The sequence below is a fragment of the Capra hircus genome, chromosome 5, assembly GCF_001704415.2.
Source record: "Capra hircus breed San Clemente chromosome 5, ASM170441v1, whole genome shotgun sequence".
Taxonomy (NCBI): Eukaryota; Metazoa; Chordata; class Mammalia; order Artiodactyla; family Bovidae; genus Capra; species Capra hircus.
Window position 1 is genome coordinate 46900250 of NC_030812.1, and position 72089 is coordinate 46972338.

General features: G+C 41.7%; 1 protein-coding gene across 1 annotated transcript; it reads right to left on the reverse strand.

Annotated features, from left to right (window-relative positions):
- Positions 1677-58716, reverse strand: IRAK3 (interleukin 1 receptor associated kinase 3). Its single transcript, XM_018047978.1, has 12 exons — positions 57647-58716; positions 40795-40977; positions 34018-34082; positions 33224-33278; positions 31634-31785; positions 28384-28448; positions 23255-23369; positions 22319-22437; positions 6590-6788; positions 5293-5355; positions 5034-5198; positions 1677-2636 (listed from the first exon to the last, which is right to left on the reverse strand). Exons 1-12 carry the CDS (start codon positions 57795-57797, stop codon positions 2109-2111), a joined length of 1860 nt encoding a protein of 619 aa, XP_017903467.1. The 5' UTR covers positions 57798-58716; the 3' UTR covers positions 1677-2108.

Consider the following 72089-nt stretch of genomic DNA (forward strand, 5'->3'; position numbering starts at 1 on the left):
GAGTGTTTCTGTCCATCATCATAAAGACACTCATTATCCCTACTTGGTTAATTTACTCAGGAATGTTTACTATAGCTGAATTTTTGATTATGTGGGTTCACAGAGATAATGGCATTCAATTTAACATATAAGGAAACACCTGCTCTGTATAGGATAACATGCTAGGCCCAGAAGAGATGGACCCTACACAGTCAGGGAGTATGATAAACAGAGTAATGGTCCCAAAGATGTCCGTATCCTAATCCTGAACACACAACTTTATAGGAGAAATGGGACACTGCAGGTGTGATTAAACAAAGGATCTTAAGATATAGAGATTTTCCTGGATTACCTGAGTGGCCCCAATGCAATCACAAGGATCTTTTGGAGGGCCAAGTAAGAGGAAGAGGTGATGAAGAAGAGCTCAGAAAGACAGATCTAGATTTAAAGATTGACATATACTGGCTTTGAGGATGGAGGAAGAAGGCATGAACCAAAGAATGCAAATAGCATTTTGAAGCTAGAAAAGGCAAAGGAACGAACTCTCCCCTAGATCCTCCAGAAGGAATGCCAAGGACTTCTGACCTCCAGAGCTGTATAATAATTAATTCATGTTGTTTTAACCCACTAACCTACTGTTGTGATAGCAGTAGGAAACTAATACAGGGAGTTTATCATCTAGTAAGAGAGAAAAGATAACATAGGTAACTTTGATATGATTCAGAAAGTGACAGGTGTAAAACAGAAAGGCAAAGAAATTGTCACAGATGATACAAATAAACTTATTTACAAGATATAAACAGACTCGCAGACACAGAAAACAAACTTATCGTTATTAAACAGGAAAGGAGGTTTAGGAGTTTGGGATTAGTAGATACAAACCATGATATATAAAACATAAACAACAAGGTCCTACTATATAGCCCTGGAGGAGGGCATGGCAACCCACTCCAGTATTCTTGCCTGGAGAATCCCATGGACAGAGGAGCCTGGCCGGCTACAGTCCATAGGGTCACAAAGAGTCAGACACGACTGAAGCAACTTAGCACACACGCACTTACTGTATGGCACAGGGAAGCATATTCAATATCTTGTAGTAAACCACAGTGGGAAAGAATATGAAAAAGAATATGTATATATTCTTTTATATATATGTATATATATATAACTGAATCACTTTTCTGTACAGCTAACATTGTAAATCAACAATACTTCAATAAAAAAATCTTTAAAAATGGAAAAAAAAAGAGAAATTGCTGTAGAAATGCTGATAAAGTAAGTAATATTGGCTGGAAGGATTAGGAAAGCTTCCTGTAGGAGGCAATTATGGTGAGCCCTGGAAGACTGGCTAGAATTTCAAAAGGGAGAGATCTGGTAAACACTAGGAGTAAAGGCATAGAGTTGGAATCAAACAAAAAGCTGACTGAGGCCCTTATGACCAGCCAGTTTCTCAGGAACAAGAATTATTTGATTAAAATTTCATCGTCTACTCAGGATATAACAGTCTCTAAGTATGTAAAAAATTATAATACTAGTCAACAAGTATATTATATGAAATAAACTAAGAGTTTAAATACAGAAATACAGATCTTGGGCATGTAATGACCAAGGGTGAAACTGGTTCATTTTCATATATGCAGACTTAACAGGGATGAAAGAAACATACTAAGATTCAATCAAAATAAGCAAAAAGGCAATTCTTTAAAAAGATTTCCATTAACATTTACAAATTAGACATTTCCTGCAACCTCTGCAGGCAGGCTAAACCAAAACAATGGAATCCAACTGAACTGAACGTACTTGGAAGCAGACTGGAGGCTCTAAGGACTCACATGGATGTGACAGAGAAGACACTGTAATCCAGATCCTTTCTAGTAGGTTTTGACTGCTCTGTTTGTCTGAAGTCATAGTCCACAATCTTAAGTAATTCTGAATGGTTTTAATTTAGCCCAGGATGGATCATGAGGCAATGATCCTACTAAAACAAACTTTTAAGCTGCTCTGTTCTACAAGTTGGAAGGGAAGGAATGGAATGGGATTGGTCACACTGTTGATGGGCATCAGCCAAATGTATCATCCCTTATCCTCCAGCACTACTGATGAAGACAGTGGCTTCCGCAGATAAGACCTTACTCAGTGCCTGAGCAGTTCTTGCTTTCTTCTTTATCCTCGGCAGAAACTGATGCCTTTTTGTACTGTTCGCATTCATTCCAGGAAAATACGGAGGAACAGCTAGTCTCCACTGGCCTGCTCCTATAGGAATGGCCTGGAGCTTCTGCAGAAGGGTCCGTATGCACACCGGGAGCTCTCAAGTCCAGGGATGGAGTTGCACACTTTGGAGACCAGCTTTCCTCAAAAGGAGACCCAGACCCACTGGGAGAGTCCTCATTCCCCCTACTCCCCGTCCTTTTGTCAAAGCCCAGGAATGTGACCTCAGACTGGCTGCATTCAAAGGGAGTCTTCTGAGTCATTCTATCTTTTCTCAAACTTTGATCATGAGGCGGCGATGGATTATTCTGGTTTTCATCGTCTTCCACTGGAATGCTTGGAACATTATCAAAGAACAGAGGAGAAGGACTCCTGAAGGACCTGAGGGATGTGGGAGGATCTTCCGCAAAATACAAGCTGGCTTGAGTACTTTCAAGAATATTTAGGACCTGAATAACCAAGAAACAAACACACACTGAATGAAGTCTCAATAACCTCTCCTTTAACCCTTTTTTCTGTCTACCTATTAAGGAATATTCTCTTTTTTTCATGATATAAGTTTAACTAATGTGGGAGACCTGGATTTTATCCCTAAGTTGGGAAGATTCCCCTGGAGAAGGGAATGGCAACCCACTCCAGTATTCTTGCCTGGAGAATCTCATAGATAGAGGCTACAGTCCATGGGGTTGCAAAGAGTCGGACACAACTTAGCAACTAACACATTGTCTTTACAGCATTTGAAATGAGAAGGAATTAAAGATTAGCTAAAATTCTTCACGTTAATAACTAAATTAAGTGACTTGAAGTAAAGCAGAAAAGCCACTGAACTGAATTCAACATCAAGAGATCTGGAGTGTCTTGCTGGTCCAGTGGTTAGGAGTCTGCCGGCCAATGAAGGGAAAACGGGTTTGATGCCTGGTCCAGGAAGATATAACATGTTGCGGGGCAACTAAGCCTGTGTACCACAACTACTGAAGCCTGCACACTCTAGAGCCTACGCTCTGCAACAAGAGAAGCCACTGCAGTGAGAAACCTAAGCACCGCGACTAGAGAGTAGCCCCTGCTTGCTGAAACTAGAGAAAGTCCAAGGGCAGAAATGAAGACCCAGTGCAGCCGAAAATGATAAACAAGTAAATAAATAAAAATTTTTTTAAAAAGAGGAGAACTGACTTTAGGCCAAGATTGCCACTAACTACTTTGTGACCTTGGACAAATCTCTGATTATTTTTTATTTCAACCTTAATATGTGAAAGATTGGAAGGGGTCAGGGAAGAGTGAACCCAATCCATAGTTCTCAAATACTAGAGCTACCTAGGGAAGCTCTCTTAAAATACCTTAAAAAATCTCTCTTAGACCGACCTAAAGATGCTCATGAAAAAAATGTATGGAGATAGGGGCCCAGGAATCTGTATTTTAAAAGCTTCCCAGTTGATTTGGATGTGCAGCTAAATTGAGAACCATTAACCTGATATAAAATAACATACCATCACACATACATGTAATTTTAAAAATACATATAAAGAGCTTTATAATTTACAAAGTGTTTTCACACACATGACCTCATTTAATCTACACAAACATAATTATCCTCACTTTATAGATGATAAGGCTGAGTCCCTTTCAGAAAAGGAAATCACTATCATAAGCCAGTAAGGAGCAGACCTGTGGCTTAACCCCACGTCTCCTGGCTCCCAATTTCATGTTCTCTCCACTATGTATTCAGAGCTCAAAACTGCTAGTTACATAGCTCTTACTGGTGGTGTCAGGTCTAGAACACAGCTCTCCTGATTCCCAGGCCAATAGTCTTTATATTCTGATTATGTCAACTCCTTGTTTAAAAACTTTTCCATGGCTCGACAACAGATTCAGGATGGAATCCAAATTCCTAGAATGGAATTCATGTCCCTCGATCACCTGGAACCTCCTGTTATTTTAAAACAGTCCAGCATTTCCCTCTCTGTCATCGTACTTCCATGATGCAGGATTATCTGCAGTCTTGGTGCCATGGAACCCACTGCACCTCGGAGCCTTTGCAGGCATAGAGTCTCTCTGCCTAGAATATCCCTCCGTCCTAAGGCCACCTAAATCCAACCTGTTCTTCAGATTATAGCTCAGTTATCACCTCCATCAAGAAACTTGCTTGCTGGGACATATTCTGACTCTATGCTCCCATACTGGCCTGTGTTCTCATCTATCATGATGCCTATCTTCTTGCATCGAAATTCCATGTTTATCAGTCTTGACTCTGCATTTGGACTGTGAGCTGAGAGCAGCAATTCAGTATCTGATCACTGTTGCATCACCAGCACCTAGTCCAAAGTCTGGCACATGAAAGCAGGTACTAAATAAATATTTGTTTATTATAAACAAATATCTAGATGATTAAATTGATGGGTAGATGAGTAAGTTTAAAAATCAATGAGAAATACATGCTGCGTTTTTAAAAAAAATTTGGCCACACCATGTGGCATGTAGGATCTTAGTTCCCCAACCAGGGACTGAACCCAGGCCCTGGCAGTGAATGTGCCTGAGTCCTAACCACTGAACCACCAGGGAATTCCCATTTTATTGGACCAGATCTCTTAATGAATGTTGAATAAACTATTCTCTCCAAATTATTCACTTATGTCTTTTCATCAGTTTTTTGTGGTTGCCCTGGTTCTATCCAGTGACGCCCTTTCTCAGAGTACCAAACTTTCTGATTTAGAAAAGCCGTCTATTAGGCGAGAAGACTCTGTTGGAGGCTGCAGTTGTCACACTGATAATCACTTAGATACACAGTTTATCCAGTTTAGATTTTCCATGGTTCCACAGACTGTTTTTAACAAAATCACATGTATACGCACTTCATCCATCGATGGTCTTAATTTCGCCCGCGTTGCAGCACACTGGCCTGCCAAAGAGAACAGCTTGGCGGAAAAATTCTGTGGACAGGGAGGCACTTTCTTATCTAGAAAGGAGATACATGAATCGAGGCCTCTTTTCTCCATCAGTTCTATAAGAAGATCCCGCTAGGAAGAAAAGAAGACAAGCTCATCATTTAGAACTCAGAATCGATCAGAAAAGTGACCAAGAGGTTGGGGCAGAGGTGGAGACAACTCTTACCAGCTGGATATGCTTTGGCTCATCTAACACCACTTTACAACCTGTCAGAACTTCCATTATTACCTACAAGGAATATATAGAAAGTCAGCTACATAATATTAATAATATACACAATAATTATTATAGTATTATAAATATTATAAAAAGTGAAGTTGCTCAGTCCTATAGACTACAGGCTCCTCCGTCCATGGGATTTTCCAGGCAAGAATACTGGAGTGGGTTGCCATCTCCTTCTCCAGATCCTCCCGACCCAAGGATTGAACCCAGGTCTCCCGCATTGTAGGCAGATGCTTTACCATCTGAGCCATACTTGTAATTAGTTGTGGCTCTTTTTAAAAAATTTTAATTGAGGGATAATTACAATATTGTGTTGGTTTCTGCCATGTATCAATATGAATCAGATACACATAAGCCCTCTCCCTCTTGAACCCCCCTCCCACCTCCCACCCCATCCCACCTCTAGGTTGTCACAGAGCATTGGATTTGTGTTCCCTGAGTCATACTGCAAATTCCCACTGGCTATTTTGCATCCTGGAAAGGGGAATGGCAACCCATTCCAGTATTCTTGCCTGGAGAATTCTATGGACAGAGGAGCCTGGCAGGCTACAGTCCATGGGGTCATAAATAGTCGGACACGACTGAGTGATCAACACACACACACACACACACACACACACCTATTTTACATATGGTAATATGTATGTTTCAATGTTATTCTTTTAAATCATCCCATCCTTCCTTCCCCCACTGTGTCCAAAAGTCTGTTCTCTATGTCTGTATCTCCTTCGCTGCCTTGCAAATAGGTTTATTAGAACCATCTTTCTAGATTTCATATATATGCATTAATATATGTTTGTTTTTCTCTTTCTGACTTACTTCACTCTGTATAATAGGCTCTAGGTTCATCCACCTCATTAGAACTGACTCAAATATATTCTTTTTTACTGCTGAGTAATATTCCATTACACTAACACTCCGTATGTACCACATCTTTATCCATTCATTTGTCAACGGACACCTAGGTTGCTTACATGTCCTAGCTATTGTAAACAGTGCTGTGATGAACCCTGGGTACATGTATCTTTTTTCAGTTAACCTCAGTACTGAATATAGTTCATTCTAATTAATCACTTTGTGTTTTACTGTTTGATTACATAAAATTAATGTAGTGATAGAAGACAATGAGTAACAGGAAATCAAGAGGTCTAAAAGTTAAAGTCTTTAAAACAGTTCTTAGAATTTAGAGCATTCTTGGTGATAAACTCTTCTCCTTCATTAACTGGTAGTTGGTACTTACAATTCCAAAGCTGTAGATGTCTGTTTTAATGGAGAGTTTGCCTTGTCTGATATACTCTTCTGGCATGTACCACACATGCTTACTGCTGCTGCTGGTCATGCTTATGGCAGAGCTTTGAGGTTCTAGGTGAGGTCGGAAGTGCGCCATGGCAAAATCAGTTAGTTTGGGTTGAAACTGATCATCCAGAAGTATGTTTGCACTGAAATTGTGATTGTAGGCAAACAAGACAAAAACATCATAAAGGTATTCTGGTGGAAAACAACAGGACAAGCTTGCTTTCATATTTGATCAATTCCAAATAGTCATACATTACTTTCCATGAACTTTTTAGAGGAGATTTTCTCATTTTTTTCTCAAAATATAAATCCAAGCATTATATAAAACCTAAAACAAAAACCTGACCTAGGGACAGCAGTTATTTCAAATTTACAGGTCTATATATGGAGTTGGTGGATGAAGTTGATGTTTTGTCAATAGGAGAAACTAAAGTTAACCAAAGCAGCTTTCCTTGTGTTCTACTTACATGTAATAAGAACATTGAATGAGTTTTAATCAGATAGTAATTAAGTATCTGATATGCACAGGGCTGTGCTGTGGAATGGTTGGCTTAGAACCACTAAGCCAATGCATTAGAGCCAGATCCTATCTTTGCTCTAGCTCTAGATTAGAACAAACGTGTAGTTCTTAATGACTTCTTCCCCAGATGTACACTTCACTTATTCAGATCAAAGCTGGGGCTTCTGGAGATGCCCTGATCACTGGGTACCTAAAGTAGGAGTCTGCCACATGTGCCAGGAGGTAAGGTGGGCAGAGAGGTTCACTAACTCTCATTATCAGGACCCAAGCTTCTACCCCTCCAGCTTCTGCCACTCTGAGAGTCTGGCTCTCTTCTGTACCCCTTGCCTTACCACTGCCCCCCATTTTATTTCAGCAATAAGAGGAGGAATGCAAAGATCTGAGTGCCAGATTTTTAATGTCAAGCATCTCATCCTCCCTTCTTCTTCCATCTGCGCTTTAAAGAACCTAAACTTAACTTAAACCATAACTTAAAAGAGAATGCAAAAAGCTGAATTTGTGAAACACTTAGAATCTGTAAAGAACAGGTCTTTTCCAAGTACAAAAGGGGAAAGAAGCAGCAACAATACTCATAATCTAATCCATTTATTTGATCCTCAGAAAAACTGGGGAAGTTTGCAGCAGCTGGTGACTCATACTTCTGTTAAGGGTTAGGCAGAGGGGTGCTGAGTAACCACAGCATGTTACACAATAAAACCCACAGATGACTTTGGGTCAGTGAAAGGCCATCAATAAGAATGCGAAATTGTTCCAGGGCACTGCATTCACACTTTGAATAATGGTATTTGGTGAAAAGACAAGTTGTTTACCAGCAGACTTTAGTGTATAACACAAATTTTAAGTTCAGTGATTTACTCTGTTCTAAATAAAGGTTAATGGCAGCTGAGGAAGAAGGATGTTCTGTTTTAGGAAAGTGGGAATTCCAAAAGGCCCTTCAACAATCAATTCTACTCAAACTCTTTCTCCTGCTTCAACCCCAAATAGAATATTCAGACATAAAGTGCCTTCAGCTACCTTGCAGGTCAACTGAATACATTCTTTCTATAGGAGTAAAAACAGACTAACAAAATAAAGACAACATAAAGTAACTAAAATCATGTAACAATATAATGTAACAAACAGGTGCTGTGCAGGCTATGCTTAGTCACTGCTGCTGCTGCTGCTGCTGCTGCTGCTGCTAAGTCGCTTCAGTCGTGTCTGACTCTGTGTGACCCCAGAGACGGCAGCCCCTGAGTCATGTCCAACTCTTTGCAATCCCAATGGGCTGTAGCCTGCTAGGCTCCTCTGTCCATGGGGATTCTCCAGGCAAGAATACTGAAGTGGGTTGTCATGCCCTCCTCCAGGGGATCTTCCCAACCCAGGGATCGAGCCAGGTCTCCTGCACTGCTGGTGGATTCTTTACCATCTGAGCCACCAGGGAACAGGTAAGAAACACCCAATGGCCCACACCTTCGACTTAGTGTTTCTACAACCTATTTCTTTTAGTCTTTCCCACAAGCTACTTTCTGTAGCAGAGAGACCATCAGCTCTCTAGAGAATTCTTCTGGCAGAAGGACTAGTCATGGTTCAGTAAGGTGATGGGAAAAGTCACACTAAGTGGTGAGTTTGTATTCTGAATCTGGGGATGTTAGTTCATCTCTCTGTAGCTAGGGGTCTCTAGGACAATTCTTTTTGGGTACCTAAGCCCTTCCAAAGTTATGAGAATTGCTTTCTTTGCTTACATTTGTCTCCTAATTTAAAGCTGAAGTTCTTGGGCCTTAAATATAAAGCAAGATGATACACCTAGATTATAATGCAGGATCTGAATCTAAGTGCAAATTTTATGTTTGACATGTAAGCGCATGACTGGTTTTTAAAGATATATATTTTTAATTTTAGGAAGAGTTATTGGTGCTTAGTAGCCCAGTCCCTGAGTACTTTGCAATACTCCAGAAAAGTCCAGACTTCACTTAATTGGGTTCGGAGATAAAGAGCACCCCACTGGGTTCTAAATGACAGCCTGAGGCAATAGGACAGCTTGCTGTCTGTGTCCCTGCTGTTTGAAGCACTAAGACACCCCTCACCAGATATCTTGCCTTCCCTCACCAGATGTAGCAAGACAGTTTCTGTATATAAACCTGCAGATTACTGGGAAAAAGCATACACATCCTCCCCGCGCCAACATCAGCATGCAGTATATCCAGCATAAATGACACAAAACTGAAACCCTTACTCCCCTTTTGGCATAAACAGCCTTCTCGATCTTTCTCATTGACCTAGGCAGCACTTAGTATTATGGCTTGTTTTTGCTTTATCGGTACCTAATAAGTCCTAGGCTCTCTTGAGTAAAGGCTTAGTCAAGAAGGGGTAAACCTCCTTTCAATGTGAAATTTCATCTCTGATCAAACTAGCGCAACTTCCCTAAGCCTTGCTTTCCTTGTAGGTAAAAAGATCTGATAATGCAGACATCACAGGGTTGTTGTGAGGGTTAAATGAGAAAACCTAAGAAGAGTGCCGGATGCACAGGGAGGGCCTTGAGATTTGTTCTGAAGGATACAGGCTGCCCACTGTCCATCCTATACTCGTCTCTACCTGAAAACACCACTGGACCTGCCCGGGTAACTCTAGAAGTTTAAAGACATCAATTTGATGTAACAAAGGTACAGGGGTTGCAGGATAAACCTGAAGATCTGAACATCCTTGGGTTAATCAGTTTCAATGCGTCAGCTTTATTTCAAAATTGTTCTAGAGAAGTGTTGGAAGAACCTGACTAAACTAATATTCTCAGGTATTTTAAGACCATGGGGATAAACATATACATATTGTTTGGTATGTATGTGTGCAGGCATGTATGTATCCATGTATATAAGTATACACTAGAGCTTAGAGACAGTAGCGGTAAATAAAATTACTAGGGGGAATTTTAATTTATGTAACATTTGTTTTGGCATCCCTTAGAAAAAAAATGAACATATATGGATATTTTAGAAGAAGGCAGGCACTAGCAGGAAAATAGAAAAAAAAAACTAAGGAAAAGAATTACTATATCTAAAATGTTTTTGAAAAACAAAAGTAGTTTTCTTGCAGGGTAGGGGAAAATGGAGAGGGAGGAGACTGATGGTTATTTAAACCACCAGCCAAATAAACATTTGCATTCCCTGCAGGCTTTCTATCCCTGCTAAACACTGAGCTGGAGCCCAGCAGCCTCATCACACACATCAGGCCTTGGGAGTGAAGGCAGGAGCTTGGGTCCTCTGGCAAGGGTGACATGGTCACAGGAAGGAGTCCCTCTGCGGTACCCCATCCCCTTCCCAACCACTCAGTCTTTCTATTCCCTCACAAAGGAAATTCCCCATGCACTTACTACGCCCATACATCTCTGATCAATTTCCACTTTTAAAAAAAATTCATTTTTAAGCAAATGGCCACTTCCTTCCTTTTTTTCTGAGACCACCTCCCTAGTAAGAGAGTTTGTTTCACTTGGCAGGAGACCCACGGCCATAGCATAAGACAAAATGATCTTGTAGGAAACATTAGAAATGTTCCCCAAGATTACCTCGCTTTGGCAACATGAACAAGAATGAATGTCTGGGATGAAAAATGCCAGGGATAAAACGCATTTCAATTTAAAATCGTTCATAAATGTGAAAACAATTAAGCTCGCTGAGGGATACGATGGAAATAACAAGAAGGTTTACTGCTTTCAGATGCTTTTATGTGATCCCGTAATTCAAAAACATCTTTGTTTCCCCCAATAAAAATGTGAGTGTCTTTTGCCAAGAATAAAGACTTCAACTCTTCAAGATTCTTTTCTTTAAATCCTTTTCCTCCTCAAATTCCACCATCTGGAAATGAATTTTGTTTTTATAACATGCTCTTTTTGAAGAGTTCAAGTTACTAAGACATTTTTGGGCTAACTAAGCCAGCAGACTTCTTGAAAATAGCTTTGAAATGTGGGCTTGGCTTCCTCCTTGGGTGTTCTGTGGCTGTGTCCCTGATAGCGTCTTCCTTCGAAGACTATTTACTCTCTGCTTGCACAAGGTGAAGATTCCAAATGCAGACCACCAAGCCTTACCTCCCCACCCCCTGCAAAGTCTGCTGCCTGCAGCAGTTTTCACTAGAAGCCCAACATCCACGTTTCCAAATTTGCACATGCTAATTACGTTCTCCTCTTCTGCCCCATTTCCCTGTCTCTGCTGTTGAAACCAACATGCTCCCAGGAGTCTCAGCTTAATGACCTAATATGAGCATGCTGTTCAACCCACACAAGCATGGAACCCCATCTCCTCTCCTCCATCTATCGACATGTGACCGAGGCAGGTTACTAACCTCTGTAAATCTCAGCTTTCTTCTCTGTCAAACCAATGATAACACCAATGATGTGTAAACTCAGTCCTCTGGCTTTCACTGAGTTCCCTAATACGTCTCTGCAGCCTATCAGTCACAAGGAATGTGCTAACACTTATCACTGCGGTCAGGATGCATATGTGCTTGCTAAGTTGCTTCAGTCATGTCTGACTCTGTGCGACCCTATGGACTGTAGTCCCCCAGGCTCCTGTCCGTGGGGATTCTCCAGGCAAGAATACTTGAGGGGGTTGCCTATTCCCAGCCCAGGGATCGAACCCAGGTCTCCTGCATTGCTGACAGATTCTTTACCGTCTGAGTCACCAGCAGGGAAGCCCAAGAATACTGGGGTGGGTAGGCTATCCTTTCTCCAGGGGAACTTCTCAACCCAGGAATTGAACCAGGGTCTCCTGCAATGGCAGGCAGGCAGGTTCTTGACCACTAGCACCTCCTTGGAAGCCCCAAGTAGACTGTGGTTACTGCTGTACTGGGGGCTTTCTTTGTGTTCCCCTTACCTGGAAAGTACTTCCCTCCCTCTTAGTTATCCAATTCCTCTATGCAGCTTGATTAATTCCCTCCAGAAAGTCTTCACTAATCTGAATTCCAGTGGCCCTTTTCTCCAAGTTCCTACTGTACAGCCTGTACTCTTTCACGTGGCACTCCCAGAGAGGCCAGCTTCTGTTTGCATATGCATAATGCTGAATCTATAGAAGATACTAAATAAACATCTGATGATATAATCAGTTTGTAAATGAAGAGAATCTGAAACCATACGTAGCCTTGGACCACTCGGCATATGGCAAATATGTGGCCCAAACGCTGCCAAGACATCCTCCCATATTCTTGGCAGACATCACTAATTGACTTCAGAAAGTACCCACCCCAGATTCCCTTTCAACTCTGCCCATGGGAACTCATTACCAACCAATCCAAGATGGAATGTGAGACAAAACTGATTTGTCATCGCTTCTATAAGCACAATTGCTTTTTTTTTCAGATGAGGCAAATGAGGCCCAGCTGGTTGAAATCACCCATTCTATGCAAAATAGCTTATGCTAAAGCCTAGTGCTCCTATCTCTCTGCTCAGTGCACTTTCAACTTGTAGTTAACCAAAAAAACACATCTTTTTATTCAGCTACTCATAAAAGATTAAGAACCTGTTGATTATAAGGCAGAAATGAAGTGAATTTTCTCTCTTCTTTCTTTTAGCTGTAGGTAGGTAATTCTAGTGCCAAAACAATGGCAAATGGGTGAGTCACTGGAAGACTCACCCTAACCCTAACCCCGCCCCTTCTGGTCTAATGCCCACCCCTTCCTGTCTAATACAGAGGAAGTTCTGACAATCAGAGCCGCATCCAAATAGAGCTCTAACAAGGTGCTGTGCCAGGGTCCAAGGACAGGTCAGATGAGACACCCGAGTCTCCATTAGGTGAGAGGAACTATACTTACTGCCAACTCCTGGGCTGTGCTTCACAGAAATGAGCTCATTTCATCCTCACAGCCCTGGGAAGAAGAGCAGAGGTTCCAGTTCCAGACAAGGAGACTGTGCCCCAAGGAACTGATTTACCCAAGATCACACAGCTGGAAAGTGGTAAAGCTGGCCTTTGTACTCAGATCTGGCAGAATCCGAAGGCCACACCCTCAACCAGTGACAAGAGATGGGAGCAGCAATGAGGTCACTGGGGTGGCTGCTGGAGAGGGGGCAGGACAGGGGCAGGACTGGGGCAGGACAGGGGCAGGACTGGGTCAGGACAGGGGCAGGACAGGCGGCAGGGCAGGGGCAGGGCAGGGGCAGGACTGGGTCAGGACAGGGGCAGGACAGGGGGCAGGACAGGGGGCAGGACAGGGGGCAGGACAGGGGCAGGACAGGGGGCAGGACAGGGGCAGGACTGGGTATGTTTCTGGAGAACGGGTGTGTCAGGACTTTGCCTGACCTGCTCCAGGATGAGCAGGTGTCACAAGGTGCCTCCTGAAACCTGTCTGAGTGCATCCTTGCTCCAAGTTGGCCTGGGTAAGTAAGCCTTGGTCAAGATTTACAAAAACATGGGGTCACATCCTTCTCCTGCAATAACCCCTAGATTTGTGAGGCTTAGAGCATGGGACAAAACCAAGCAGGTGTAGTTGTACAGAATTTGAAATCAAGAAGAGGTCCAACTTGAGATGATCTCGGCTGGCTCTGATGCACAAGTGAGGAAACCATGGTCTAAGAGAGGGAGGCAGGACCTGGGCGGGAACAGAGATTTCTGGTGCTCTTCCCAGGTCATCCCCAGTGACGGCATTTCATTTTGCTCAGACAAAAGGTGCTGCTCACACCTTGGGCACCAGGCTACTGAAGGATGATCTTCCTTACAATCTTCATTTTCAAACTGTTTTTAAAACCACCAAAGTATGAGATTATCAAGCTTCTCTGTAGATAGAGTGACTAAAATGAAACTTTGGGATATTATCCACTAACTAACTAAAGACTCCTTGAAATTTCTGATTCCCCGGTTTGATATAAAAAGGTCTGATGCTAAGTTATTTTTTTCCCTAATAAATTTTATTTTTATTATAAAAGAAGATGTAATCCTTAAATAAGAATTTAACATCAAATAGAAGTAAAAAAAAAAAAAAACTAAGCCATTAAATGAAAAGCCACAGTCTCTCCATCTAATGAAGTTTTATTTATATTTTGGTCTGTTTCACTTTCTTTTAATTCCTGAATTTGTAATTTTACAAAGTTATAATTGTATATTGTTTACTATTTCAATGTGTCTTTTTTCACTTACTGTCACTTTATATATACTGTATGTTACTTCTTATGATTAAAAGCAATGTTTAAAATGTCAAATGATGTATGGTAACTCTTCTGTGACTCATTGGTCTGAGGCCCAAATACAGAAAAGAAAACAAAGGTAACAATATTTTCCATGTCTCACTTCAACAAAAACAGAGCCCAGACTTACCCACAGAAAAGGTCACTGTTTAACACAGTTTGAGATGTCCTTTGTTGAGCCAGTAGGCTGTACAAGAAAATGACATCTGTCCTAGAAGCTGCCTTTCCTTGCAAAGAATGAGAAAATGAATATGATGAAGTCAGAAAAGCAGGGATTTCAGACCTTCCTGAAAGCACATGGCTATACACAGAGGGACTGAGAATCAGGGAGGCCCAAGATTAGAGCCAAGTGAAGGATTCATTTAAGAAATTCAGGAAGGTCATCCAGCTCAGCCAATTCACGTTTGGCCAAGACTGCTGGGAACTGAATGCATTACCATCTGACAGATGTTCAGTGCCCTGAATGAAATGAGCTGGTCTCATTCCAGTTTCTAAAGAACAGGTGTACACATCACCAAAGAAAAGAGGGAAAGTCAACTGTTATAGTTGGCACTCATTAACATCTTCCCTGGCAGGCTCGGCAGAAAGGCCTAGAGTTCAGAGGCTGTGGAGGGGGCTGACTGGCCCTGGAACAGAGAGGGACATACTGACGAGCCTTTGTGAAACCACAGTTCTCACATCAGTGCCCATAGCCTCCACATTCCACACCTTGACACATGCCTGGGTGGGTGTAATCTAAAGATGGTTATGTTGAGTCCTCGAACCCTTTGGAAAACCCAGAAAGGAAACAATCAGCATCAGCCCCTTTACCAACAAAAAAATAAAATAAAATACACTGCCAGCTACATTTCCAGTTCAAATCCTGCCCATCCATGAAATTCTCCCCTTCTCTGATCAGATCTCTTTTGGTACTCATATCTATATTACCTGGTAGGCATTCTGTCTAACAGTGTTATTTAAGTGATATTATAGCTTGGCACGGCTTCCCTGGTGGCTCAGTGGTAAAGTATCTGCCAGCAATGCAGGGGACGTGGGTTCAGTCTCTGGGTGGGGAAGAGGCCCTGGAGGAGGGCATGGCAACTCATTCCAGTATTCTTGCAGGGAAAAATCCCATGGACAGAAGAGCCAGGTGGGTTACTGTCCACAGGGTCATAAAGAGACACAACTGAAATGACTGAGTGCGCGCGTGTGCGCGCGCGCACACACACACACACACACACACACACACACATAGCTTGGCACATCTAGACAAATATCTGAGATACTATTCTGGAAGAAACAGCCTCCTTTTAAACTGTGATACCACCTAAGAAACTCCAGAAACTTTCTGTTCCCATTTAGATCCCAGAGAGAAGAAGCCTCAGAGTCCATTGTAAGAGCCTGGCTTATCAAACCCATGTTGTCCACCTAGTAAGTGTTCAAAGTATCATCCAACCCTCAGCCCATCACTTCCTTATTTTTATCCACTCTTTCCTTATTCTCCAATCTCTTCCTCTTTTCTCCAACCAACCCTTCTTGCTTTCATTATATACCCTGCAATTCTTCACTCTGGTCCCCTGAACAAATTACTGCCTTCCACCAGGAATATTGTCCCTTCCTTCAACCAACCCACTGTCATAAGAGCTGGCTTAGAACTATCTAATTAGAATTAACCTTCTCAGACCAAACACATATTGGGCATATTTAGTGTCGTACCATGTATTATATTCTCTGTGTTTTTATTATCTTATCTGATCACCAGGTTGAAGCTTCCAGTTCAAGACTATGATTATCAATGTTTTCCCCCACTGCGGTGTAACTCAATGCTTTGCACATGGCAGATGTTCCATAAATACTTGTGAACTAAAAGGAAGGTGATTTTCAAACTGTTTGATAAACATATGCTAATACAGAAATGATTTTTATTAAAATAGAGCTAGTTTGTGGTTCCACTTTTCAAACACAATAAATTGATGATAGAGGTAAGTGCTATGGGCTGAATGCTTGTTGTTATTCAGTCGCCAAGTCATGTCCAACTCTTTGCAACCCCATGAACTGCAGCATGCCAGGCCTCCCTGTCCCTCACCATCAACCGGAGTTTGCCCAAGTTCATGTCCATTGAATCGGTGATGCCATCCAACCATTGCATCCTCTGTTGCCCTCTGCTTCTGCCTTCAATCTTCCCCAGCATCAGGGTCTTTTCTAATGAGTAGGCTCTTTGTATCAGGTGGTCAAAGTATTGAAGCATCAGCTTCACCATCAGTCCTTCCAATCAATATTCAGGGTCAATGTCCTTTAGGATTGACTAGTTTGATCTCCTTGCAGTTCAAGGGACTCTCAAGAGTCTTCTCCAACACCACAGTACAAGAGCATCGATTCTTCGGTGCTCAGCCTTCTTTATAGTCAAACTCTCACATCTATACATAACTACTGGAAAGACCATAGCTTTGACCATATGGACTTTTGTTGGCAAAGTGATGTCTTTGCTTTTCATTACACTGTCTAGGTTTGTCATAACTTTCCTTCCAAGAAGTAAGCATCTTTTAATTTCACGACTGCAGACACCATCTGCAGTGATTCTGGACCCCAAGAAAATAAAGTCTCTCACTGTTTCCATTGTTTCCCCATCTATTTGCCATGAAGTGATGGGACCAGATGTCATGATCTTAGTTTTTTTAATGTTGGGTTTTAAGCCAGCTTTTTCACCCTCCTCTTTCACCCTCATCAAGAGGTCTTTAGTTCCTCTTTGCTTTCTGGCATTAGAGTGGTATCATCTGCATATCTGAGGTTGTTGATGTTTCTCCAGGCAATCTTGATTCCAGCTTGTGTCCCCCGAAATTCATATATTGAAATCCTAACTCCCATTGTAATGGGGTTAGGATGTTGGGCCTTTGGAAGGTGATTAGGGCATAAGGGCTCCGCTCATGGATGGGATTAGTGCTCTCATAAGAGACTCCAGAGTGACCCCTCACACCTTCCACCAGAGAAAAGATAGCACCTGTGAACCAGAAAGGGAGCTTGCCTGGGAGAGAGAATTGGCCAGTGCCATGGTCTTGGACTTCCCAGCCTCTGGAGCTGTGAGAAACAAACATGTAACGCTTATAAGCCACTCAGTTTATAGTATTTCTGTCAGAGCAGTCCAAATGGACTAAGACAAGAAGTAAAAGAGTGAGAAGTAAAAAAGCTGGCTGGCCATCACATCTCAGCCTCTGCTACTCCTACCACTTCCTGACTACTGTCACAGGAACTAGCTAGCATTTAGTGAGTGCATCCTCTTTGCTAAGCACCATGTATACTTTATGCCACTTAACCTTAAGAGGTAGAAGCTCCTGTGTTCAGTCATGTTTGACTCTTTGTGACCCTCTGGACTATAGCCCACCAGGCTCCTCTGTCCGTGGAATTCTCCTGGCAAGAATACTGGAGTGAGTGGCTATGCCCATCTCCAGGGGATCTTCCCAACTCAGGGATCGAACCTGGATCTCTTAAGTCTCTGCACTGAAGGAGGATTCTTTACCACTGAGCTAGCAGGGAAGCCCAAGAAAAGAGATTGCCCAATGTGGGGCTCGAACCCACAACCCTGAGATTAAGAGTTTCATGCTCTACTGACTGAGTCAGCCAGGCTCCTTCATTAGCATTTGTAGGGGAAACAAGCTGAGACTTAAAAGAGGCAAGCAATTGGGTCAGAATCACACTTTTAAGTGAAAAGTCGGCTTCTTAAAACAGATCTGTCTGATTTAAACAACTGTGGATACTGAACCAAGAGGAAAGGACGGGAAGAAATGCGAGACAGCAAAAGAGACACAGGTGTATAGAACGGACTTTTGGACTCTGAGGGAGAGGGAGAGGGTGGGATGATGTGGGAGAATGGCATTGAAGCATGTATCAGTTCAGCTCAGTCCAGTCGCTCAGTCGTGTCCGACTCTTTGCGACCCAATGAACTGCAGCACGCCAGGCCTCCCTGTCCATCACCAACTCCCGGAGTTCACTCAGACTCATGTCCATCGAGTCAGTGATGCCATCCAGCCATCTCATCCTCTGTCATCCCCTTCTCCTCCTGCCCGCAATCCCTCCTAGCATCAGAGTCTTTTCCAATGAGTCAACTCTTCGCATGAGGTGGCCAGAGTACTGGAGTTTCAGCTTCAGCATCATTCCTTCCAAAGAAATCCCAGGGCTGATCTCCTTCAGAATGGACTGGTTGGATCTCCTTGGAGTCCAAGGGACTCTCAAGAGTCTTCTCCAACACCACAGCTCAAAAGCATCAATTCTTCGGCACTCAGCCTTCTTCACAGTCCAACTCTCACATCCATACATGACCACTGGAAAAACCATAGTCTTGACTAGACGGACCTTAGTTGGCCAAGTATTGTCTCTGCTTTTGAATATGCTATCTAGGTTGGTCCTAACTTTTCTTATGTTCAATACAGGATACAGGATGCTTGGGGCTGGTGCACGGGGATGATCCAGAAAGATGATATGGGGTGGGAGGTGGGAGGGGGGAATCAGGATTGGGAACCCATGTACACCCGTGGCGGATTCATGTCAATGAATGGCAAAACCAATACAGTATTGTAAAGTAAAATAAAGTAAAAATAAACATTTAATTAAAAAAAAGAAAGAAAATCATTTAGAGATGTTTTGCAGAACGCCAGCCAGCCAGCTCTTGTGAACTGTAGTGGCTGCAGGGCCATGGGCCCAACCCTCCCTTAGGATCCAGGAAGGCACACACCCCCTGTGAGGGAGGGGTGGCTGCTGATGGCTCCCAGCTAAGCCCCAACCTGGGAACCACCAGCGGCAGAAGGGAGTTGCCTCACCCCCTGTACAGCCCCACTCATGGCTGGTAGGGTACAGGGGTGCAAAAATCCGTGCCTTGCCTCATCTAGGGACAGCTTTGAAGGGCCAACCGAGATTGAGCAGTCCCCACGGCATCGGCCAAGACCTCTGGTAGTGATGGACTTTAGTCACTCAGTCGTGTCTGACTTTTGCAACACCATGGACTGTAGCCCACCAGGCTCCTCTATCCAGGGGATTTCCCAGGCAAAAATACTGAAGTGGGCTGCCATGCCCTCCTCCAGGGGATCTTCCTGGCCTCTTCTATAAATACAATACCCCAGCTCAGCAACTCCAAGTCTCCAATTCTGTCTTCCTCTCTTACTCTTATTCTTCCTGAGAGCACTCAAAAAACTCCCCTGCAGGCACCTCTCTGCCACTGCACCTATTTCCCGGGAACTGCCTGAAGACACTAGCCAACCCTGAGAAAGCAGCAGCCGGGGTCACAGCCTGTGCTTAGACCTAAGAGTGGGGGAGGGACGCTGGAAGAGCGCATGCACTTCTCCCCCCCAGTGTCCCTGGGGAAGCCCTGTGACTCAGGCAGAGCTTGAATCCGCGCCCTTCACCCCAGTGTTCCCTTGGGCTCCCATCGGTGGACTTCCCTCTCTCCTTCTCCCATCAAGCACCAAACGAAGAAATTAAAACAAAAGAAGAAACTCCACTTATTTATTTACCTACCCAGTAAGAGAAACCTGTATGCAGGTCAGGAAGCAACAGTTAGAACTGGACATGGAACAACAGACTGGTTCCAAGTAGGAAAAGGAGTATGTCAAGGCTGTGTATTGTCACCCTGCTTATTTAACTTCTATGCAGAGTACATCATGAGAAACGCTGGGCTGGAAGAAGCACAAGCTGGAATCAAGATTGCAGGGAGAAATACCAGTCACCTCAGATATGCAGATGACACTACCCTTATGCCAGAAAGTGAAGAGGAACTAAAAAGCCTCTTGATGAAAGTGAAAGAGGAGAGTGAAAAAGTTGGCTTAAAGCTCAACATTCAGAAAACGAAGATCATGGCATCCGGTCCCATCACTTCATGGGAAATAAATGGGGAAATAGTGGAAACAGCGTCAGACTTTATTTTGGGGGGCTCCAAAATCACTGCAGATGGTGATTGCAGCCATGAAATTAAAAGACGCTTACTCCTTGGAAGAAAAGTTATGACCAACCTAGATATTATATTAAAAAGCAGAGACATTATTTGTCAACAAAGGTCGGTCTAGTCAAGGCTATGGTTTTTCCAGTAGTCATGTATGGATGTGAGAGTTGGACTGTGAAGAAAGCTGAGCGCCGAAGAATTGATGCTTTTAAACTGTGGTGTTGGAGAAGACTCTTGAGAGTCCCTTGGACTGCAAGGAGATCCAACCAGTTCATTCTAAAGGAGATCAGTTCTGGGTGATCTTTGCAAGATGAGTTTGAGTGAACTCCAGGAGTTGGTGATAAACAGGGAGGCCTGACGTGCTGCAATTCATGGAACTGCAGAGTCGGACACGACTGAGTGACTGAACTAAACTGAACTGAAGAAGGACAGAGAAGCCTGGCATGCTGCAGTCCGTGGGGTCACAAAGAGCTGGGCATGACTTGATGACTGAACAACAGCAACTCAGTTTGAACATATATTTGTGCACCTATAGTGCTGAGCTTCTTGGCTTTTTGGCTAAGATCAAGTGGTGGCTCAGATGGAAAGCATCTGTCTATAATGTGGGAGACCTGGGTCCGATCCCTGGGTCGGGAAGTTCCCTGGAGAAGGAAACGGCAACCCACTCCAGTACTCTTGCCTAGAAAATCCCATGGACGGAGGAGCCTAGTGTCCATGGGGTCGCAAAGAGTTGGACACGACTAAGTGACTTCACTTCTCACTTTCATAGTGCTGAGCGGGCTACGAGCTGGGTAGAAGAGGGATTGTTTTAGTTTGCAGGTGGCCACCTTGGCCCGCCAGAACCAACCTCAGTGGTTGATTCCACTGACTTCTGAGACTTTCACTATCCATCTGTGTCCCAGGTCCCCTGAGGGTGCACCAATTTTATGTTGATTCTATAAAGTCACTGGTAGTTGATGAATTACCACACTGCAGCAGGAGAAAGTGGGGCTTCCCTTGTGGCTCAGATGATAAAAGAATCTGCCTGCAATGGGGGAGACCCAGGTCCAATCCCTAGGCCAGGAAGATCCCCTGGAGAAGGGAATGGCTACCCACTCCAGTATTCTTGCCTGGAAAATCCCATGGACAGAGGAGCCTGCCAAGCTATAGACCTTGAGTTCACAAAGAGTGGGACACAACTGAGTGACTAACAGTTTCATCTTCCCAACAGGAGAAGCTACCTAGTGGTTGTGTCCCCAGCCCACCTTTGCCACAGGATGAAGTAAAATCTAGAGGCTTTTTATATGAAGTTCACTTCACCAGAAAAACAAAGTAAGCAATCAGTTCCTCTTCTGCTCAACTGGAAAGCACACTAAAAGCTTTTTCAAAGATGCTAGATGATGGCTCAGAAGAGGCAGAGCCTTTTAAATCCAGTCTTCCCTGCTATTCAGCAAAGGTGTATTTATTTTGGGACAAGTCCATCATGAAGGGCACACAGGAAGAATTCACAGTGTGGAGGTTTGGAGGGTATCTACTCTCTGTCTGAAAGATTCATGTCTGCTGAAGAGGGAAAAAGATGGAAGATGTTGTTTCTCATCTTCTCATGGATCAAGAAGGAACACTGGGAGTGCTGCCTGGCTTGTCAAGGGGAATATGTACAGCTAGGAGGCAGCAGGCTCAGTGGCAATGCAAGACACTGGAGACTCAAGGACAAAGAACTTAAATTGCCGATTACTACTGTTAATCTTGTGAAAAATCCCTGTATAAGCCACTTACTCTTTTCTTAGACTTCACTTTGTTTGCTTTTTAAGTGCAATGAATACAGCAGATTGTTTCACAGTTTGCTATGCAGAGTAATTAATAAAACACACAAAACTGTCTATCCTATACTGCTCATCAATAATTCCTAAAAATAATATAAACTCTTCCATTGGCAATACAAATGTAGCTTTTAAAATTCAATAGACATGTTTTCATTAAAAAGCTAAGATTTTAAGTACTTCCATGAGAATTCTAAACATACAGATATATATCAGGGAAACTACAGATAGAAAATAGGGTGAAGTCTGACTTACCACTGATGATGAAAAAGGAGCCTTCAGGTGTAACCTAGAGCTCTGGGATAATTTACCTGGATATACTGCCACAGACGACAGAGCACAGTTCCGTGTTGTGCAAGTACTGGATGGCTTTAGATGCTCCTATTAATACACTGATTCGAATGTGCCAAGAGAGTGGGGCTGTGTTATCCTGAAAAGACAACAGTGGTTGGTTTCGTTGTATTTTCTGAGTAAAGACCATGTTTGTATTTACTACCTAGGTGTATGCCAGAATAAACTCTAATGATAAAGTGGGCAGAGGTGAGTGAATCAATATTTTAGTTAACCATAACCTATTTTTAATTCAAGATGGGTTTTCCATGCTGGTTCTAGGTCCCTTTATAGGCAATGAAAATACCCAATAATTTTAATGTCATATAAATTTAAATATGGCTAATAAGATAACTATGCTTAAAATTTCATTGTATAAGATTTTTAGTTTATTTGTGGCACAATAGTGTGGGTAATTGAGAATAATCTGTTTTTATTCTCATCTTAATTGCAATTTTGCAAATTTGGAATCCATTTTTTAACTTATCTTTCAAAAACATCATAAGAGAAACCATGGCATTTATTCAACCTCCTTCTTTTTAAGTGTATAGATATCATTTTTATGTCTACCTTTCATATTGAATGATACTTTGCATAAAGTTATGCAAATAAAAATCACCTGAGAAATAATGGTAATTGACATAAACTCATTTGAGACATGGTACCAATGAGGAGTGAGGACCCAGCAACTCTTTTGGCCACCATTTAGCACAACACACAACAATTCGGGTATTTATGCAACCTTCTAAAAGTAAGAAATTAATTCATGGAGAAGTCCTCTACTTCCTTGGGAAACCCACTGTTGGCGTCCCCTCACATGAACACATGTTGGCTTCCTGGTTTTCTCAGAAGGTTTCAGCAGCTCCCCCAGGGCTTAGAGGGTCAGAATATCAGGCAGAGTGATTGATATGACTTACTACACACTGTAATCTGTCAAAGAGTGATCCATTTCTCATATATGGATAAACCAGGCAAAACTTCTCACTCTCTGTAAAATATGCAGCCAACTCCAGTATGTTCGGATGACGGAACCTTGAAACAAAAGATTTTTTAAATCTATCAAACTGGTTATTCAAATAGGAAATGAACAACACTCTGTTTGGGGGGTGGTAAGATGGGCTGTGGAACCGGCATAAAGCAGAATATAAATGTGGCCGAGAGAGGGAATTTCACAACTGAAATGATCCATTTCATTGCTTTTGGTATACGTGTGCAAGTAAAATCACCAAAATAGAAGAGTATGGAAGACTGTTTTCATTTATCCCTTTACTGAATGCTACTGTGTCAGGGACTAAAGTACTAGGCACCAAGTCACACAATTAAGAGACATCCAATGCCTTCATGAAGTTTGTATTGTTACCTAAGATCCATGTGACTAGTAAAATCTGACGTTGAAAAACACACCACTGATTTTTAAATCACAGAATTCTATGTCCGTATTGTATACATTTTTCAGGTTCCTTTTTAAACTATTTCTTGAAGGCGTGTGTCATCACAGTGAAAACCAATGTAACCCTTGTAACAGCTATGAAATATAAAGCATGTGAAAGCCACACATACTGTGAACTCAGTTAAACAATTATTTACTGAACACCTTTTATGTCTTAGGCAAGCTTTATTGTTGTTGTTTAGTTGCTAAGTTGTGTCTGACTCTTTTGTGGCCCAATGAACTGTAGTCCACCAGGCTTTTCAAGGCATATTTGGGGATATTAAAACAAATAAAGCTTTTTTTTACAGAAAAAATAGTGCTATATATAAAGTCCTATTATTCATTTCTTCAATTGTAAAGCTTACCTATGAAACATATGTGCATACACACACATCTATATAATACATACATATATATTCTTGGGCTTTCCTGGTGGTTCAGACAGTAAAGAATCTGCCTGCAATGCAGGAGACCTGGGTTCGATTTCTGGGTTGGGAAGATCCCCTGAAGGAGGGCATGGCAACCCACTCCAGTATTCTTGCCTGGAGAATTCCATGGACAGAGGAGCCTGACAGGCTATACAGTTCCGAGGGTCACAAACAGCTGAACATGACTGAGCGACTAAGCACACATATATCCCTTCTGAGTCCCTCTGTTCCTACTTCAAGAAAGGGAGTGTGGGTATATGTATGTGTGTACGTGTGTTTGTGTGTGTGTGTGTGTGTGTACATAAACACATACACAATCCATTAAGTAGTTCCCTCAATTTATAATACATACATATATATTCTTGGGCTTTCCTGGTGGCTCAGACAGTAAAGAATCTGCCTGCAATGCAGGAGACCTGGGTTTGACCCCTGGGTTGGGAAGATCTCCTGGAGAAGGAAATGGCACCCCACTCCAGTACTCTTGCCTAGAGAATCCCACGGATGGAGGAGCCTGGTAGGCTACAGTCCATGGGGTCACAAAGAGTCGGGCATGACTGAGCGACTTCACTTTCACTTTAATTTTATAACAAAAAAAAAACTCATGCTCAGGTATTAGCATAGATTTTACTTTTTCTAAGATGTCTACTCTGCCACCCACCCCATCCCCAAGTTAGCATTTCCTCCTCCCTCACCACTCTGTGTGTGTGTGAGCATGTTCGGTCATGTCCAGCTCCTTTGCGAGCCCACAGACTATAGCCCACCAGGCTCCTCTGTCCATGGGATTTCCCAGTCAAGAATACTGGAATAGGTGGTCACTTCCTTTTCCAGGGGATTTCCCCACCCCAGGGACTGAATCCATGTCTCCTGCATTGCAGGCAGATTTTTTAACCACTGAGAAACCAGGGAAGTCCTCAGCACTCTGTACTTGCTTTATTATTTAACTTACTGAAACTATCTGTTGTTTATGTACTTCTCTCCTAATTCCATTCCAGACAGTATGTTGTAATGCCTCTGACTTATTCACCAGTAAAAGTCTAAGAGAAATGGTGAAGTATGACTTAGGAAATAAGTTGGATCTTGCAAAAAAAGAAAAGTAGCATCTACCTCACTTTCCTCATCTACAAAATGAGGATAATAACAGGACTCGCCTCAGGCCTGTTGTGAGGATTAAAGAATGAATACACATGAAGCACTTGGCATAGGGTTAAAACGAAAGAAATATCAGCAACATAAATGATACTGATGGCATACCAGAAACATCCAATGCCATATATTGTTAATTCTCGCAAAAGTAATACATAAATGCCTCAGTAGAACAAATCCAAATGGGTTAGGTATATAAGTGGAAATATAAAGGTACTTGAAAAAATGGCAAAATTATTTTAAAACCTCTCAGTTGGAGGGGTCTTTAAACTATACAACCTAGAATCCATAAAAGAAAATATAGATTAAATTAAACTACATGAGAACCATCTCCAAATGGCAAAAAACTAGAATAAGCAATGACAAATGATAATGGGGTGAAAATAATTATTTGTATCTTAAAACATAAAAATAAGGCTAATTTTTTCTACTATATGAAATACTCTGACAAACTATTAAGAAAAATACCCAACAGTCTAGTTAGTGGGAATGTAAATTGACACAGTTTCTATGGAGAACAGTATGGAGATTTCTTTAAAAACTAGGAATAAAACTACCATATGACCCAGCAATCCCACTACTGGGCATATACCCTTAGCAAACCCCAATTCTAAAAGACACATGTACTCCAATATTCATTGCAGCACTATTTACAACAGCCAGGACATGGAAGCAATCTAGATGAATGAATAAAGAAGTTGTGGCACCAAAAAAAAAGAAGTTGTGGTACATATATATACAATGGAATATTACTCAGCCATAAAATGGAATGAACTCGAGTTGGTTGCAGTGAGGTGGATGAACCTAGAGCCTGTTATACAGAGTGAAGTCAGTCAGAAAGATAAACACAAATATCGTATAATAACACATATATGAAAGTGAAGGATACCTAGAAAAATGGTACTGATGAACCTATGTGTAGGGCAGTAACAGAGATGCAGACATAGAGAACAGACCTGTGGGCACAGTGGGGGAAGGAGAGGATGGGGTAAACTGAGAGAGCGGCATTGAGACATACACGTTACCACATTAAAATAGATGGCCAGCGGGAATTTGCTGTATGACACGGGGAGCTCGACCTCCCTCTAGTTACAACCTAGAGGAGTCAGATGGAGTGGGAGGTGGGAGGGAAGTTCAAGAGGGAAGGGACATATGTACAGGTATGGCTGATTAATGTTGATGTATGGCAGAAATCAACACAATATTGTAAAGCAATTATCCTCCGATCAAAAACAGATTTAAAAAAATCCAACAGTCTAATAAAAAATGGGCAAAGAACATTAACAGATATTTCATAGAAAAGGAAATAGATCTCTTTACATGTGAAAAGATTCATTCATCATAGAAAAAGGAATTTAAACTACACTGAAAAACCGTGTCCACTTAGCAGATCAGAAAAAAACAGATAAAAGAATAAATGCTATATTGGCTAGAATATGGGGAACCAGGCACTCTTATATATGACTGGTGTTGAGTGTAAACTATATAGTTTCTACTGAAGGACAATTTGGTGGCATGGAACATGACCCTATGAATTTATTTCTATGAAGTTTTCTTAGATACACTTCAACACATATAAAATAACAATATACAAGGTTTTCTCATTGTAGCATTATTTTAAGTAAAAGATTAGGGAAATCTAAAAATCCATTGATGGGAAAACGGTTAATGACATTATAACACAGGCACACAAAAGTATACATGAAAGTCGCTCAGTCATGTCTGAGTTTTTGCGACCCCACGGACTATACAGTCCATGGAATTCTCCAGGACAGAATACTGGAGTGGGTAGCCTTCTCCAGGGGTTCTTCCCAACCCAGGGATTGAACCTAGGTCTCCCGTATTGCAGGCGGATTCTTTACCAGATGAGCCACAAGGGAAGCCCCAGAATATTGGAGTAGGTAGCCTATCCCTTCTCCAGGGGATCTTCCCAACCCAGGAGTTGAACTGGAGTCTCCAGCATTGCAGGCGGATTCTTTACCAACTGAGCTATCAGGGAAGCCACAGGACACAATGGAATATTAAAATAAGCAAAGCAAACAATGTGTGCATGCTGTCTCCTGTGTGAGAAGAGGAAAGTAAGAAAATAGAATACATATATGCTCCCAAATAAAACATTTCTGGAAAGACACATAGGAAACTGATAACACTGTTGCCTTTGGGAAAAGTGGCTGGGTGGCTGGATGAGAACATGGAAGAAAATCTCTTCTTGGCTTACCCTTCTTCCCTTTTGGAATTCTGGCATGTCCGAATTTATTATTTATTCATAAGCAAAAAAAATAAAGCTTAAATATAAAAACTTTATTACAATTTTGGTTTTAGTTTTTTTGTTGACCAAATGATATATTAAGTTTTTATGCTTAGCCTCTAACATTTTGATTTCTGGTCTTAGGTATAAAAGGAGAAGGATTTAGGATAATACCTCCCTCCCCTGAATTCACATATTGGTTTAGGAAACATCTGAAAAGAACATTTTCTATTGTAAAGGGTGATGACTGAACTCTATAGGGTTAGGGGCCTTCGATGAAGCAGGCTGCACAGCTGCAGATGTGAATATATATGAAAATGAAGTCATTTCAGTTTGTCTCCAAGGACTTTCAGGCTCATGAATGAATTCCCAGAAAATAATATGCACATCAAAAGCACTTGATTTCTTTGTCTAAACTCTCTTCCAGAAGAGGTTTATATTGATGAAACAGTTTCTTGACTGGAATGTCTCCTAAGAAAGAGGAGCAATGGTAAAATATATACAATTCTAATGTTCTAAGAATCATTTTACATTCAGTCATGTTAGTCACACATGATTTAATCCACTTCCTTGTGACAGTTTCTTGTTAAAATAGGCTCAAGTGAATTATGTAAATAGTATATTTTTAAATGTATTCCAAAGAATATACTAAAGCAGATGTCAAAAATTTACCCAGTGTTCTAACCTCCAACCCACATTTATTAAATGCCAACCATGCCAAGCTCTGTGCTGTAGAATCAAAGATGAACAGAGATGAAAACCAGGCACAAGGGGAGAAATTTCAAGCAATGTACTCACAGTAGCAAAACTTCAAGCTCAGACAAAAACCTCTTCCATTGTTTCTTACATTGCATCTTTTCCCCCTAAATACAGAAAAACAAGAAAAAAAGATAAGGAAAGGATCTATTTCTGGTACTTTTAACCTAGGGTCTATGAAATCAGATACTTTTTGGTATAAACGCATATGAACGTTTTTCTGGGGAGAAAATCCTTAGCTTGTATCAGCCTTTCAAAAATCCATTAACGCCAAAACAGATTTAGAACCGCTGCTTCTGAATTAGAAGTTTTATCAGATTGCTGCATTTTACATTAAACCCTTTCACCGTATTTTGTATACACTTAACATAAATTCGAAAATATTTTATGTAGTCAAAGAAAACCTCATGACAGAAACTCCCCACTTGATCTCAAAGAATCCAGGTTGTGATCCTACTTAGAAGTGATTTCAATAATTGGGCATTCAAGACTTGGGTCACTTGGCTGTTGGTTTAAGTTTACCTTTGTATTAATTTTGAAAAAATAGGTCCACTAGGAAAATGAAAAATTTTACTCCTTACTTCAAAAAAGCTTCAGAAGCTAGCCCAGTGCCTGACATATGGACAAATTAATGAATTCAATAATATTATCTGGAGGACTTCTTCTGTACCTGGCACTGTCTTTGATGGCTTCCTACATCTTACAGCGTTGCATGTCTCTGAATCTCAAATGCCTAACTTCTCCCATGAAAGGGTTAAAGTGTGTTTCAGTTACCATATGTAAATTGCTAGAAAGGGCAGAGTTTTTAGAGTTCTCTGTCCTTAGGAACAAAGGGAGAGAAAGCCAACAGGAATCCTGGAAGCTATTTTCTAAGTTAACCCAAGAAGTCAGAAGCAATAAACTTGGCTAACAAATCATTTTCAAGGACCACATTATGGGAATTTATATTTTTAAAAAACCACGGTACTGAGAACCAAGCGGACTGGGTCTCAGGCCCACCTCTAACACTCACTATTTGTGACTTATTGTCACTGGACCTCCCTGGGGTCCAAGTTTTCTTAGCCTGAAAATGTGAAAGGTCAGTTTTTGTGTTCATGCTACCCTACCAGTCTTGCTGCTCAAAGTGTGTTCTGTGCAGGAGGAACACCAGCTTCTCTGGGAGCTTGTGGGAAATGCTGAATCTCAGGTCACTACATGAACCCACTGAATCACAATCTGAATCTGTGCTGTAAGATCCCAGGTGATTCGGATGAATCTAACCTAGTACCTTGCCCAGCCTCAGGCCCTCTAAGAAAGGTTACTGAAGTTAAGGTCCCAACTGTTACAAAACTACATTTCTTATTAAAAAAAAAAAAAAAAAAAAAGGCTCTGTGACTAAAGCTTCATTAAATTATCTCATTTTTTTCCTGATGTGTGTATAGGACTTTGTTCAACCTCTAGGTCTTGGGTAACTTTGCTACCTTCTATCTTTTTACTAATAGTGAATTGCAACTAAATTCATAAAGACAGCATATGTGTTTCTTTCAATTCACCTAACAAACATTTATTGAACAAATACTATAGGGCAGGCCCTGTAACAAGGCACTGAGATACAAACATACATAAGAGCTCTCTAAAGAAAACCATCCAGTCCACTGGGAAAGGCAGATAAAGAAGGTGATACTAAGAAATAGTGCTACTTTGCTGTGGCTACAAGGAAGGGATTCCCCAGTGGCTCAGTGATAAAGAATCTGCCTGTAATGCAGGAGTCGCAGGTTTGATCCCTGGGTCAGGAAGATTCCCTGCAGGAGGGCATGACAACCCACTCCAGCATTCTTGCCTGGAGAACCCCATGGACAGGGAAGCCTGGCAGGCTACGGTACAAAGAGTCAGACACGATGGAAGTGACTTAGTACACACACAGCTGATATACATACAGCTGATTCACTCTACTGTATAGCAGAAACTAACACAACATTGTAAAGCAATTATATTCCTTTAAAAAAAAAAACCTTCCTGGTGATTCTAACATTAGACTGGAGAAGACAGGTTTCAGCCCTATCCACTTCAGTTTACACGTCTAAAATACCCTCTACCAGGTCTTTCCACCTCTAGTCTAATTCCTGCTGTCTTTCCTCCAATTTCCCTGCCAATTTCCAGTTCATCACCCAGCCTGTAATCAAAGTGATATTTCAAAACACGAATCCAGTCCTTTCACTCCCCTACGTAGAAAGCACCTGTGGACTTGACCTATCTTTCCAGCATCATCTGCTGCCACTACACTCACACTAAGCTCTCCCACACTAAATTCTGCTCTACCAGTCTGGTGTTTGTGAAAAGACATATGCTCCCATGCATGCCCCCATAGGTCTTGGCACCTGCTATATCTTCCATCTTCCCTCCCTGCCTGGCAAAAGTCTCTTTGTTCTTCAAAATCCAGCTGAGAGGTCACTTTCTTTCATCCATTTTTCCATTTGATTACTGCAGACACGTTTATTGAGTAGTTACTCTGTGCCGGGCACTCTTCCGGGTGCTGGAGGCGCCGGCCTCTCCTCTGGCTATCTTCTACGTGCTCCCATGACCTCTTGGGCAAATCTCTGCTAAGGTACTTCTCACTCTACTACTTAATCTTTTCTTCACCTGTTTTCCCCACAAGACTGGGAACTCCTAGAAGATACAACTATGCTTTATTCATCTCTGCCCAGTACCCAGCCCATAAAAGTTTAGTAAAAGTTTACTGGCTGCTGACCAGCAATGAAGACCAGCTCTTTCGGTGCACACGTGTGAACCTATCTCCTCCTGACTCCCGAGTCAGATTCCCAACCCCTTTCTGCTTTCCTGGTTGTTCTCAGCTGTGTTCCAACCTCCTGCTCTGACGGTTGCCTTGCTGCTCTTGAAGCCTCCTCTTTCCTGCTCTCCTGGACTGTAACTGAAGACAATTTAGTAGCACCAAATACCAGCCTATGGTTTAACCTGTGAAGCAGCCTGGAGAGGGCAGGAAAAACTGGAGCAGACGGACACAATCTGACCATCTTAACCAAAGTCCCAATGGCCCTACAAGGCTTCTCAGAAAAGTCTTTCTCAGGCCTTACACCTGGGGAGGGGAAGGATTTAACTCCCACATCCCTGCAAGACAGGCATTCATTTCTTAGTCATTTCTCCAGTCGCCTGAGGTCATATATCTTATTTCCATTTATGAAACTTTATTCTCAAGTACACCTCCTTTCAATGCTGATGAAAAATGACACATTTTAATATGAAATATGAGCAAATAAATGGAATCGATATCCTGAGATAGTAATTCTTTCCATACCTGTTTAAATAATTTAATGGCATATGTTCGGTTTTGGATTTCCACTCTGTATACCTCAAAAATTTCCCCTTCTCCGATTAAAAAGTCTTTGTGGAAATTTTTGGTTCCTTCTACGATGCTGTGAAAGCTGATGGAGGATTTTAGCAATATTCCTTAGGAAGGAAAGTAGGGAGAAGATAAGTTATCTTTCTGCTTTTTAAGAATCAGCCATCATTATAAAGAACTATGACTTCCCTATTAGAAACAAATCAGAGTCTAGTGAAAAGTCAGTAGAGATATCCCAGGAGCCTATCGTGAGCTCTCTGTACTCTCACTTGGGCCTGGCTCCCGCCATCCCACAGGGCAAATAGTTTCTTAGATACTCAGACAATAACACTGTGATTCTATCACCTTTCCAAAGAGATCAGACAGACATCTTAGTTGGGGTAATTTTCCTAAGGTTATTTCCTTGTCATTAGATCAACAGATTACTGGTGACCCATGATGAACCCAAAACCAGTAAATATATATATATATAGAGAGAGAGAAGTTGAAATCTTAATATGACTAAATAATATTCACTAAGCATGACTGGTAGAAATATTTTTCATGAGCCAAATCCAACTTACTTCCCCAGAGTAAATTGGGAAGATGCTTCACCTCTTTAAGAAAATCATCTCAAGCAGAGAATGGGAGGAAACATTTCAGAGGTAACCAAATGCAAATTCAAAGGGAAAAGCCTAAATAAATCCTGCAGAGACCAATTCTGGCTATACTTAACACATTACATGTTTCATTTGGACCTTTTTGCAAAATCTTAAAAGACCATGGGTGGTTTAGATGAATCTGCCTGCAATGCAGGAGACTTGGGTTTGATCCCTGGGGAAGCCCCTGGAGAAGGGAACGTCATCTCACTCCCATATTCCTGCCTGGAGAATTCCACTGACAGAGGAGCCTGACAGGCTACTGGACCATGGGGTGGCAAATAGTTGGATACAATTGAGCAACTAACACTTTCACTTTCAAAAAACCATAACCTTATCTAACTTTTTAAATTCTGTTTTGAACCAAAGAAGCATCAGATTTGGTGGCGAAGATTAGGCAACGCAGCCTTAAACAGCCACTAAAGTTTATCAGGTTGATTCCCAGACAGAAGGAAATTATTCTCTCAGCTGACAGAACAGGAGAGTTGATGTGGCAAATAGCTGTTTTTCATAGTGACCACCAGGACCGCTTTACAATACCCTCTAAAGACTTCTCTACAAGTGCTAGGAACATTTCTAGAACTACACAAAACTCAACGTAATTTTTAAATGTCTTCTTATGACACATTAAAATAGCAAATGTCATGAAATTATAAGTGAGACCACAATTATGCTCTTTATTGGACAATGAATTTGTAATATAATAGCAACATATCATCGATCAGAACAATGGATTAGTCAAAATTGAGAATATTTTGATATCTATGAAAAACTTATCCTGAATCTGCATATTAATGGTTACCATGTTTACTGGATATGTCTAAATTTCACTTAAAGGAATTCATGAATTCACTTAAAGGAAAGCATGATTTACAGAAAAGTTGGTTTGTTTGTTTGTGTTTTTTACCTTTTTCATTACGTTCAGGAATAAGAACTTTATCCACTGTGACATTGGCTGTTTCCTAAGAGAAGAAATACATATGAAAGTAATTCGATTTCATAAGCCTAGAAAGAATAGAACCTCAACAGAAATCCAAAGCTACCCCTGGGACTATACAGTGCAAGAAAGTGGAATATAATTTAGAAGAAAGCTAGTAGAATGCAAAGTTATTTTATTCTATTCAACAGTGTTCACTGCCATATTTATTTCAGGCTTCCACACCAATGCAGGCTTCCACACCAAAGCTAAAAAATCAAGCATCAATGTCACAGTCACTTATAGTTAATTTTAAATGACTTCTAGTCCTATAAAACTCATTATCTCTAATTTTCTTTAATGAAAACTAACAATAACATGCAAAACGTCAACTAGAACAGGAAAACTAAAAATTAAGTTAAGACAAATACATAACTCACAGTATTCTTAAATGTTCTATGACTCATCTCTGACACATCACTGAGAGGAGAAAGCCCTCAACTCTTCAAACTGTTACTCCAGTACTCTGGCCTGGAGAATCCCATGGACAGAGAAGTCTGGTGGGCTATAGTCCCTGGGGTTGCAGAGTCAGACATGACTGGGTGACTAACACACAATCTCCTGAATTCCCAAATAAGTGAAGAAGAATGAGAACGAAAGCTTTCCTGGCTTTAAAAAAGTAGCTGCAAATAACAGCATTTTTTCTGCCTCATAACTTCACTCCTTACACTCGATTATAGATGCAACAGGGTTCAAGGGTCATTACCTACGCACACACATTCTACCTTTTGTAACATGTTTGGAAATTCTTTTCCCTGATGACTCTGCTCTATAGGATTCAAGGTTGCTCCTGAAAGAGAAATAAGGGAAGTTAGGTATAATAGCTGTTATGTTCTTAACAAACATTTTTTTTTTCTTTCTTACATTGTGAAAATAAATACCTTGCTAGTAAGGTTCATTTCTAAAGCTCAGTTTCATTCCCATTGAATGGTTACAAATTTCCATATATGAAAGAGCTTTCTAATGATCAAATATAAAAACATACCTTTCTTCACTTAAAATGTGAACACCTATCTTTTTGTTTGCATTTTTTATTTTTTTAACGAAAAACATGTGGCATGCAGGATCTTAGTTCCCTGACCAGGGATGGAACCCATGCCCCCTTGCAATAGAAGTGTGGAGTCTCCACCACTGGACTGCCAGGGAAGTCCATCAGCACCTATCTTAAACTATTCTTAGACATCATCAAAAATATTAAAGTATGAAGGTGAGAACTGACAAGAAGAAAGCAACCCTGTTATCAGTTTTCTGTACATATATTTAAAGTTTTTACAATTATGGGATTATATCCCTCTGGGTTAGTTTACTTGTTATCCTATCTTGCGCCATAAGGTATTAGAAGGGTGTGGTGTGTGTATGTGTGTGTGTATGTGTGTGTGTGAGAGAGAGAGACCAACCACAAATGCCCACACTCTCCTCAGCTGGACTATTACTTCTGTCTGTTATGGTTCTGCCTGAACTAAGGAAGTCTGTGGTGGCTTCCTACAAAAAATTTAAGCTGCAGCATTTTGCAGTTACTTCTGACATTTTGATTCGGACTTTGAAAAAGTTTTATTTCATTTTCTAGTTTTCCTTGGATTGTATTCTAGTGTTTCTTAGATTATTTTGCTTAGAAGACTAGCAACAAAACACAATAACAAACCTTGAACAAAACTACAAACCTTAGACCAGACAAGACTTCTATAGAACATTCCATCCAAAACACAATATACTCATACTTTGCAATTGTACACTGAACATTCTCCAGAACAGATCATGCCTTAGGCAGTAAAATGAGCCTTAATAAACGCGCAAGGATGAAATCATACAAAGTATATTCTCTGACCACCTGGAATTAAAGTAGAAAGCAATAACAAAAGGAAGTTTTTGAAATTGACAAACACATGAACATTAAACACCAAATTCATAAATAATGAATGAGTCGAAGAAATCACAGGGAAACTAGAAAAAACTTTATGATAAATGAAACCAAAAACACCACATGCCAAGATTTACGGCATGCAGCAAAAGCAGTGCTTAAAGGGAAATCTTTTTGCTGTTAATGCTCTCCTTCAAAAAAGGGAAAGATATCAAACAAATAGCCTAAACTTTTGCATTGGGGAATAAAAAAAGAAGAGAAAACTAAACCAAAGGAAGCAAAAAGAAGGAAGAATTAAGATTGGAGTGGAAATAAATGAAACAGAAGAACAGAATAGAAAAACAAGAGAGAAAAATCAATGAAATCAAAGTCGGTTCTTTGAAAATATAAACATAGTTGACAATCCGTTAGTTAGACTGACCACAAAAGAAAAAAAGAAGACTCAAATTATCATAATTAAGAACAAAAGACGTAACTACTGACCTTACAGAAATAAAATGAATTATAAGGGAATACTGTGAACAACTATTTGTCCAAAACTAGATAAATGATATGGACAGATTCCTAGAAAGACACAGGCTACCAAAACTAAGTCAAGAAGAAACAAGCAATCTGAATGCATCTGTAACAAGCAAAGAAATTTAACTAATATTTTAACACTTCTCATAAGGAAAAACCCAGGTCCAAATGGCTTCACAAGTGAACTCTACCAAACATTTAAAGAAGACTTAAGACCAGTTCTTCACTAATTTTTCCAAAACAGAAGAGGAGGAAACAACTCCCAAATCTCTTTGAGGCTAATAATCAATGCCACACAAAACAGCACAAGAAAACTATAGACCAATAACCCTTATAAATATAGATGCAAAAATGCTCACCAAAATATTAGCAAATTAAATCCAGAAACAAATAAGAAAGATGAGATACTATGACCAAGTGGGATTCATCCCAGGAATCCAAGGCTAGCTTAATATCTGAAAATCAATCAATGCGTAAAATGAACAAAACTCATAAAATTCAATAAGCTATCATGATAAAACTCTAGAAAGAAAAAATTTCCTTAATTTGATAAAGGGCATCTGTGAAAAACCTGCAGTGAACATCATACATAATGGTGAAAGAAAATGTTTTTCCCTTAGATCAGGAACAAGAAAGAAGGTCTTGTCTTGCCACCTTTTATTCAATGTTATACTAGAAGCTTCCAGCAGGACAATTAGGCAAGAAAAATAAATAACAAACATTCTGAATAAGGTACTGCTGTATAGAATAACATATGAAGTGTTCAGGTTGCAAGGGCACTAAAAGCCATTGTCCTGTTGTTGCATATGAATAGACAAGACTTCATTGTCAGATGAAATGGAAGATTCAAAATGGTTCTCCTAAGAAGCCAGCAGAAAGCTGCGGATTTCATGTCAAAACTAAAAGACCAGCCTTTGCTGGTGGCTCAGAGGTAGAGTCTGCCTGCCAATGCAGGGGATACTGGTTCCATCTCTGGTCCAGAAAGATCCCACTAAGCCCGTGCACCACAATCACTGGGCCTACGTGCTGCAACTGCTGAAACCCACGTGCCTAGAGTCCACGCTCCACAACAGGAGAAGCCACCGCAGTGAGAAGCCTGTGCACGGCAACTAAAGAGTAGCTCTCGCTCAACTAGAGAAAAGCCCGCATAGCAACCAAGACCCAGCACAGCCATAAAAAATAAACAATTATAAAAAGGAAAATTAAAAGGCAACCACTGATCATTGAGATTTACATGCACAATGTGATATGTAAGGACATATGCACGCATGCTAAGTCACTTCAGTCACGTCTGACTCTTTGGGACCCTATGGACTGCAGCCCGCCAGGCTCCTCTGTCCATGGGATTCTCCAGGTAAGAATACTGGAGTGGTTCATCATGTCCTCCTCCAGGGAATCTTCCTGACCCATGGATTGAACACACATCTCTTGTGTCTCCTGCACTGCAGTGGATTCTTTACCACTGAGCCACAGGGGAAGCCCATGTAGGGATATGCACGCCAGAAATATAATGACAGCAAGTAAAAATTCTAGTTTCTTAAACAACTTGGTTATGCCCTGAAATCTGAGGGCATGTTTCATGGATGTGAAGACACCACCTAGTGGCAGCCACCTGAATTGCAGGAACAATGCCTGGGAAGAAATACAAGGCCTTTCTCTGTAACACAGTCAAGTCCTCTACATATGAGCCTTCAAGTTGAGAACTTTCAAAGATGCAAACGTGTTCCCTCAGTTTCAGGTGTTAATTGCAGCTTGCTGTCCATTTCCTATTGCTAACAATCCTTCAGCTCTACCATCTCCTACCTCCTCTCCCTCTTCCAGTCAGTGACTCTTCTTGCCTGTTCACTCACTGCCAGGCCCTATATGCCAGCTGCTGTACTAGACTACTGTACCTTTCAAGGTCCTATACTATAAGATTAAACATACTTTATTTTTTGTGTTTGTTTGCTTTTTATGTTTTATTTGTGTCAAAAGTATTATAAACCTATTAAGTACAATACTTTTTAGCTGATAGTGTGAGTTGGGTACCTAGGCCAACTTTATTGGACTTACAAACAAACTGGATTTACAAATGAACTCTGGGAATGGAAGGAACTCTTTGGTATGTAGGGGATTTACTACTCAAAAGAAAAACCAAATCTAGAAAGTGATCTCTGGAGATTGGAATATGAAATGCCAAAAAACCCTCTAACATGAAAATCACTCCCCCAAATGAAACAATTTTAAGGAAAAGTAGACAAAAATAGATTATTTGGATAAGTGATAACTGTTCATGGTAACAAGAAAGAAAGACTAACTCTTTATGTACTTTCAGTTAGGAGCTCCAACTCCTGACTCAGTGAGTTGATGTCATAGGAAACACAAGCGTAGCAAATTACGCTTAAATGTTTCCAGTGTGGGGCTTTCCTGGTGATCCAGTGGTTAAGAGTCCACCTTCCAGTGCAGGAGACTTGGATTCAATCCCTGGTCAAGGAACTGAGACCCCATATGCCCACGGGGCAACTAAGCCCACGTGTCTAAGCCCACGACTATAATTGCTTAGTTGTAATTATAGAGTCCACATGCCTCCACCAAGACCTGATATGGCCAAAAATATCAGGAGTCATCACCTGGCTGCTTTGAATAAGCTATATAATTAATGTTTATAAGATTATAATTCAAAGCATTTACTCAATAAATTCCAACTAAATAATGCTATTTTCCCTACCAAAGGATTCAGAACAAAACACTCCTTTTCACGTCAAATTTATCTATCTTCTGGTATTAGGGCAGTATATTGTCTTTCTACCAATCAACTAATCTCACATTTTAATAAACGAAGGGATTTCCCTGGTGGCACAGTGGATGGGAGTCCACCTGCCAATGCAGGGAACACAGGTTTGATCCCTGGTCTGGAGGGATCCCACATGCCTCGGAGAAACTGGGCCCTTGCGCCACAACCACTGAGCCCATGCTCTAGCGCCCACAAGTCACAACTACTGAGTCCACATGCTGCAACTCCTGACGCTTGTGCACTTGGAGCCTGTGCAAGAGGCCGTGTGAAAGGAGCCACCAAAGTGAGAAGCCCGTAAGCCAAAACCAGAGAGTGGCCCCTGGTCACTGCAACTAGAGAAAGCCTGAATAGAGCAACAGAGATCCAGCACAGCCAAAAATAAATAAACAAAGAGAAGGGAGGAATCAAAAAAATACTCAGGAAAAAAAAAATGAAATTTTGCATGTGCCACAGCCTAGGAGTCAAACCGAAGATGTAGAATTTTTGTCCATATAATTCTCCATTGCATAAACAAACAACATAGAGTGTGAAAAGACATTCTGCAACTAATTCCAGAAAACCGAAGTATAAAATATACTGAAGTATAACATATATTGGTGTGAATCTATACTGTGAACAAGTTGCAGGGGTGGTGAAGGTGGCTGGACAAGGCTCAAATAATGAAAAAGCATTACTTTACAGCTCCCAGAGACTCAATGGCATTTTACTAGATCAGTCAGTGTCATAGTGAAGCATTCTGCTGTATAAAACTCAGTGAAGAAATAGTGTGCAAAAGACACAAGGTATGGAGAAGGCAATGGCACCCCACTCCAGCACCCTTGCCTGGAAATTCCCATGGACGGAGGAGCCTGGTAGGCTGCAGTCCATGGGGTTGCTAAAAGTCGGACACGACTGAGCAACTTCACTTTCACTTTTCCCTTTCATGCACTGGAGAAGGAAATGGCAACCCACTCCAGGGTTCTTGCCTGGAGAATCCCAGGGACGGGGGAGCCTGGTGGGCTGCTGTCTATGGGGTCGCACAGAGTCGGACACGGCTGAAGCGACTTAGCAGCAGCAGCAGACACAAGGTATTAGCCAAGTTATACATATATCACTAATAGGATAATATCATGCTAGAAACCTATGGGAACTAATCCCTAGTTCATGTGAAAACCCTACAAAATAAAAGTCAGTCTGAAGCTATAGTTTTCTGGTACAAATCTCTCAGGATTTCTTCTCATGTGTGTAAAGCTTCTTCAAGTGATGAGATAGTGGCTTGCCTGAACTAAATATATTATCAAACAGCATGTGTGGAAATACACAGAACTACAAATATGCCTGGATGAAAGATTCAAAGAATAAGGCTGCTGATCTAAAGGAGTTTCCCACCTAAGAGTCCCACGTCCATAACCTAAGATCCAAGATCACTCAAGATCATTCTTGTCGATGTCAATGAATCCAAAGTGGAATAAACAGAACAAGGGACATTAGGAGATTATTTTATTGACAAAGACTGTACAAGGAAAGTTTTACTTCTCAGGTAACTCTAAATGTAAGGAATGGCACAGTGTCAGAAAGAAAAGACATAGAGAGGGAAGAAGCAGGACATGGTGAAATAGATGTAAAAAGGTAAAGCACAGTTGGAAGCCATGGCATAAACTCAACAGTGAAGATAACAGAGAAATCCCAGGGTTATTCTGGAGGTTATCACTTGCACCAAAATACACAGATGGTTGCTGCTGTTAGGCCACTAAGTCATGTCCAACTCTTTGTGTCCCCATGGACTGTAGCTCACCAGGCTCCTCTCCCCATGGGATTCTCCAGGCAAGAATACTAGAGTGGGTGGCCATTTCCTCCTCCAGGGAACCTTCCTGCCCCAGGGATCAAACCCATGTCTCCTGCATTTGCAGGAGAATTCTTTATCGCTGAGCCACCAAGAAAGCCCTAAAATACACAGGGGAAATGCAATTATTTTTACCTTGTTATCATAGGGTAAAATAAATGATAGCATTATTTTCATTCTACTCATATTGTGGTTCTGATCATGTTTATGACTCAGTTTTAGAGCCTTCAAAAGAGAGCTGATTCTCTTAACTAAGTAAGAATGAACATTTTAAGAAGTATAGCTTGTAAATAAATTTTTAAAAACAACTATAAAGTGGTGGAAATGAGTTTGTTGTATAAGTTAGGCAATAAGAAAAGAAAGTGTCACAAAAAGATGAAGCTGCAAACTCCCCTTCAGGTAAAAGCCGTAGGTAAGGAATCACTGACGTATCAACATAACCAGTCAATGTCTTGGATAAAATACAATATTTACAAGTTAAAATTTATATAAAATGAACCAAGAGCCATATCATCTGGATCAATGCTTACCATAGTTTGCAATTAAATGGATAGCCCGATGATGCCCCATCTCCTGGAGGATCTGTAAAAGGTCACCGATGGTCTTGTTTTTCTGAGCCCAGGACCAAAGCAATTCTCTTGTTCCACTTTTACCTTGGTCTACATATTTTTCAATGTGACGAACATCCAGCCAGCTGCTTGAAAGCCGCTCCGCTGTAGAAATTGTAATAGGAAGAACCAAAGAATAGTTTACTTTGGAGTCCTTGGTATATTTTATTACCTTTTATTTACATTTTCGTTTTGAACTAATTTTAGCATGTACTCCTTTAACTTCCCCTAATGTTAAGAGCTTACATAACCACAGTACAATGATTAGACCCAGTGGTTACTAAGCTGCAAGTGAAAATGAAAAGTCACTCAATTATGTCCAACTCTTTGCGACCCCATGGACTATACAGTCCATGGAATTCTCCAGCCCAGAATACTGGCGTGGGTAGCCTTTCCCTTCTCCAGAGGATCTTCCCAACCCAGGGATCGAAACCAGGTCTCCCACATTGCAGCAGATTCTTTACCAGCTGAGCCACAAGGGAAGCCTAAGCTGCAAACCTCATTCTAATTTCACCCATTTTTCTATTGATGCCTTTTTTCTGTTCTAAGATCCTATCCAGTTTCTCACATTTCAATTACTCGTTATATCTCCTTAATTTCCATTAATCTGATGTTCCTCAATCTTGCCTTGTTTTTCAGACAGTGAAATACTTGTATCCTTCTCTGTGCATAATATCAAGAGATTCGTGATCCCCATGTCTTATTACTGCTTATATTAATCTTGATCCGCTGGCTAAGGTAGTGTCTCAGGTTTTTCCACTATAAAATTATTATTATTTTAAACTAATAACTATGTTGGGGGACATACTGGAGACTATGGAAATATCTTGCTTCTCAGATTTTGCCTACAAATATTTGCAACTATCAGTGGTTCTTATTAATCATAATCATTACTGCAAGATTTGCTTAATGGTCTTCTTCTATTTCATGCTTTTCCATCTATGTTCATTAACTGGTAATTCTGTAAGAAAGTGTTCTCTTCTTCCCCATTTATTTAGGTAATTATCAGTGTGGACTCATGAATATTTACTTTATTCTACAAGTTAAAATCCAATACTATCATTATTTATTTTGCTGCTAAAATTGCTCCAGCTTTGTCCATTCAGTTTGGCTTCTGCATTCTTCTGACAAGCCCTGTCATTTTGGGAACAGTTCCTTATTTTCTGACTATACAAGTTGCTCCAGGTTCATTCTGCATTTTTTCTCCTCCAGTCTTCAAGATAATTACTCTTCCCAAGAGTCCCAGTTCCTTTTCTTGGATAATGGTATTTAGAAAGCAATAACTAGATGCTAGAGGTATTCCCTGTTGCTAGGAAAGTTATGACCAACCTAGACAGCATATTAAAAAGGAGAGACATTACTTTGTCAACAAAGGTCCGTCTAGTCAGGGCTATGGTTTTTCCAGTAGTCATGTATGGCTGTGAGAGTTGGACTCTAAAGAAAGCTGAGCACCAAAGAATTGATGCTTTTGAACTGTGGTGTTGGAGAAGACGCTTGAGAGTCCGTTGGACTGCAAGGAGATCCAACCAGTCCATCCTAAAGGAGATCAGTCCTGGGTGTTCATTGGAAGGACTGATGTTGAAGCTGAAACTCCAATACTTTGGCCAGCTGATGCGAAGAGCTGACTCATCAGAAAAGACCCTGATGCTGGGAAAGATTGAGGGCAGGAGAAGGGGACAACAGAGGATAAGATAGTTGGATGGCATCGCCAACTCAATGGACATGGGTTTGGGTGGACTCCGGGAGTTGGTGATGGACAGGGAGGCCTGGTGTGCTGCAGTTCATGGCGTCGCAAAGAGTCGGACACGACTGAGCGACTGAACTGAACTGAACTGAGGTCCTCCAAGCAAACAGAGCTGGGAAACACATACATGTAGGTTCTCTCCCCCATACATCTGTATTTTTCTATCAGTACACATATGAAAAGCCACGATTTTCTACTGATTCCTTTGATCCAAGTCAATACCATTTGGCGCATTTTAGTCCCGTCTCATGTCTAGTTTTCATTCTCACACAGTAAGAAACTGCTCTCGTTATCTACAATATATTTGCTTGTTTCTTCCCTTCTACTATGTACATAAAGTACTTTCAGAATGGCTAACCCAAATCCCCGTGAAGAACAGATTAGCTAACCAAATTACAGCATTTGTGTACACTTGCTTTTGTCCTCAGCTTGACTATTCCGGGAAGAGCGTGTTTTCCAAGGTTACTTAGGTTAGTTCTTTTCTTTCTCATTTTCTTCAGTGTGGTCACTGATAATATATCACTAGTTTGATTCATTTGTTGAAACTTTTATGAAATACTGTTCTAAATTTTTATTCTAGATTGTCTTGCTGAACATGTTTGAACAATTAAAAGTTATTATCTGGGTAGGGTCTGAGTAGGGTCAGGGAAATATGTTCTGGTGGATAATAGGATTTTAATTACTCTAAAACAGTCTCTATGACTTTTTTAGGGTCCCATATAAATATCTTAAATGAAAGTATATGACTTTTTAAGAAAGTTTTATTGGACTATAGTTGATTTAGTATGACTTTTTATGGCACTGTGAGATAAGAGGATTCTTTGGGTAAAAAATTATACAAACTTTCCACATAAATTCCAAATTTTAAAGTGTATTTTAAGGCAAAGGAGTGGGGAAATCAAGCAAATGACAGGTGGAAAGGTAGTTTTCTCGTCCCTGGGACAGTACTCACGGGTTAGTCCAACCATCTTGAGTACTGAAATGAACAATGTGTTTTATGGCCAGTGATGGTAATGGCAGCAACCCTTCATACCTTTATCCTCCAGAGAGTCTTAAAACTCCAGGAAGTCAGATACAGGTCTATAGGTCAAAACCCAACTGCCACCTGAAAGTGCTCATGGGGAACCCCAACACCTCACCATAACTGGCAGTGGGAATCAGCCCCCTCTCCCTCTGACACACGCAAATTTGGAAGCTGCCCTCCAGTAGTAACAGAGGCAACCTCACTGAAGGACTCAGCCACCAAAGATGTTCTCCAAAGGCTGATGTCCTTTTAAAAGGTGAACAGGCTCTCAGCTCTGAGCAGAGCAGTAAGCCCGAGGTGACTATCTTTGTTTTCAGTCTGCTTCAGACTCCACAGGTTTTAAAAATTTCTTAAGGAACTATGGGGTCGCAAAGAGTTGGACACAACTGAGCGACTGAACTGAACTGACTAAACACCAGTTACAGTATTTGAATCAAGACATCAGAAAGGTAAATATCTTCTGTGTACTATGGCATCCCTCCCCCATGTTTTCAGTCCGACACGGGTTTGCGGGACTGTTAATTTCCTTCGGTTTTATGTTTCTGCTGAGATTATAAGCAAATCCTGAAAGTTGAAAGAGATCACAATATGATACCACTGTGCTGTGCTAAGTCACCTCAGTTGTGTCTGACTCCTTGGGACCCCATGGACTGTAGCCCACCAGGCTCTTCTGTCCACGAGATTCTCCAGGCGAGAATACTGGAGTGGGTTGCCACCCCCTCCTCCAGGGGTCCTCCTGACCCAGCGTCTCTTATGCCTCCTGCTTTGGCAGGCTGGTTTGTTACCACTAGTGCCACGTGGGAAGCCCTAAATGATACCACTGCTATCCCTCTTTCTGAGAAAACAAAGCAGATCTGGTAGATAGCCCTAGTGCCCACCAGTACTTCCAGCTTCAGTCTCATCAGAGGACAAGAGTTTCCTGCTCTAGGTTGGTGGTTATGCCTGTGTGTCTCTTCCAGCCAGAAGCACTGAAGAGCCAGGGTGCAATTCTCCAGGCTCCCAGCCCTGCCGCAGCAACGGTAGAAGCACATGCCAAGAAAGGAGTTCCCTGAGATGCTGCACTGCCACAATGGACACTGGCTGTCCTGGACTCTCAGTGCTCTTCCCACAAGCAAACAGGAAGCTTCTCTTAGGTTGCTGCTGCTAAGTCGCTTCAGTCGTGTCCGACTCTGTGCAACCCTATAGACGGTAGCCCACCAGGCTCCCCCATCCCTGGGATTCTCCAGGCAAGAACCCTCGAGTGGGTTGCCATTTCCTTCTCCAGTGCATGAAAGGGAAAAAGTCACAGTGAAGTCGCTAATGTCGTGTCCGACTCTTAGCGATCCCATGGACTGCAGCCTACCAGGCTCCTCCGTCCATGGGATTTTCCAGGCAAGAGTACTGGAGTGGGCTGCCATTGCCTTCTCCCTCTCTTAGGTTAACCACTGAGATTTAGCTGCTGTGCCTTTTTTTTTTTTTTAACTGCAGTATAATTTAGACTAACCCAACTAATAACATACAAAGTTCTTATCTTGAATGTTTTATTTCGGTCACATCTTACACCCGAAATGAGTGAAAGGAAGTGAGTACAATCAAACAAAGGAAGATAAAGTTGAAACATTCACTCTGAATGCATGCATTCTTCGGCTTAAGTGGTGGGGTGGGAGAGGAAGAGTTACTACAAAATATCTAACATCATTCATTTAGTTAGAACGTCTTGCCCTTCTTCCATATTTTAGGTTCTGGCAAGAACATCTTCCCTTCACATCTCTTTGAACAGATGATGTCTCATGGAGAAGCAGGGACTATCCAAATGCCAATAAAAGTTTGAGACAAAATATCACTAAAAAAAATAGAAAGGTATCTTCAAAGCAAACTATTTGGCAAGACATGCTAACTCTATTTTAATGTGTTTTTAGATGATGTCATTTGTCTATCTGATTGAGACACAATTTTATGAACATTTGTGGTTCAGTCACTCAGTTGTGTCCGACTCTTTGTAACCCCATGGACTGCAGCACACAGGCTTCCCTGTGCTTCACTGTCTCCTGGAGTTTGCTCAGACTCATGTCCATTGAGTCAGTGATGCCAACCAGCCATCTCATCCTCTGTAGCCCCCTCTCCTCTTGCCCTCAATCCTTCCAGCATCAGGGTCTTTTCCAATGAGTCAGTTCATCACGTGGCCAAAGTACTGGAGCTTCAGCTTCAGCATCAGTCTTTCCAGTGAATATTCAGGTTGATTTCCTATAGGACTGACTAGTTTGATCTCCTCACTGTCCAAGGGACTCTCAACAGTCTTCTCCAGTATCACAATTAGAAAGCATTGATTCTTTGGTGCTCAGCCTTCTTTATGGTCCAACTCTCACATCTCACAACTCACTCATCACATGAACACTTCAACTCTTTCTAAAAGTTCCTAGAAGTAATACCACAAATCAGTGTCATCCAAACATCTGGTGAGCATCTACTGACTGTCAGCAGTGCAGCAACTGCACATAGCGAGTGTGCATGGAGCATGAAGACAGGTCCCTAACTGAAGATGGGGCACCATGGGCTCCCTTGAGGAGCGGTTTCCAGAGCCTGAGTCAAGATTAAAATTAGTATTAGATTTAGTATTTCTAAAGAGACGCCAATTCTTAAGGGATAACTGGATAGAGTATACTACCCTGGAGAGAAAAAAAAAAAAAAAATCACTCAAGTTCCAATCTGAAAACAAGACCAAAGAATGACCTCTGAGCCCCATGGGCTATACTCTCTTTTAATGAGAAAAGTCACCAGTTCAGACATCATTGTAGCCCAGTGAATATATGTAGGAACACGTGGGTTGAGTGACGGATCTGCCACCAACCTACAGTTCAACTCCAGACAAGTCACAGCCTCATTGAGCAATCTCAAATTTCTCATCAGTTAATGTCCTTTGACAAACAGTCCCTCCCAAAAAACAGATACCACAGTTGGTTGTTCTTCACTGGCCTGCTGATTTTTAAAAAATTATTTTTATGTATTCATTTGGCTACACGTAATCTTAACTGTAGCAGGATCATCAGTCTTCACTGCATGTGGGATGCAAACTCTTAGCTGTGGCACAGGGGATCTAGCTCCCAGGCCAGGGATCGAACCCCAGTCCTCTGCTTTGGGAGCACGGAAACTTAGCCTCTGGACCACCAGGAAGTCCCCGGCCTGCCTTATATAAGCACGGACTTTAAAACACTTTCAGTCTTTAAAACACTTCCCAGTCTCCAAATTAACATTCCAAAAAGGGAATGCTAAATATCAAATTTCAGCAAAAGAAAAGTTTAGATTTCCACTTTGTCTATTAGTAAATCAACTGGCTAACATTCATAGGAATCAGGCATAATGCACCAAGTGTGGTTTAGTCCCTGTCATTGTCTGACCCTTATGACCCCCATGGACTGTAGCCCACCAGGCTCCTCTGTCCATGGGATTCTCCAGGCAAGAATACTGGAGTATTTTCTTTTCCAGGGGATCTTCCTGGCCCAGGGATTGAACCCAGGTCTGCTGCATTGCAGGCAGTCTCCTTACTGACTGAGCCACAGGGAAGCCTCTAAGGTACCATAAAAATTAACATTATTTATATACCATACAGCAGGACTTTATTTTTTCCTTAATAAAACAGTTCTCTTTCCACTTCAACTGTGTGAGATAAGACCTACACACAACTTCTCAGGGGTGAAGAAAGAAGATGCCCATGCTGGCTGCCACAGCCAGGGAAGGAAGAAGCAGGAGGTCATGGGACATCAGCTCACTTTGCAACAGTTGGGGGATTAAGGCCTCGCAGATGGAGAACTGCTCCAGAAATGAAGAAAAGGACATGAGGGGCCAAGAGGAGACCAGTATGCTTGCAGGAGATGGTTCACGTTAAAGACGGGGTGAGTAAGCTCAATGAAGTCCATATTACCTTCGTGGGAATGTGCTTAGTACATAGTCCACGTCCAGGGCATATTTGCTAAATGACAGACAGAGGCCCTGAGTGTAGGCGTAACTTAAAACTTTATCCTGAAAGTAAATGGGACAAATCTAAGATTCCTGAGGAGGTGATGAGGAGATGAAAGCTTTAGTTTTCAGAAGACCCATCTGGTGGCAATAGCAGCAGGAGTCTCATAGACAGTATTTGCACATAAAAAGGTATAAACTTTTTATAGCTCACAATTCGCACAGTAGGAAAGCAACAGTTTATAACTATTAAGGAAATCTGGAGTTAACTTTTCAAGTTCCAGGGCATGTCAGCTTTCCCACATAATTCTATTACCCATTTTGCTTTCCGTTAATTTCTGAATTTCCTTTTTAAAAGTGCAAGAGGCCATGATTCCCTGAGTTGATATTTAGCTGGAGGGTGAATGAACAGATGCCAAATGCGCTGAGGTTCTTACAGTTCCCTAACACTGACCTGGGGCAAAGGTTTCTGAGTTTGCATTAAGTCTAAGGAAAGCTAAAGGTGTTTTTCTAACAATAAATAGTTGACAGTGTTGAAACTGACCCAGCTCAGTGAATCCTGAAAGCATGGGTTGCTTCCAGGACTGGAAATGAAATGTATTCTCTTTCTGTAAGTGGTGATTCATGGCATAACCTTAATAGCTTTTCTCCAGTGATGACACATTGGGAATAGAAACACTACTAAAAGAATATTATTAGCATCCATAAAATGCATAATTCATTTAAATCAAATTCTGCAAGACAACATTAATTTGATGTGACAGGAATGCAAATTCTTTAATTAATTTATTTCTTTAAAACCTTTTTATTTTCTAGAGGGGACTGACTCCCTGGTGGCTCAGGTGGCAAAGAATCTGCCTGCAATGCAGGCAACCTAAATTCAATCTGTGGGTGGGGAAGACTACCTGGAGAAGGGAATGGCAACCCACTCTGGTACTCTTGGCTCGAGAATTCCATAGACAGAGGAGCCTGTCAGGCTACTACAGTCCATGGGGTCTCCAAGAGCTGGACAACTGAACAGCTACACTTTTTCATAGCCGATTAATGATGTTGTAATAGTTTCAGGTAAAAAAGCGAAGGGACTCAGACGTACATATACATGTACCCAAGAATACAAATTCTTGATTCCTGTTATGTTCTTCAATACGCAAAGTCTTCTCTAGTCCTTCCTTACTTGTTCCAGAACATAGAAATTTATTTATTTAAACAGTCCTAAATGAAGAGTGAATTTCTCAATGACCACAGTGTTGTGAAAGTGAAAAGCATTCTAAATAAAAAGATATATTTGGAAAAATATGCTGTAGTTAAACACTGTTTTAAATCATTTTTTGCAAGGCATTTTTTTTTTTTTGGTTGAAAGTCATCTTGGCATAATATAAGCCAAAAAGTACCTGAGAAGTCCAGAAAGAAATTAATCTGAAGATAATTATTATTCAGTGCTCAAAGGCCGTCGGGCCTCTGTTTTGAAAGGGCAGAACTATCTAGGAGTGCTAACCGCTGGGGAATTCAGCTGCAGAAATCACTCTCCACATGCAAATATGTCTCTGAAGGGGTTTTTTAGAATAATGCAACATACCCTATTTGGAATCTTTGTATTTGCATATAACCACATGCCAAAACCCCTAGGAAATTATCTACATTCTTGCAAAGTTTGTTTTGAGATAACAAAATGGGAAAAGGAAAAGATGTCTTTTTTCTTTTTTTTCCCACTAGCACACAAACAAATTGGAGAAGGAAATGGCAACCCACTCCAGTATTCTTGCCTGGAGGATCCCATGGATGGAAGAGCCTGGTGGGCTACAGTCCACGGAGTCTCAAAGAGTCGGACACGACTGAGCGAATAGTCTAGTCTAGTCTAGTCTAGTCTAGCACACAAACAAATTAGGCAAAAAAAAAAAAAAACAAAACTTTAAGATTGAAATGATACTTTTAATTCCTCCCAAAAGCAAAACAAAACTCAAAAGCATGAAGCGAGCTTGACTCCCCTTACCAGACCATAGCATTAACACCCACTAACTCATACATTTTACAAGAAACAATACTTGTCCATACTTAAGCTTATGTGTACTTTTTATTTCCTACCTGAGTAGGACTCATATTTCATAAATGGGAAGGCCTATGCATGAGGGATCCTTCCATCTGTCCTGATCTCTCAATCCCTGACCCAGGAAAGGATCTAACATTAATGACTTTGGGGAGATAACTGAAGAACATTTCACCTTCAACAGCAGTGTTTCTGTCTGGAACTCAGAAGCTGTATCCTTCCACACTCAGGTAATGATCAGTATGATTTTCCTATACTTCCTTCTTGTTAAAATTTATAGATCTATATTGGTCTGTTGCCTATGTTAAACTGGAAAATCCTTACAAGCAGGGACCATGACATTGTATCTAGTATAATGCTTTGTTTAAGATTCTGCCCAACAAGGTTTTCGATATTTAACAGACATTCTTTAATTCATTCAATCAACAGATATTTACTGAAATGTCTTCTCTATACCAGGTACAATATTAGATGCTCGAGAAGTAAGCAGGAAACAAAGCAAACAAAAAATCCCTGCCCTCATAAAGCTTATTTCTAGATGGACAATAAACAAAGAAATATATGTATGTATATGCATATATATAAAGTATACAAGGAATGATAAGTGATATAGAGAAAAACAGCACTTTCACTTTTCAGTTTCATGCTTTGGAGAAGGAAATGGCAACCCACTCCAGTGTTCTTGCCTGGAGAGTTCCAGGGATGGGGGAGCCTGTTGGGCTGTCATCTATGAGGTTGCACAGAGTCAGACATGACTGAAGTGACTTAGCAAAGGAGCATAAAGGAGCATGTATGAATTTTAAAAGCATAGTCAGGGTACATAATAGTTCATCAAAATCCATGAAGGATGTGAAGAAGGAAGACTCAAGGTTACCTATAGGAAAAAAATTCCTTGAATGTCCATGGAGGCCAATTAATTTGGAGTTGAGCAATTAAGAAGAAGGAAATGAGAAAAGCAATGTAGGGCTTTGGTGTTTACTGTGAGATGGGACTTCCCAGGTGGCACTAGTGGTAAAGAACTTGCCTGCCAATGGAGGAGACATTTGAGATGTGGATTCAGTCTCTGGGTTGGGAAGATCCCCTGGAGGAGGGCATGGCAACCCACTCCAGTATTCTTGCCTGGAAAATCCCATGGACAGGGAAGCTAGCAGGCTACAGTCCATAGGGTCGCACAGAGTTGGACACCACTAAAGCAACTTAGCATGCATGCATGCTAAGGGAAGCTTAGCATGAGACGGGAAGCTACTGGAAGGTTCTTAATAGGATAATGGTATAAGACACTTTAGGCTTCCTGCAGGAGCCATAGGATACGCAGGTTCGATCCCTGGGCCAGGAAGATCCCCTGGAGGAGGGCATGGCAACCCACTCCAGTATTCTTGCCTGGAAAATTCCATGGACTGAGGAGCCTGGTGGGCTACAGTCCATAGGGTCATAAAAAGTCAGTCATGACTGAAGTGACTTAGCGCACGCACACACACACACATAAGATAGTTCACATGTTTAACAGGCTTACTGGCTGCCGTGTTGAAAAAAAACTCAAGGGGCTTCCCTGGTGGCACAGTGGATAAGAATCCACCTGCCAAGGCAGGGGACTTTGATCCTGCCGATGCAGGTTTGATCCCTGATCTGGAAAGATTCCACATACCTTGGAGCAGCTAAGCCCACATGCCACAACTACTGAAGCCTATGTTCTACAGTCCATGAGCTGAGCTTGCAAGCTGCAATGACTGAAGCCCAGGCACCTAGAACCTATGCTCTGCAACAAAAGAAGCCACCGCAACGAGAAGCTGGAGCACCACAGCCAAGAGCAGTTCCCACTTGCCGCAACTCTAGAAACGTAGCACAGCCAAAAATAAGTAAATAATTAATCGATTTTTAAAAAGAAATAAAGAAAGGAACTCGAGGTGAGGCAGGGTGACTGACTAGGAGCCCAATTAGGAAACTGCTGAATTATCCAGGTGAGATCTGATGGTGGTTTGGCCCAGGATGGCTGTGGTGGCAGAGATAATAAGAAGTGGTCAGATAATTAGATAGATTCTGAAGGCAGAGTCAATGGCATTTACTGAGAGACAGGAAGTGGTTTGTGAGAGAAAGCAAGAAGTCACAGGAGACTAAACTTTTGGCCAGAACAAATGAAGGATGGGGTTGCCACTGAGACGGGGAAAAACTCTGAAGGAGTGGAACACTTCTGGACTGTTGTGGTGAAGACTGTCAAGTAGGCAAGTAGATGGATGGTGCTGATGTTTAAGACAGAGACCCGGGCAAGAGATCTGGGAGCTATCAGCACATAGATGGTACTGACAAAGACAGTGGGTAGGATAGATAAACAGCAGAGAAGAGGCCCATGGACTGATCCCAGTGGTATCCTAAGAGATCAGGACAGAGCATACTAGGTAAGAAGAGAAGGAAGAGAATGTAGCGTTCTAGAAGCAAAGCTTTCAAGAGCAAGGAGTGATCAAATGTGTCAAGTAAGACGAACACTGAGAACTGACTGTTGGATTTAGCCACAGTGACCTTGGACAAGGGGAACCTCAATGGAGCAGTGGGGCAGTGGGGAGAAGACCTGACTGGAGCAGGTTTAAGGGAGGATGGAGAAACTGGAGTATAAAGCGCCCTTTTGAGGAATTTTACATAAAGGGGAACAGAGAAAGAGGTAGCAACTTAAAAGTCTGATCTAGACAGAACACTGTAAGATGTGAGAAATGACATAGTGGGCAAAGAACATGGGTTCTACTCCACCTTCAGGGAGGGGAAGCTTAACTCTTATTTCTTAAGTTGGGCCCCACAGTGACTTCCTTCCAAAGAGCATAACATGGAAAGGGGGTGGGGCAGGTGGTTTCACAGTGTCAAAACCTGACAGACTCTACTCCAGCCATGGTTAACATCCACAGGGATTAGTCCTGTAAACAGTGTGCTCCCCTGATATGATGTAATAAAAAGGGCACTCTATCTCTTGTGGTCTGCCCTTCCCCGAAATCCACAATCTCAGTCTAGTCATGAGAACAGTATCAGACAAATCTTAGTTGAGGGACATTCTTCAAAACAGTAGACCAGTGCTGATCAGTAGTGACCAGTACTCCTCAAAACTGTCAAGGTCATCAAAAACTAGAAAAGTCAGAAAAATTATCACTGCCAAAAGCCTCCAAAGGATACACGATAACCAAATGAAATGTGATATACTGGGTGGGATTCTGGAAAACAGAACAGACTTTAGGTAAAAACGAAGGAAATCTGAATAAAGTATGAATGCAATTTAATAATAGTGTATCAATAGTGGAACAAATGTACCATACTTATGTCAGATGCTAATAACAGGGGAAACTGGGTGCAGAGTATATGGGAAGGACAGAGTATATGAGGACTCTTTGTGCTATCTTCTAAATTTTTCTGTAAACTCAAAATTGCTCTAAGCAATAAAGTCTATTTAAAATTAAATAAAAACAACATAAACTCTAGAATCTGACCATCTGGTTAGAATCCTAGTCTGCAACTCATTAGACTATGATTTGAGGTACATGCTAAGTCGTTTCAGTCATGTCTGACTCTTTGCGGATGGCATGGACTATTGCCCACCAGGGTCCTCTGTCCACGAGATTTTCTAGGCAAGAATACTGGAGTGGGTTGCCGTTTCCTTCTCCAGGGGATCTTCTGAACCAGGGATTGAACTTGTGTCTCTTACATCTTTTGCACTGGCAGGAGGGTTCTTTACCACTAGGGCCACCTGGGAAATCCCTGATTTGAGGTAAATTACCTAAATTCTCTGAGTCCGTTGTCCTGTCTATAAAGTGGAAATAGGATGAGTACCTGGATGATACCTCTCAGATACGAGTAACTGAGGGCTTTTGTGATAAATAATGAAATAATCAGGGAAAGTGCTTAGCACAGAGTCTCTGGCAGATAGTAAGCACTCAATAGGGGCTTCCCAGGTGGCTCAGCGGAAAAGAATTCCTGAGTCAGGAATTGCCTCTAGGATAGGCAATGGGCAACCCACTCCTAGTATTCTTGCCTGGAAAAATCCCATTGACAGAGGAGCATGGCAGGCTATAGTCCACGGTGTCACAAAGAGTCCAACATGACTGAGTAGTCAACTGAATATGCGTGCACAAGCACTCAATAGACGGTGGCAACTATTAGTATCATATTATTGCTTTAAATCTTTACTAAATATTCAAATGCACATTTAATGTGATTTTACAGTTAATTTGTTTTAAACAGATTAATGATGATTTCTGTGGGAATTTTCTTTCCTTTGTTGAGAGGAAGAAAGTTGAATATAACCTATTACATAGTATCTGTAAGAAAGAAGAGTTTCTCTCATTGTACCATAAGTGTTGAGAGGTTTTACAAAGTAAGCTGCTCCAAACAATTTAAACACTAGTTCCATGTAATGTAATGAAATCAGTTGTCACCAGAGGCTCTGCATATATGTTATGATGTCTTTGAGTAGTATATGATAAATGGCATTTTTTTTTGCATTTTCTAAATTGGGTTCCTACTTTCATTACAAAGCCATAACATCATCAACATCAGCCAGAATAAATTATCTTGTGATTACACTATTTTAATAACAATGAAGTAGAAGTGATTTAAAGATTAATGTGCAGGATGTGTTTAAAAATGAAAGAATTAAGTGGAGTAGTGAAAGACTACAGTAAAATAACTGCTATATTAAGATACTATTAAAGAAGAGAATTTGGCCTAAGCAAATGACTCCCAAACCAGACTGTGCATCAGATTCACCCTGGGGCTTGGCAGAAAACAGAAAGAAGCTGGACCTATGCAGGGGTGGAACCTGGGCATCTGCAGCTTTGAAAGACTTTGCAAGTGATTCCCATTTGTCAACGTCCAGTCTACCTTATCAGTAAACACTGATCATATCATATAGGCCACCATAAGATCTGCCTTTGTTGGAACTGCCTTTGTAAATACAGCTTGATATTCACCATCATCAACAAACATGATCAGTTCCAGTGAGAACCAACACTTAGTTCAGTTAATCTTCCCTTTTGCTTTTCTCTTCTCTTGCCTATCTCTATTACAGTTGTTTTCTATATGGAATTTTGGACCCTCTGCATCCTCAGGCTTTCAGCTGTCCTGAGCATAAAAGATACTGTCTCCTCGGGGCTTCCCTGGAGGCTCGGCGGTAGAGAATCTGCCTGCAGATGCAGGAGACACGGGTTCAATCCCTTATCCAGGAGCGTGGGAGCCACAACTAGTGAGCCACGCGCGGCACCTACTGAAGCCCACGATCTGTTGAGCCTGCGATCTGCAGCAAGAGCAGCCAGCACACCACACCTAGAGAGTAGCCCCTACTCGCCGCAACTAGAGAAAAGCCTGGCAGCCACGAAGACTCTGCACAGCCAAAAATAAATTAATAAATAAATTAAATTATATATATAATAGAAGCCATCTCCTTGAGTCAGTCCTCCGACATTCTCCCCTCTGCCCTCCAAAGTCAAGTCTCCCCTCCCTGCAGCTCTCTCCTTACTTCTTACTTTCACTGTGCCAGCGGGGAAACTTGGTCTATTGAACACGGGCAGTTGCCCTCAACAGCCAGGAACCAATCCAGCCTTCCTTTTCTGCTGAGCCAACAATTCATGAAGTAGCTGGTCCATGCCTGGTCTCATTTCAGAATATGGTCCAGGCAGTCAGGGGCACAGCCCCCTGCACAATGAATTATAGCTATAACAGTTTACAGTCTCCCCCTAGGAGAGAACAAATTTACAAAGGAACAATGGTTAGGCTACCTATAAAACAGAACCCTGACCTACAACGTGCATCAGCTAGCCCAGGAAGCCAGTGTTCTATCTAGAGTAACCAGTCTGGGAGGTCAAACTACTATCAGTAGCAACTAGTCCAGGAAACCAAACAATAACCCTTACAGCAATTGGCCCCAAATGGCCAGGGCTTCATTAATAGCTGACAGCTTTCCTAATTTTTGCCCCTAATTCCAACTTACAGTCAACTGGAGAAAGCCAAATATGAACCCTTATCACACATAATGTCCCACTTCTAGTGGCCTATGTGCAGCTTCCCCATGCCAACAGCCTCCATTCGGGGCATACCTGAAGCCTTCTCTTTTGGAGCTATACTTTTTCCACTTCTCTGCTTGCCTTTGCCTCTCGGTCAAATGCAAGCGATGGGGGCTGACTCCCTTGCTTTGAATAAATAGCCTTTGCTTGTTCTCATTTGGGTGGTCTTCGTTTATTTCCACTGCTAGGAAAATAGGGCTATGTGTTTGAAATGGCTCACTGAGTGGTTCTTTCATGGCAGAAGTGGCTGTACTTTAGGGAGGCTGTGAGATGCAGCTGAAAGAACACAGTAATATTTGTGACCCTGAGGAAGTCATAGAGGGAAGTTGTAGGTTATCAAACTCCAAGGTCTACATGTCTTATTTCTTTTTAATTTCAAATAGACCTTATTGTTTAGAACAGTTTTAAATTTACAGAAAAATTCAGAAGAGAGTATAAAGAGTCCTCATACACTTTATCCTTTCTGTATACTCTGCTTCAAATTCTTGCTCTGCACTTTCTGGCTTTGGACTTTGTTGGCTTGGACTAGTTACTTAACCAACTTGCACCAGTTTCCTCAGTTGTTCAAACACTGATGATAGCACCTGCCCGACAGGGATATTGGAAGAGTTTATGAGACAACCCAGATAACGAATGAATATCTGAGATTCATGAGGAGGGAGAGAAAGAGAGAGAGGAGTGGGAGAGACAAGATTCAGCAACATTGAGCTGAACTTCCTGAAAAGGAGCAGTGGCCTGGGGCTGAGTACTAACTGCCTCTTTTAGATGAGACATGTTCTTCCCTTGGGTTTCAAGCGGGTCTGCACCAACCCACTTCCCTCATTTATGATACCTGCTCAGCTCTAACATTCTTTAACCATGGACTGAACTAAAGACATTTTTCTCTTCCGAATTTGGTAACTCCAGGAAACCAAGGGATGCAAAAACTGCCATGCCATCATCCATTTCAAAAAGATATGGTGTGGGAGGGATCTTAACTCTCAAATGCATACTGGAAATGTCCACGGTCTCCAGAAATCAGAGTTTTCTGATTTTTTACTGCAGGGCTATAATATAAAATTATAGAGCTTATAATACCTAGAAAATCTTTATACAACTAGAAACTCAATAACGCCACATTTCATAAAGTGTGACCATATTATTCATCAACAACAAATTAAACTTTTTTCCTCCTTTGTTTTCTGCTATTTGGGGTAAGAATAATAGATAGCTATTTCAAAGAATTAAGGCTATACTGTTTTGACATATTTGTGTTTATTTTCAACCAACATTAAATGTGACATCATGCAATATCAAATCGAACCATAAACGCAGGTATTTACAGATTTTTGTCTGAATTATTTCTGTTGATCACACTCAACGCATGGCCATAGGCCATGGCTTAACTTTCCAAAGTCTGAATAAAATGGAGTCTTGGAGGCAACTTACTAAATTCAAGAACCATTCTCTAACCTAAACCTTCATTCCACTATATTGGGTAAATAAGCAAAGTATATTTAATTAAGAACGCTGGAAGCCACGTTAGTTACAAATAATTTTTTACTCTAGCATTTCACCTGAAATGTAATTAAGGGGAGTGCATTGAAAACACTACTTGATAAATATTTTAAAGGTATAAACACATCTTCATACGAAAATTACACTCTGGTGGTCCCTTTACAATGACAAGAGACATTTCACAGGCGTGTCTTTTTAAAATATTCCGAACCAGGCAAGGCAGGAATCGTGGCGAAACGTTAGATGGTTTTACGCGGGTGGCTGGTTTCCCCCACGGGCTCCGCTCATTTAATCTCACCGCAAGTTTTTGTGACGAAGGGGGAGCTCTGGGGTGGGTCTCGGGAGTATCTGCGTCCCTCCCAGGGCGAATGAGGAAAGGGCATGTCCGCAACAGAGCCTGGGAGGCCTCGCGGTCCCTGAGCACCCAGGGCCGGCCCGCTGCGCGGGCAGCCCGTCTGACCGAGCGCGCGCCGCCGCCCCGCCGCCCCCGCCGCGCTCACCGAGGCCGCGCCAGCCGAGCGCGCCGTCGCAGCTGTCCAGGACCGCGCAGAACTCGCCCAGCAGCGCTGGCGGCAGGTCGAAGAGCAGAGTGTGCGACGAGAGCGCCCTGCGGGTCCCACCGCGCCCCGCCGCCCCCGCCGTCCAGGCCATGGCTGCGCTGCGGGGGACCAGGGACCGCGCCTGGGAGGGATGCGGAGCCGTTACACAACCGCGGAAATCCTGCTAGCACGACGACGGCCGAGGAGGCCGCCCGCCCGGAGCCCGGGCCGCGCCGAGGGCGGGCCCCCGGTGACGCACTGCGCGGCTCCCCGGAGAGGCCCCAGCGGCCGCCCGGTCTGGTGCGCCGCGGCTCACCAGGTCCCAGCTTCTCCCTTGCTGGTTGGCTTTCGGTTCCTCCGGCTTTGAGACGAGACTGAAGAGACCAAGAAAAGAGGGAGGGGTGAGAAAGACCAGAAGCGCAGAACTGATGGAGAGTCCGCCATCCCCTCGACCTGGCCTGGATGACCTGGGAGATGATCTGTGCTGACTTTTTACAAAGTTATATCTTTTGATCCTCTTCTTTGAGGAAACACTTGGAAAAACCCACAAAAATTGAAAGCGGAAAATAATCACTCATAGCCCCACTCCGCTGAGGACAACCAACCTCTCTAAACGTTTGGCACATTTTCCTCCGACCTTTTACCCAAGTTAGATAAATGGGCATGTCTGAAATGATTATTGGGAAAGACATACAGACAACAGAAAAACAAAAGAGAGAACGAAGTGGGATGAAATTGTGGCCATCTTCTTCATGAAGTTGTCCATTCTCCAAACTATTTGGTTTTACTAGTCTTTTGTCCATGGATTTTCCTGATGAAATATTGTTCGACCACTTTTTCCTTCCTCAAAATGCTTCGCAGAATTTTCCTCTAGCTTTCAACAAGGAGTTTAAGTAAAATCACATATTGTTCTGAAGTCATCTACCATTTTTGCTATAATATCCCACCGCAGGCATGATATGAATGCTGTGCTTAGTCGCTCAGTCGTGTCCCACTGTTTGCGACCCCATGGACTTGATACGAATGCTACTGCCAAAACAAAAAAAGAGAGAGAGCATGGAACATTGGAACATGGTGAGAAAAATCCCAACCTGAAGGACTGAAGAGTGGACGACGGCCATTGAAAAATTTATTCGTGTTTAGTCGCTAAGTCGTGTCCGATTCTCTGTGACCCCATGAACTGTAGCCCGCCAGTCTCCTCTGCCCATTGGATTTCCCAGGCAAGCATACTGCAGTGGGTCGCCATTTCCTTCTTCAGGGGATCTTCCCAACCTGCGTCTCCTGCACTGGCCAAGGATTTCTTTACCACTGAACCTCCACCGAGGGCATCAGAGGGCAGACACACTGAAACCATACTCACAGAGAACTAGTCAATCTAATCACACTAGGACCACAGCCTTGTCTAACTCAATGAATCCAAGTCATGCCCGCACGGCAACCCAAGAAGGGTGGGTCATGGTGGAGAGGTCTGACAGAATGTGGTCCCCTGGAGAAGGGAATGGCAAACCATTCAGTATTCTTGCCTTGAGAATCCCATGAACAGTATGAAAAGGCAAAGTAATAGGATACTGAATGAGGAACTCCGCAAGTAAGTAGGTGTCCAATATGCTACTGGAGATCAGTGGAGCTGAGTGAACTCCGGGAGTTGGTGATGGACAGGGAGGCCTGGCGTGCTGCAATTCATGGGGTCGCAAAGAGTCCGACACGACTGAGCGACTGAACTGAACTGAACCTCCACGGAAGCCGCCATTGAAAAAGATCAGCATCTGTTTGCAACCTTTCTGATTTGGTCTCTTTGGGAATGACGCCCTCTAGGGGTCAACAGTGATAATGCACCATCGTTTGGTAGCTGCCTCAATTTCAAAGTCGTTCTCAGCTCAAGTATTCCACAAAATATACTTGAAAATTGGTAATAAATAAATAAATAACATTAAAAAATATATATCATTTGGGCAAGGGTTTATGTACCGCTTGTTTCAATGTTCAAATGGCTAAAGTTTTCCTGTCAATCTGCACACACTTAAGAAGCCCTATATTCCTTGAGGGATTACCTGAATAAGCTCAGCAACAGTGGCTAGTAGAGGCGGTCAAGTATCTAGTAGCTCTCGAATTGCTGGAACCGAAGAGCCAAATTCAAATACGCCAAGGAGCCAGGAATTTACTGTGGCTCAGTGAAGCAGTCTGCAAGGCCTGCTTTGCCAGAGCGTCTAATTTACAGAGAATCAAGAATTGTACGTGAAAGCGGGATTATGGGAAATCGATATAGATTATGTGAAATGTCTTTTATTTTCAGTATTGGCAGTTAGTATCAGACCACGCTCCTTCCCTGTTTCTTAAAACTGCATTTGACTTTTGAATTTTATTTCATCAGGTTGTATGACTACTACTCTTCGCTGTTGCTATCATCCACCGCTCTCCCTCACCTCAATTTCTCCTCCTCCTTTTTCAACTAGATAGCTCCTGCTTACTGTAGTTTTTTTCCAAAGCTAATTTCTTCTTAATCCTTGATGATTTAAAATATAGGTAGAACAGATGATAATCTCTAGTACCCTGGACTCTCAGTTCCTTCATATGTCTTCTCCCTCAGTAATTTTCTCCTTCACACTATTTCAGCCACTTACTCATCCCCTAGAACTTGCCATTATCAATAATTGCACCGTGTCTGTAAATTCTACTTCAAGAATCTGTTCTCTGATTACATCTCCTATCCTGTAGTACTCTGACCCCAACAATCCCTACCCTCACCAGAATATCAAATCCAACATCTTGCCACCTCTTCTCTGGCCCCACCCTCTTGATGTTCTCACCTTTCTCTTTAGCCATAAAGTTCACACTCAGTTATTATAGTCCCTCCCTTGCACATGCTCTCTCTACTCTTACTCCCCCGTCACTTTGTTGAACTCCCTTGGCAAATCTAGCATCCCGATTGAATCCAATTTTCCAATTTGGAAATTCAGGAAATTCTTCACCTGATGGAGAAGGCAATGGCAACCCACCCCAGTACTCTTGCCTGGAAAATCCTATGGACAGAGGAGCCTGGTAGGCTGCAGTCATGGGGTCGCTAAGAGTCGGACACAACTAAGCAATTTTACTTTCACTTTTCACTTTCCTGCATTGGAGAAGGAAATGGCAACCCACTCCAGTGTTCTTGCCTGGAGAATCCCAGGGATGGGGGAGCCTGGTGGGCTGCTTGTACAGAGTCAGACACAACTGAAGCGACTTAGCAGCAGCAGCAACATACACCTGAATGTAGCTGGAAGGGGGAGGGGCAATAAAAACCCTATTAGTTGGACACAATTTAAAATCAAAGCCTTGGCCTCATGTGGGTTCTTTATGCTGCCAGACAGTCACATCTGTGCTTTTATTTTACTCTGATGAACTCCTTGGCAACCGGTTTATGCCATCTCTCTTCTCAATCCCGTCACCTTCTCGCCCAACCTCATGCTCAACTAATGAGCTTGAGAGCACTGATACATCAGGAGAAAACTTCCGTAGAATCTCATTACCACATACCTACCTACCTACCAGCACCTGCAGCAATATACACTCCCCTCTCGCCAACCTTTTTCATGGATTAATTATCTAGGCTCCTAAATCTAATCCCTTCACTTGGGCAATAGATCCTATCTCCTCTCCTGAACTCCTAGGCATTAAAGACAGCTGTTCTCATGATCTACAAAATCAGCAATTTCTCACTGTTTACTGGATCGGCTCTATGCTTGTGCTTAGTTGCTCAGTCTGTGCAACCCTATGGACTGTAGCCTGCCAAGCTCCTCTGTCTGTGGGGATTCTCCAGGCAAGAGTCCTGGAGTGGCTTGCCATACCCTCCTTCAGAAGATCTTCCCAACCCAGGAATCGAACCCATATCTCCTGCATTGCAGGTGGATTCTTTACCTTCCGAGCCACTAGGGAAGCCCAAAAATACTCGAGTGGGTAGCCTATCCCTTCTTCAAGGGATCTTCCTGACTCAGGAATTAAAACAGGATCTCCTGCATTGCAGGCATATTCTTTACCAGCTGAGCTACCAGGGAAGCCCTATCCATTGTTTATATGTACCACAACTTCTTTATCCATTGTATATATATGTACCAATTCTTTATTGATTCATCTGTTGATGGACATCTTGGTTGCTTCCATGTTCTCTTAACTCTTAATGTCAGAGCACCCCAGGGCTCAGTCCATAGTTCTCTGTATTGACACCCATTCCCTTGGTGAGCTCAGCCAGTTCGGAGGCATTAAATACCAACTATCTACCCAGGTCTGCCAAATATACTTGTTTAGCCTAGACCTCTCTCTTGGACTTCAGACTCAGGTCCAAAACTGAATCCTCGATCATGCCTCCTGAACCTACCATTCGATACTGTTCCTTCTCTAAATTACACCATTCTTCCAGTTGCTTGAACCAAAAACTATAGAGTCATCCTTGGCTCCTCTGTTTCTTCACAGCCCATGTTCAGTCCACCAGCAGATCCTGTTGACTCAATTCAGAATATATATTTTTTCCACTTTCACAACTGCCACCCTAGTTTGAGCCATCATGATGTCTTGTCCAGATCACTGTAGTTGTCTCCTAACTGAAAGTAGTTTTCACTATTGCTTCCTGCAGGCTTTCCTCAACACTGCAGCCAACCTGATCCTTTTAAATCAAATCTGATTATGTCTCTCCTCTGTTCAGAAGCCAACAATGGCTTCTACTTTCAGTCAGAAGAAAAATCAGACTCTTCCTATGAGCTACATTCTCTCTCCCACTCCCCTCCACCCTGTTACCCTGTGATCATGTGTCCTTGTTCATTCTACATAGCCACACTGATTCCTGGCTGGTCCTTGAACACAGCAGGCAGAATCCCACATTAGAGCCCTTTGTACTTGCTATTCTCTTGCCTGGTATACTCTTCCCATATTCTTCCCTGATCTCCATATTTAAAATTGCTTTCATCCTTGTACTTAGATTTAGGCTGGCATGTGACTGGAGCTGCCAACAATTTATGGCGTGGGGGACCGAAATCTCATTCAGATTTCTCTCTCGACCGCTCTTGACCTGAAATAAGAACAGGTGGCAGCTCTGGTTGTCTCTGGAACCATTTTGCAACCACACAGAGATAGAGTGATGTTAGTCCTAGGGATGATGGTCTGGTGAGAGAATGATCTTAATAAAGTCATTAACCAGCTCATTTGTTCCATGCCTGGAGAATGTCCTGCTCATGGACTTATATGACATAAATTCCCTTATTAGATCACTTTTTACACCAGGGACCTTGTCATTTGCAGCTAAATGCATCCTAATTGATTCACTGGACAGACATTTGGTAATACTTCCTGATTTTGCTGAAGCCCTGTGAAACCTCTAACCTCTGTGCAAAACTAGAGCTCAGATGGACATATGCAGCTGTATCTGTGGAATGTGAGATGAGCGTGAAACTGGATTGCAGAGAGAGACAACTGAACCCCTGAGAGAAAGTGAATGTTAGTGGAGAATGATTCTGGCAGTGGGGGTGGAAGTAACGTGAAATCCTAGACGTGCATGTGACATCCAGGCAGACCCAGACCCACTGCCAGCATACATGCTTTCTAGTGAAGAGAGGGCTGTGGTGAAACCTCTGAACTGCCTCACACTGTGACCTAGCCCTTTGCTATAGAATGCCGTCCAACTCCACCCTCTCCCTCAAGTTTTGGACGTTAGAAGAAGACAGTGTTTCCACCGCAGCTGGAGGTAAGAGAGTAATGAACTGCACAGATGAGCAGACAGAGATGCTAGGGAAACCCTGAAGGCCAGAGTGACGGTGGCACAGATACATGGTGTTATCAGTGGTGAGGCCCCAGGTGAGCACAGGCATCAAAACCTCAGAAATCTAACAACAGGTAAGAGAGAGAGTAAGTGAGGCAGATAGCAGCGCTTCATATGTTTGAGACAACTATCTTGGCGACAGCTATTTGCTCAGTATCTCTAGGGCTGAATGTTCAAAGGACACCCAGGCTTGTGGGTTATGGGGGATTTTCTGGTTTCAGAACTTTAAGACAAAGATCACTAATCTGTCCCATGTTTGAGCTTCATCCCATCCCTGAGCCTTATCCTAGAGGGTCATAGGTGCCCCAGGGTTCAGGAATAGGGTAAAGATCAGTAATGGGGTGGGAATGTTTGTAGTACATATTAACTTGATAATTTTAAAAAGCGGAAGTTCAGTGGTTTCTTGAGCTTTCATCAAAATGATCTTATGAAAATAACATGCAATAATTAGTCCCTCAGTTTTCTTTTTCTCTCTCTCTCTCTCTATTTTTAAAGAACATTAGGCTTACATTGTCATGTAACTCAGCCTTTTCAAAAAATATCAAAACATTTTTCTAAAAATCTATTATTTCACAAAATGATATACACTAAAATTTTAACAATTATCCTTTTAGGGTTGATAGAAAGGATTTGGGGGATTTTATTCTCTTACATTGTGTTTTCCAAACTTACTAAAGTTGGCAGGTATTATTTCTGTGATTAGAAGACCCTCAACTATAGAAAATAATTTCTCTTCCAGCACTTAAAATAATACTTATTTGTTTATTTGGCTGCACTGGGTCTTAGTTGTGGTATGAGTAATCTTTAGTTGCAGCAGATGGGATCTAGTTCCCTGACCAGGGGCCAAAGCCAAACCACCTGCATTGGAAGTACAGAGTCTTAGCCACTGAACCCACGAAGATAAGTCCCTCTTCCAACACTTTTATGATTTATCCTATTTGACTATTTCATTTTAAAATCATTTTCATAGTATTTTTAATCCCAGAATATATTTCTGTAATAACTTTTGCCTAGTCACCACTGACTTCTAAAAGTCTGATTTTATAATTGAATAGTTTTCAGTCAAGGGATTTTCATGATAATTTCAATATTAGCTAATGTTCTATTTCTGAAACATTTATTTATCCTTAGAAGAACCTCAAACGTGAAAAAAATCTGAGGTCATGGCAAAATTTTTTCACTTGCAGTAAAATATCTGCTCAGATTGTTTGCAATTTGAGACTGGAAAAGAGTTTAGAGATCCTAACCCAACTCCTGCAAAACAGCTGCTGGGTGTAACAACCCTGGAGGCTATTTGTTGAAAAAATGCCCCCAGCCCAGCCTCATTCGAGATTTCCAAAATTTCCTTGTCAAGTTACAGCATAAATCTTGTTTATTTTTCCCACTCTAGAGGTGGCTCCCTTTTCCTCACTATCCCCTCAGTGAATCCCTTTATGAAGTCTGTTTGAGCTGGCATTTAGTACCATAGACTATGTCGTTTAAATAACAGAAATTTTATTTTCTCACAGCTACACAGGCTACAACTTCAAGATCAAGGTGTCCAAGGAGTTCAATTTCTGGTAAGAGTGCTCCTCCTGGCTTATAGATAGCCTTTGCTGGGCTCTTGCTTATACACAGAGAGGAAGAGGGAAAGGGAGAGAGATGACATTCTGGTGTCACTTCTTAGAAAGGCACTAATCTATCTGATCAGGGCCCCACCCTATATGACGGTTAGTATAACTGGGCCATCTTGGGCCTGTGCAGTTCCTCCTGTCCTTCCACTGACCCTACCTAGGGCTGTACTGTGTAGTGACTCTCTTTTCTGCCATCAAGAGTTTTGCATTAATAGATATTGTTTAGTGATCATTAGGCCCAGATGGCCTCTATGCTCTGTTAGTCTCCAAACAATGATGAAGACTGTTGCTGACTTATTTTCTGTGCCCACAAGGCTAGTTACCTGTTTATAAATCTTGATTTATGAGTTCACGTGCTGTTTCCAAGCATCTACCCCCATGCCCTATAAAACTGTCTCAATGGTCTCTCAACTGTGTGGAGTGCAGCTTTGAATACTTTCAGATTGTTGTCCAACTGATCCCACCGTGTGGGTGAGTTACCCTGTAATAAACTCATCCATCGATTGTATGAAGCTGCCTGACTCACTTTTCAGTCTCAAGATGCCTTCTCAGCTCAGTGGATACTTTTCATCTCCTCCATTCTCCAACACACCTACGACCTCATTTGAGCTTAATTACTTCCTTAGAAACTCCTTCTCTGAACTCAGCCATACTGGGGGTTTGGTCTTCAACATATACATTGGGATAGGGGGAATGACACAGACTTCAGTTCATAATAAACTCTCTATACATAAATTCACATAAGAAATGACATCATGTCACCCAGGTTCCAGAGTACCCATCCTAACAACACTTCATTAATTAGTTATCCACATCACCTAGCCTTTCACAGTGGTCATAGTTCCTTTTGTTATGAATTTATTTCATTGTTCTGAACTTTTGAAAGAAAAATAAAAGCTTGAATTTTAATCTGGTGCCTTGATAATGAGAGCAATAACAAGTCTGTATATGAAAATACCCAGCATATTTGGGTCTAAAGATATTAGTAATTATCCAGATAAAATGGCTTCTGTGCTTATTCTGACAGTTTCATAGTATCAGTCCCTCATCAGAGCATCTTTCTTGAATTTTGGCCTTTTTTCCCCTATATGATGATGCTTGGTATTTTCTTCATATATTCCTGAAGGTTTCTTCTGTTTTCCTAACTGACATTTCTCTAGCCTGTAATAGTACCCACAGGCTGAATTCTTGGATCTTTTTGTTCCAGGTCTTAGAGATTTCATATAATCTCATTTTCTTCTATTATCTCTATGTAGACCACACTCATATTTATGTCTTCAGTCCTGGTCCACCCTGCAGATTCCTTTCTCACTCCTGTCTCCAGTATTTATTTCATTTCAGTTTTTGGTGGTTTTTTTTGGGGGGAGGCTTTCATCTCAAATCAGCGTGTCCCAAACTGATCACTTCCCGAAAAATCAATTTCCTTGTTTCTGGTGAAGTAGGCCAACGGAACTCTTAATAATTTAGATTGATTTGTTCAGAAGAATTTTCTCAGCATCTACTGTGTCAGACATCATGCTTTGTGTCTATATTCAAATCGTATGCTTCTATAATGTCACCCATAAGTGTCTGTGTTGTTTTCAGTTCGTCTTTACCAGTTATTTCATGTTTGTATTTTTTTAGTTTTTTAGTATCTCCTGCCAGGTGAACCCCTACTTATCCAATAAGACCAATGGAAAAATCACCACTTCTGTGTTGTGAATTGACTTGTGTAATCCCAAAATATGTGTTTAAATCTTAAACCTTGATACCTCTAAATGTGACTGTAATTGGAAATAAAGTCTTTGCAGATGCAGTCAAGACAGGGTCATACCAGATGAGGTGAGCCTTAATCCAGTGATTGGTGTCTTATAAGAAGAGGGAAATTTAGACATAGAGATACAGAAAGTAGAGGGCCTAGTGACAATGAAGGCAGAGACTGAAATGATACAGCCACAAGCCAAGAAAATCCAAGGGTTGTTGGTAAATATCAGGGACCAATGAAGAGGCACGGAACAGATTTCTCTTTAAGAGCCTCCAGAGCAGTGATCCCCAGTCTTTTTGGTGCCAGGGACCAGTTTCATGAAAAACAATATTTTCCACGGACTGGGGTGGCAGGGGATGATTTCAAAATGATTCTCATAAGGAGCTTTCAATCTCACTCACTCACATGCACAGTTCACAGTAGGGTTCGTGATCATATGAGAATCTGGTGCAGCGAGTGATGGGGAGCAGCTGTAAATACAAATGAAACTTCACTCACTTGCCTGCCCACCATTCACTTCCTGCTGTGTGGCCCCGTTCCTAACAGACCACGAATCAGTACTGGTCCATAGCCCCAGGGGTTGGGGACCCCTGTTCTAGAGGAATTAACCCTGAGCACACCTTGATTGGCCTCCAGAACTGTGAAAAAAGAAACTTCTGTTGTTTTAAGCCCCAGTTAGTGGTAATCTGTTACAGCAGCCCTAGCAAACTAAGCTACTCCGTGAAGCCATTTATAATCTCCCTAAAGTTAATCAGTTCTTTTTTGGTTCCATAACACTCAGCACTTATTTCCGTCAACATGTTTTTTTTGTTGTTGTTATTTCCCTGTGGGCTTGTTGAGGGTTGGGGTGTAGTGGGGCAGTTCTAGTCATCTTTGGGTACTTTGCACTTTGCATGCTACTCAATAAATGCCTAATGAATGAAAAAAGTGATGACCTTGCCTCTTGCCAATAATTACAGCTATCATTTGTTGAGCACCAATAGCCTGTATTGGGCACCGTGTCAGTAATTTACATCCGTGTTCCAACTACAACATGCTTATCCCAACTGAGTGTCTTACTGTTCAGTCTAATTCTAACACTCATTGCTAGAGTTAGTGTGGACCCCACAAGTTAAGGTCAAAGGCCTTCATTTCTGACACTAATTACCCAGAGTTAATACAGAGCCTTTAAGTTAAGGGCTCAGACCTGCATGACTTCAGATGCCAGTTGCAAGTCTCAGGTATCCCCAAGCTGCCTGTTCTTCTGCCTATTTGGCTATGTATTTGAGGATTCCCAGAATTCACTCTTTGTCCCAATTTGATAATTCACTAGAATGACTCACAGAAGTCAGGAAAGTACTATTCTTATGATGACCATTTTATTATAAAGGGAGCAAATGAATAGTAAGATGTAGAGGTGAACAGCATGACAAGGTCTGGAAGGGTCCTGAGCTTCCTTGCTGCCTCCAGGTGTATCATCCTCCCAGCACATGCTCCCAGAGCCTCACTGCTTCAGAGTTTATATCTAGGGTTTTGTCACATAAGCATGATTGGTTAAATCATCAACCACTTGATTGAATTCAAGATCTATGAGGGTGTGGCTGAAAGTTCCAAGTCTCTCCAGAATGGCCAGACCCTTCCTTGTAACTATCTCAAGGCCCATTGTAAGCCACCTTGTTAGTTAGCATACATTCAGGTATGGAGGAAAGGGAGTCTCTGTGAATAACAACAGACACTCTGAACAGAAATTCCAAGGTTTCTTGAAACTCTGTGCCAAGAACCGGTAACAAAAACAAAATACATTTTTTATTATACTACACACATATATGTGGGCTGGTAAAGCAGCTGCCTGCAGTACGGGAGACACATGAGATGTTGAGGGTTCAATCCCTGGGTCAAGAAGATCCCCTGGAGGAGGAAAATGGCAACCCACTCCAGTGTTCTTGCCTGGAGAATCCCATGGACAGAGGAGCCTGATGGGCTCCAGTCCATGAGGTCACAAAGAGTAGGACAGGACTGAGTGACTAAGCACTACCACAATAAGTATTCACGCAAGGACTCCTTAAAGTAGGTATCAATGCCATCTGCACCTTACAGATGAGGAAACTGAGACTTAACCTCAAAGCTGTGCTGCCTCTAGCCCAGCTTTCTCCCAATCCAGTTTGTTTCCAAATTACCTTAAACAGAGATTTCATCACATTACTTCCTTAGTGACTTGCGATGACACACTAAAGTTTAATTGTTCAAGTTTCTTTAAAGTCTGTTTCATGGTGGTTGTGTTTATTTTGACCTCAGGCCATTCTTAATGCTTGCCTTTTCTACCTCCTGACATTCTCCCCATTCCTCAGTAGTTATCACATCCCACCTATTTAGGTTCAGTGAGGGAGGGACAGTAGAGCACCTGCTATTGCAGAGCTGAATGCTTTCTCTATGTTGTCTCCAACTTGACATATCTTAATACTCCAGCAACACAGTTTAAGTGTTCTAATTCTTAGCTTACTGGCAGAAAAACTCTGTGCCTGGAGATGTAAGTTTGGGTTGCTTGAAAGTTAGTAAGTGAGTGAGCTAGGATTCAGACTCAAATTTATTTAGCTCTAAAAGCCCATGCTCTTTTTCTGTAATTCCTGAAATTTGTGAACCTCTACTGTTCTGGCCCCTAAACTTGAGTCAAAGATAAAGTGAAAGTGAAAGTGAAGTCGCTCAGTCGTGTCCGACTCTTTGCGACCCATGGACTGTAGCCCACCAAGCTCCTCTGTCCATGGGATTCTCCAGGCAAGAATACTGGAGTGGGTTGCCATTTCCTTCTCCAGGGGATCTTCCCGACCCAGGGATCAAACCCGGGTCTCCCACATTGCAGGCAGGCACTTTAACCTCTGCACCAAAGATAAAACTCTATTAAAGAAAAAAATTGGGGATAGTAGTAGTGTAAGTCCCTACTTCCTTCAATGTCAAATGCCAAAGATTATTTAGAAGCCAAAAAAGGAAAAAAATGTTCTCAGTCTAGGAATAAGGATAGAATTATTATAGTCTGGGAATAATCTAGAAGAGATTTTAGCTTGGAGTTGATAGAACAAACAAATGAAAAGGAGGGGAGAAAGATGAAGAGAAAGAAAGAAGAGGAAAGATGCGAGAAGAGGAGAGATGCAGATAGGTCTTTAAAACCACCGAAATATCTTTTTATTATTTATTTACTTTTAAAAATTTATTTAATTGGAGGCTAATTACTTTACAATATTGTAGTGGTTTTTGCCATACATTGACATGAATCAGCCATGGGTGTACATATGTTCCCCATCCTGAACCCCCTCCCACCTCCCTCCCCATCCCATCCCTCAGGGTCATCCCAGTGTACTGGCCTTGAGCACCCTGTCTCATTCATCAAACTTGGACTGGTGATCTGTTTCACATATGATAATATACATGATTCAATGCTATTCTCTCAAATCATCCTACCCTCTTCTTCTCCCACAGAGTCCAAAAGTCTGTTCTCTTTTGCTGTCTCACATATAGGGTCATCATTACCGTCTTTCTAAATTCTATATATACGCGTTAATATGCTGTATTCGTGTTTTTCTTTCTGACTTACTTCACTCTATATAATAGGATCCAGTTTCATCCACCTCATTAGAACTGATTCAAATGCATTCTTTTTAATAGCTGAGTAGTATTCCATTGTGTTTATGTACCACAGCTTTCTTATCCATTCATCTGCCAATGGACATCTAGATTGCTTCCATGTCCTGGCTGTTATAAACAGTGTTGCGATTAACATTGGGGTACACATGTCTCTTTCAATTCTGAATAAATCCACTGAAATTTCTTTAGTGACTTTATTACAAAGTACTTCTCTAAAATTGCAGCTTTAAAGAAATAAAGGATCCTGAGTTATTGATTTCGTATCTGTAAGTAACTGCTTTATTGTCATAACTATCTTATCTAGACTGAGAGGTAGCAAGTAACTTTTTTCCACTTTTTAAAATACAATTTAAAATTTTAGTATAATACACAGAGCAGTACACAAACCCTTAGTGTAAGCAGCTTGCTATTATCACAAGAAAACATGTGTAATCAGCCAGAAAGTAGAATATTATCAGAATTCCAGAAGTCCTTCTAAGTGCCTTCTCCCAACTATTATCCCTTCTTCCTCCTGAAAGATAATTTCCTGATGTCTTAAGACCATGGATTATTCTTGCTTGCTTTTTAACTTTACATAGAAGCTCATAGTACATATTCTTTTGTATTTGGTTTCTTTTGCTTAACTTTATGTTTGTGAAGTTCATTCATGTTGCAAATAATAGTGATTTTTAAATTTTCATTATAGAAATCATGCAATTATATGAATATGCCACAATATTTTGTTCATTTTACTAATAGTGGATGGTTGGGTTGTTTGTAGTTTTGTTCTATTATGAATAATGCTGTTATGTGTATTTTTGGACATCTTCTGCAAATCTATGCATGCTTTTCTGTTGGGTGTGTACTCCACCTCAGAGTAGAATTGCTGAGTCATAGACCTTGTTGTGTGTGTTCAGCTTTGGTAGACACTGGCAGTTTTCCAAAGCGGTTTCTCTGTTTACAGTGGCACTCGCAAAGCCAGCGACATAATATGTGGGGCCCAGTGCAGAATAAACATGTGGGGCCCCTTGTTTCAAACGCAGGGAGAAGTCCCATTAAAAGTGCTAAAACACAAAGCTTTTTCGTTTCTTTTGCAGTTTCTTGACTTGCCATGATTTTTTAACTTGCTATTTAATGTAATTTTAAGTAAAGATATCATTTAAAGCTATTAGCATAAATTTTACTATTGATCTTTTTTTAAAAAGAATTTTTATGATTATTATTATTTCTTTTTATGAGGTCTTCATGGCTGTGAGCAGGCTTTTTCCAGTTTTGGTGAGCAGGGGCTACTCTCTGGTTGCTGTGTGGGAGCTTGGCTTCTCATTGCGGTGGCTTCTCTTGCCAAACAAGGGCTATAGGGTATGGACTTCAGCTGTTGTGGCACACGGGAGCTTACTTGCCTCTTGAACCTGTGTCTCCTGTGTTGGCAGGCAGGTTCTTAACCACTGGACCACCAGGGAAGTCCCTACCACTGATCTTTATATTGTGCAAAGCCAGTTTTAAATGCAAATTGATGTGAGAAATAACCAAAATTACATAATTTGTATTTCACAGCTGCTACATGCAGATGACACCACCCTTATGGCAGAAAGTGAAGAAGAACTAAAGAGCCTCTTGATGAAAGTGAAAGAGGAGAGTGAAAAAGTTGGCTTAAAGCTCAACATTCAG

Bases quoted from the DNA above. Each gene is read 5' to 3' on its own strand.
- IRAK3 (XM_018047978.1), bottom strand. From the start codon at position 57,797: ATGGCCTGGACGGCGGGGGCGGCGGGGCGCGGTGGGACCCGCAGGGCG. The intron at 28,449-31,633 runs GTATGGAAAGAA...TTCTGTATTTAG, and splicing joins CCATTAAATTATTTAAACAG to GGGGAAAAGATGCAATGTAA. The intron at 6,789-22,318 runs GTAAATTATCCC...TCACAATTTCAG, and splicing joins GTCTGTGGCAGTATATCCAG to TGCAAACATACTTCTGGATG.